At 39.5% G+C, this 72,089-nt stretch overlaps 2 protein-coding genes, 1 long non-coding RNA gene and 1 pseudogene across 3 annotated transcripts; 2 read left to right on the top strand and 2 right to left on the bottom strand.

Moving 5' to 3' along the window:
• On the bottom strand, window positions 33,485–42,776 carry LOC109834393 (annotated as a pseudogene).
• Window positions 38,399–40,108, top strand: LOC109834392 (putative nuclease HARBI1). The gene has a single exon (XM_020402401.1). It carries the CDS (start codon window positions 38,620–38,622, stop codon window positions 39,961–39,963), a length of 1,344 nt encoding a protein of 447 aa, XP_020257990.1. The 5' UTR covers window positions 38,399–38,619; the 3' UTR covers window positions 39,964–40,108.
• LOC109832355 lies at window positions 44,878–45,495 on the top strand. The gene is made up of 2 exons (XR_002244726.1): window positions 44,878–45,012; window positions 45,168–45,495. It is a non-coding gene; the product is annotated as an uncharacterized LOC109832355 (long non-coding RNA).
• On the bottom strand, window positions 55,828–58,982 carry LOC109835348 (chaperone protein ClpB1-like). Its single transcript, XM_020403324.1, has 8 exons — window positions 58,941–58,982; window positions 57,822–58,021; window positions 57,598–57,751; window positions 57,099–57,206; window positions 56,902–56,964; window positions 56,676–56,800; window positions 56,333–56,430; window positions 55,828–55,976 (listed from the first exon to the last, which is right to left on the bottom strand). Exons 1-8 carry the CDS (start codon window positions 58,980–58,982, stop codon window positions 55,951–55,953), a joined length of 816 nt encoding a protein of 271 aa, XP_020258913.1. The 3' UTR covers window positions 55,828–55,950.

Raw genomic sequence — 72,089 nt, 5'->3', positions numbered from 1 at the left:
CCGCTATATTGCAATGTTGAATCAACAGTTCTGACTCTTCAAGTGCCGGCTTGATCCGAGTAAGGAACACTTCTGAATTGGCCAAGGCTTCTTGCAGGGCTTCCCTGGTTTCTTTAGACAACCGCAGCAACTTATACAATGTTATTCGTGCTGGGATGTTAGCTAATTGAGCCATGATATCAAAGACATGCGGAGTGTTCGAGCTTTCCGGTTTATCTTTTCCAATCGGACGGTTGAAACGAGACTGCCTCGGATTCTGAACCTCCTGGGGCCTCTTTTCTTTCTGTTTATCAACCTGCTGTCGTCGAGCTTCTTCAACCGGTCTAGGATTCATAATCTCCCCCAGCTCCGTGAGAGTTTTGGCTGGTCCCCGTTTAGTCACCCCCTGCTCAGCTAACTGATCACTAGGTGATGGATAGTTGAAGTGATACTCATTTCCGCTTCTAGTGGCAAATACTTCTTATTCTTCTTCAGAGAGCGGGAAGGTAGGAGCTTCATTACCATCCTCCTCAAAGACCGTGGAGGTAGCATTGCAGGACTTGCCTTTACCCTTTTTGGTTGAGGAAGTCGTCCACTGATCGTCTTCAATTAGGTCGGGATGAACCCAAAGGATTTCGCCGTTTGGGGCTGTGTGTGGCATAAGTCCTTTTTGGCGCTGTCCATATGGGTCATCATTCACTGTCTTCATTCCTACTTTGGTGATGCATTCTGGTTTAAACCATGCTGTGGGCACCGATCCAAAGCTAATTGATACTGCATTTGCTCCGACATTCTTGGACGGCTTCGGAGTTATAACGCATACATTAATTAATACCTGGATTTTATCCTTGAGATGGTAGCATGACTTTGTAGGGTGATGGACCACTCTATGATATGCGCAATACTTCGGATCCGTCACTTTACTAGCCCCTTCTTGATCCACGATCGACGGCAACTGGATTTTTTTATTCTCCAACAGGTACTTAAAGATGCCAGGAACTTTGTCATCTTTGAAGGAGTACACTTTAGGAAATCTTGGCTCCGAAGATTTCTGCTTCTGAGGCTGTTGTTGCCATTGCGACCGAGATTGCTGCGGTGCTTGTTGCTGCGGCTGTTGCTGAGGTTGCAATTGGAAAGTTTGATTAGCATCAACTGCATTAGCATGTGCCTTACCTTTCCCTCGTGGGACGAAATTCTGTTGCGGAGCATTCGTCGCATGTTGGCCTCTTTCCGCCTTCTTCCTTCTGAGGAATCGCTCGGCTTGCTCTCACCGGACCTTCAAATCTTTCCATGTTTTGGACGGTGCTGTTCCCATTTCTTCCAACATGTCCAATGCGAGGTTGTTGTGGCAAGTATGGAGGATGAACTCCTCAGTGATCGGGTCCCGACAATTCATTGCCTTGTTCCGGAACCTTTTGACGAAGGTATTAACCAATTCCCCATCTTTTTGTTTCTCATCGAGCAACGACCCGATGGATATCTCAGTGTCGTCGTCGAAGAAGTTAGCGAGGAATTTAGTCTCCATATCATCCCAGCTATTCATGCTTCCTAGCTTGAGGCGGCGATACCAATCGAAGGCGGCTCCACGAAGAGTGCCAACGAAGGACCGTACCATCAGAGGCTCATTACCAGAGATAACCCCTAGGTGCGATTTGAAGTAAATCAAATGCTGAGTGGGTGAACCCATCCCATTAAATAGCGTGAAGTTAATTAGACTAAACTTCGCCGGATACGGGATTGATTCCCATTCTCTTGGGTATGGACAAGGAATGCATGTCTTCTTCATCTCTTGAGCGGAAATCAACGTATTGATTTTGCTCTCGAGGTTTTTGATCTTCAAGCTTTCACCTGTGTTTTCACTAGCATTCTTGTTACCACCCCCTGCATTGACGAGAGGGTTATTGGCATTATGAACTTCATTCGCATTCGTGTCCTCATCTTCTTGATGAACCTGGTTACGATGATTTGGTTCGCCTTGCTGGTTCGCCAGCGCTTGGATTTGTTGCTCATGCATTTCTCTCATATTCTGCATGGACATCTGCATTTCGAACCTGAAGCTCTCCTGTTGTTTAGTCATGGCTTCTTCGAGCATCTTGGCCACTTGTTCCGCGCTTATCATAAGTGCTTCGCGGGGTTGTCCCTCGCTGGATACCGTATTATTTGATGTGACCGCAGAGCTGACATCCGATTCTTCATCTTCTGAAGGTAATCTTGTCCGAACCCTACCATAAGTTCCTCGTTCGATGGCTCCAGACTGCAGACATGTTACACGCCTGGATGCTTCCGGAATCGACTTGGGATTATCCCGTATCGATGTCCCTTTGCTGGTCATATTTGTGGTGACCCTCGGGAATTCTCCGTCTTCAACCACCGCTCTCCTTCGTCGAAAACGCCTAGGCCTTGGTTTTGGTGTTTCGGTACTGAGCCTCTCGAAAACCGAAATTCTTTCGTGGACTGTATTGGTGCAATTGCACTCCGACAATACTGCCCGAATGAGTTTGGAACATGGGCATCGAGTTTCTAGTTCTCGAGGACTCCTTTTCCTGGTTTTACTCGTACTCCCAACACGATAGTACAACTCGTCGGTTTGAAGGTCGGAGTAACCTATCGTGTGCTGGCACGACTTCTCAGGTATAACGCTATCGTCATCAGACGATAATGTTTCCTTCTGAGGGCGAACTGCCTTCTTTGGGCTTTCAAGAGTCACGCGCCTCGAAACATGCCTTCGTGGGCGTGAATCTTTAGCTGACTCCTGGACTTCAATGCGCAAACTGGTGCGCCTAGCTGCCATGATTTCTTTGTCATGCTGAGGATGGCGACGACTCCCAGCATATTGCGTCATTCGGGACTTCTTCACCGGGCCCAACCGTTCTTGAACTGGAGCTTTGCCTCTCTCATCGGGAAGTGGACTGAGGCGCTCCAAAACTGACTTCTTTCTTCGGGATGATTCTGCGGGATCTCCCAGAGTAGCTATGGGAATTCTCGGCGATTTAGGTTGGTTCGCCGGAGGTTGAACTTTGGCTAAAGGCTGCAAATGTTGCTCTTTAGCCTGAATCGCCGCTTCAGACTTCGGCCTCCATACTTGGCGGGTAGGTGGCGGCTTCTTGGCCACTTCCTTCTGCAGTCTTCTGCGGGCTTCTTGGACTTGAGCCCGAGCTTGCGCTAAAAGCACGCGGCGCTTTCGAATGCGCTCATCAAGTGTTGAACGGTTCCATTTGACCCGGATCCATTCGTTCGTTGGCGGCTTGGAGGAGCTGTCATTCATCATTTGTTGAGGCTGTTTGCCTCTCCTGTTCTTCGGATCCGTGCTATAGCGGATTCCATCTGTGGATTCCATCGCTTTGGCGAATTGCCGCGCCAAGCGTTGACGTCACCTCTGGCGGGCTCTCTTTGAGAGAGTCGCTACGCCCTCAGCGGCGGAGAAATTGTCGAGAACAGGTTTGACCTGGTTGGAGGTCGATGGACCTTCACCCGATGTAACTTTGGCGTCGATTGGGGTTAGAGCTTTATTGGTATTCTGTACTTCTTCGTACCAACGAACTTTTCTCCTAGAGGAAAACTTCTTAGGCTTGCGGGGGGAGGTGGATCCGGATGAGGATGACAGATACTCCTCAAACTTTTGTTGGTCGAATTCATACTCGACCTCCTCCTCGACCGGGATTGAGATCTGCGGCTGCGACGCAACGATCTTGGCAGCAAGATCGGTGGCTCCCACTGTGGTCGCCAGATTGTTCGCGGGAAAAATCGTCTTCATTGAATTCATTTCTCTCTTGAGTAATAGTTTATCGATTACAAAAGATCCGGTCTTTTTATAAGATCCGGTTACAACAAAATCAAAAAATAAAAATTATAACTTTCCTTTTATGTCGAACGAATCACGAGATCCTGTTTTACGGTCTCTCGCTTTTGTGGGTCCTTTGCCTGCGTCGGGGTTAATCCGTGGACCACCGCGTGATCTTGATCCGGTCGGATCTGCACGGTATAGCGGGTGTTATTTCACGAAGGAAATAACAGCCGTGGGGATTATTTCGCTAAGGAAATAATAGCCCAAGTTATCGAAATTGACCAAGCGAAATCGAGACTCTTCTCGGGATCAAAGGCCAAGATTTGATCAGGAGGGAAACCGTGTAGATCTCAGATCTGATCTCTCTCGAATTCCTACCTTATTTGGTGTGGATGATCGCTAAGAACCAGATCTGAGAGTCCGAGTCTTCTAAGCTTGAAAATACAAAGGTGAGTTTTCAATCCGGCAGAGTTTCAGCTCCAAAATTCCAACCTCCTAAAAAATGAGCCCTCAAGTCCTATTTATAGGCATTCAGAACTGTGCCTGAGCCACCAAAAGGTGGCTCGGCCGGCCACCTTGGTGGCTCGGCCGGCCCCCTTGGTGGCTCGGCCGGCCACCTTGGTGGCTCGGTTTTGGCCGAGTCTTCCAAGTGTTGGTTGTTTTATCATTTTCCGGTTTCACAGTTTATCCGAACTCTGATTTGTTAATCTGGACTCTGATTTGGCAGTCCGGATCTTGATTTGGCAGTAAATCCGCTTTGGTGTTCGAATTCGAGTTCGTTCCCGATCTTGTTTGAATATATCGCCCGATGGTTCGTTGGTTTGTCAAATCACCGTACCGAGCTGTGATAAGGGACCTATAAGTAGTTTTATATGCCTACAACATTGGAGCTATTTCTTACAGATTAGATCTTCCAGCATCGATGTCGAGCATACACGATCTCTTTCATGTCTCAATGCTTAAGAAGCATCTGCGAGATGATGAACAGCAGAAAGTGATTGGCTCACCAGAGATTGAAATTTAAGATGATTTAACTACTTACTAGAGAGAATAAAAAGCTTAGAAATAAAATCATTCCATTAGTGAAGGTGTAGTGGAACCGGCAAGGAGCCGAAGAGATTTCTTGGGAGCACGAGGAGGATGTTCGCCGTGACTACCCACACCTGTTTGGACAGGTATGATGTTAATATGCTTATATGACTTGATAGTTGTCATTATCTATGATTGTTTAGTCACATTTATATTTATCTTTAACACTAGAATGAGGATATTTTTACCTGATCCTTAATCAATTGAAGTATATGGTATATACATGATGGTTTCCTTGTTTAGATTATTTCGCTCGATGTACCAATCTCGTTTAGTTAAGGATTTAGGTAAGAATATTTGCATTCTAGGTTATTAACTTTAAATATCGTTGTGCTAACACTATGTGATGTGTGCACAAGGAATTGTTAATATGAATTACATCTTCTTAATATGTTTTCCCAGTTATTAAGCTTTAAGATACGACTGCGGAATTTCGACGAAATCCTCTTAAGTGGGGTGAACGTAAAACCCCGATAATTTAGGAATAATATAATTAGTATGTGATAAATTATGATATGTGGATATTTAGTATGATAAATATAATTTAATAGTATATGAGTATAATACCATGTGATTTGAGTATGAACGGGTTCATACATGAGAGAGAAAAGAGTTAAAACATGCACAAATGGCCAACATATGGAAACTAAAAATGTCCGGTCTGGTCGACCGCCACGGTCGATCGCGATACCTGCAGTCTATTTTCTCCTGTTTTGAGTTAGTTTCAGATTTCTAAACCCATATCTATTTTCCCCTGATATATATATATATATATATATGAGTTTTTTATGTTTTTCTCAGTTTTCATAAGAACCCTAACAGCCACCAAAACCCCCCAAATCCTAGTTTGATTTCTTGGAGAAGATTTGGAGGCTTTCAAGTTGGGTTTTTTTGTTAATTCTTGGCTTTCGGAGTGGAGATCTCCTACAACGTTGCTTCTAACACGTTTTCCTACAACCCCAAGCAAGTATCATCTCTGCTAATCCTCCTCCTAGTTTTCAAAACATTTTTAAAGAGTTTTAAACATGTTTTGTAGAGCCTAAATGACTAGTTTATGAATAAAGTCAACTTCTTTTGTATTATATGTAAAGAGACTAAGTCTTTCTATGCTAAAAAGTGAATAAAGTCAACTTCTTTTGTATTATATGTAAAGAGACTAAGTCTTTCTATGCTAAAAAGGTTGAGAATGATTTTTATAGAAGTATTTAGGACCTGTAGATGATTTTAAAATATGGTTAATCTAAAGAAAGAAGTGTGTTTCGTTGTTTTGAGCTTTTATGTATGTTTTTAGGGTTTTGAATATGAATCTAATGCATAAAATCATGTTCATAATTGTTGAGTTGTTTCCAGATGTTCATGTCTGTTGCGATATGTTTGCATACAAGTTTCATGAAGATTTAATCAGGTTTGAATCACAAACACACGACTTGAACACGACATACAAATGAGGATCTAGAATCAGGGTTCACGATCGACCGCCACGGTCGACCGCGTGCAGGACAGAGACCTGGGTAGTCTCTGGAGCCACAGTCGACCGCCAGTCTGTTTTGGTTGTGCATATTTATAAGGGTTGGAATTTGTTAGTCGAGCAAATCTCTCTACCTTATGATGATAGACTATGATGTTAATGAATGTTAAACACCTAGAATGATGGTGAACTTCACATGTGGTCATGTACACCAAGATTTGGTGCATATATGATAGATTGTGTTAGATTGACACACTTTTGACATGAGTTAATTTGATAAACACATATGAATAATGTTGTCCTATACGTATCCAAAATTAGGAAGATAAAACCTATTTGCCGCAGAACGATTGAGTAAGAGTATTACAAAAGTATCGTTAATACACGTATCCGGAATAGGGAGATAATAAAACCTATTGCCAAAGAGCGATTGCATAAGAGCATTACAAGAGTATCGCTATAGCACAAGATGATGCACACATAGATAATTGATCAGTTGTAAGCTTTATTTTCATGATCGATTGCCCGCGAGTAAGGTATTTCCTTTGAGATTTTGATACACTCGTTATGAACAGTAGATATTTTTTTTTAGCAATTATTGATATCCTCTTATGTTACAGCAGATCACTCGGATGTGTTTGCGTTAGGAACAAGTTCTGTTGTAGAATTTATTATAACTGTTTATCGATTACAACGAATACAAAAGAGTGAGCTTCATACTTTGTAAAACTACTCTTTACAAAAAAAAAATCAAATTACAAGCTTCTTAGAAATAAACACAGGATCGTTGTTTGGATCGCTACTTGCGTATGATCTTTGCCTGTGCCGAGGGTGCGTTAACCCGTGGACCACCGATTCACAGATTCTGATTAAATCGTGAAGGTTTTAGGGATTCTTCGTTCGTTTATCGAAGTAAGAATTTAAAGCGAATATCTTATCGATGTAAGATGTTTACTTTTCTAAAGATCAAGTCAGAGCTTAAATCTCTAGGAATGGCCAAAAGCTTCTCGATGATGTTTATGAAAAAGGAAGACTCTCTCTTGCTCCAATTCACAAAAAGCTCAAGTCTCTCTGCCTTAATTGCTCTCCCCAATCTTCCTCCTATTAATAATGGCCCTAGGAGGGTATTTATAGTCTCTTTGGATGATAACTGAAGTAAATAACCGATCAGCAACTGCCCCTTTGGGCGCGGCAGCCAGGGGTGACGCGGCTGAAGAAGTGCTTTTGGCGCTGTAGCCATAGGTGGCGCGACTAAAGAGATTCCTTTGGCGCGGCAGTCATTGCTGGCACGGTTAAAGGAGTGGTTCCCCTCTAGTTTTGTAACTGTCATCTCATGACTTTTAACTCCTTAAATGTCATAATTTTCATGGGTAGTGGGCATGATTTTCGCTTGTAACTGCTTCTCTCATGTTCATAAGTGACCCCCAGCAGTTAATAAGTCATATGGGCCACACAAAACTCAAGAAAACTATCAAAAATAAAGTGTTCAGCTTCTCAATGGCCGTGGCAGTAGGCGGTGACGCGCATTGCCGCGGAAGTTACCACTGTTGCGTACCTCCTGGGTATTTTGGCTCTAACTCCCTCGTCTAATCTCGGAATGAGGTGATCCAAGATGCGTTGAAAAGCTAACGAAGAGATATACCATAGGTACATCACTCTATTTACTTTCACGTCACTCTCCACTACCGCACCTATGCGCATCGGTGTACACTGTCGCGCACCTCTGAGGTAGTTTGCGTTGTCTCGAGTATTTTGGCTCTAACTCCCTCGTCCGATCTCGGAATGAGGTGATACAAGATGCATTGGAAATCTAGAGAAGATCTTTACAACTTTCCATAAGTGTGTCTCTCTGTTTGTGTGTGCAACACCTTCTCTTACCGCACCTATACACGTTAATGTTCCTTGTTACGGGTGTTCATATTGTTCTTCTATGTTGTTTCACCTGTTCCTTTACTTCTTTTGGCTTTGGATAATCTTCTTTGACTTAGATAGTGACATTTATACCTATAGGTATTTTTACATGTCTACAGATACCTCCTCTAAAGTATCTCAGACTTATTCTTTTATAGAGGAGTATGGGACACTTTGGATAAGATGAGTCTTACTTGCAATCCCTTCAGTACTTAGTAGAGAAGATCGTGTAGAAGGACCTATGAACGGCTTCAACTCTTTACTTCTTCATCTTTTAGTCTACTCAGTGCTTTGTAGAATAGCTAAAATTCTTTTGGTGCTGTATTTATCGCTTGACCGTTGTCGAAGTCTTGAACTGAAACTGATGTTTTGATTTTTGAATTAGCTCTTGTCGTTGAACTGATGTTGAACTGGTTGTCTTCATTAGGAATTCATATTTGGATCGCAATTGAATCCCCTGAGATCATCCATTGGACTTTTTTTAGCCTTATTTTGGCAAAAATCATTCAATTGAATCCCCTGAGATCATCCATTGGACTTTTTTTAGCCTTATTTTGGCAAAAATCATTGACGCGTTGACAGGCGTTATAGCCTTATTTTGGCAAAAATCATTGACGCGTTGACAGGCGTTAACACAGTTTATCATCGTGTGTTTACTAGAGTCTATACAGTTTAAGCTCTTAAGATATTGGAGCATAGCGGTCCTGAGTGTCGAGGCTGCAGAACTAATTGTTCAGGTCGATTCATCTACATGTATAGATTTTATCCTGAGTTTGTCAGATACTCAAGTCATGAGACTAACTAATGAAGCTGGTGCGCCAGTAATTATCGCATTTATAGGATTTTTGGCAAAACCTCGGCCATTAACGGGTTTGAGGAGCCTTTACTGACTACCGTTTGAATAGGGCTAGCATGCTGATTATTTAAGTCCATTCTGCATGTAACGTTATGCTAAGAGAATAAACTCTCTTAGACTTGGTGCTATGATGTTGAATACATAGACTTGGTCGTTTTCGCGGGAACGGACCACCCGGTAACGCGTATTAGGCGTAGGCTTATCTCTAATAAGGGATCGAGATAAAATCCCCCATACATCAAATATGGATTTGGAAATGTTGATGGGTTACGTCTTTTTGGTGCAAAGATGAACCCAACACTGGAGGGGAAAAATTTTATATTCTATCTCCTGGTCTCTTTTTTATTGGTAGAGATGAACCCGATAATGGAGAGCAAGAATTTTATATTCTATCTTTGGTCTCTTTTTTATTGGTAGAGATGAACCCGATGATGGAGAGGAAGAATTTTATATTCTATCTCTTGGACTCTTTTTTGTTGGTAAAGATGAACCCGATGATGAAGAGGAAGAATTTTCTATTCTATCTCTGGTCTCTTTTTTGTTGGTAGAGATGAACCCGATGATGGAGAGAAAGAATTTTATATTTTATCTCTTGGTCTCTTTTTTGTTGGTAGAGATGAAACCGATGATAGAGAGGAAGAATTTTCTATTCTATCTCCTGCTGCAAAAGAAACTCAAAGTAGGATCTCTATTTCGAGAATCTGAAGGGTGAAACTAAGAGTGTGATCTCCACTCTGAAAATCAAGAAGATTTAGGTAACCCTAACTGTTTAACGGTTTGATTATCCAATTGAAAAGAGGATTTCTCGTTTATCGAGATGGATCTTTGGTCCTAACTGTTTAAAGGTTTGACTAAATAGGAGTTTGAGACGATCCTAACTGTTAAAAGGTTTGATCATTCAATTTGTGGACCTCACGTTCATAGAAGGAATCGAGAGGGTATTTTAACTTTGGCCCTAACTGTTTAAAGGTTTGACCAGGTGGGGATTTAAGACGTCCCTAACTGTATAAAAATTTGATCGTTCAATTGGTGGACCTCTCGTTCATGGAAAGAATCGAGAGGGGATTTTGGCTTTGGTCCTGACTATTTAAAGGTTTGACCAAATGGAAGTTTGAGACGATCCTAACTATTTAAAGGTTTGATCGAAGGGAGTTTGAGACGATCCTAACTATTAAAAGGTTTGATCATTCAATTTGTGGACCTCTCATTCATGGAAGGAATCAAGAAGGGATTTTGGCTTTGGTCTTAACTGTTTAAAGGTTTTACCAAATGGGAATTTAAGACGGTCCTAACTGTTTAAAGGTTTGATCGTTTAATTTATGAACTTCTCATTCATGGAAGGAATCTAGGGGGGATTATGGCTTTGGTCCTAACTATTTAAAGCTTTGACCAAGCAAATGGAGGGAGTGAATGTACAAATGATAGTAGGAATGTAGATTTTCCCAAATCACTCAAAAGAAGTTTTTGGTAACCAGTGACATGACTTCAACATGAAATGGAGTTTGCCAATTGTCATGGATCAAAATTTTGGGTGTTGTGTCAGGGCTCAACAGTGGGAGTGTTAAAGGTTTGGACACAGTGGGAATTTGGGTGGATTTAACCATGAAGCATTTTGGTGGGTCCACTATCAGTTGATTTGATCGGTAATGAATTTTATGGTGGAGGACTGTGAATCATCAAGCACTCCACAACTAGACCATAGGAGTTTCGTGAGGAAAGACTGACCCGATGAGGTCATTGAATCTCATCTCAACGAAAGAGTACTTGGAAAGTCACAGTGGGAGTTGTAGAAATTGATCCCGACTATTGAAACCAACCAAGAATCGGATGAAGGAAAAGCAAATGGGACATGCTTCATCCTTAAAGGATTTCAAAGTTTTATGAAGGAAGATTGACTTGATGAAGTCATTGAATCTCATCTCAATGAAAGAGTGCTCTGAAAATCACAATAGGAGGTTTTAATCATTTTGGATATGATTAAATAGCCACATCGGGAGGTTCTTAATCATTTTTATCATGATTAAGGTTTTAATCATTTTGGATATGATTAAATAGCCACATCGGGAGGTTCTTAATCATTTTTATCATGATTAAGAGTGGATTATTCAGATGATTGGTTTTCACCTTGAATAATCAATTAGTTTCGGTTTATCCTTAAGAATACCATATATAGTATTCTCAAGGAACTTCTTGTTAAATAGGTTACCCTGAATGTACTAGGAATAGTACTTTTTTAGGAACTTCTCGTTTGTGAACAATGTTGCTGTTCTTAATACAAAATTAGGTCTTGATTCATACCTTCGTATTCAGCCATGATAACCTCGTATCCACCCCTAGCTTTTAGGTGAACCTAAGTCTAATCACATTTGGTTACATTATTAGAGTGTACAATTTGAGGTAGCAATTTTTAACCTTTTATATTGGTTGGAGGTTCGGGAAATAGTTTATACTCGTATACCCTTTGGAGTGCATGGAGAAGCAGTTTATACTCGTATACTCTTCGGAGTTATATGGAGAAGCAATTTATACTCGTATACTCTTTGAAGTTATATGGAGAAGCAGTTTATACTCGTATACTGTTTGGAGTTAGGGGAAACAATTTATAATCGTGTACCCAATGGAATAAATGTCATCTTTATTTGGCTTATTTTGTCATTATGATGCCAGAGTCAATTAAGGCTTGGATTTTGTTTTTAAGTCCAAAGCAAATCTTGGTGGGATGAAGAACCTTTCTGTGGTATGCACAGTAGTTTGGATTTGTAATTCTCTTAGCTCCCTCCTGATCTTTAATAGGTGGTAGCTCGATCTTGCTCGTTTTTTGGCGAGCAGGTATTTCAAGATGGCTGGAGCTTCATCATCTTCGAAAGAATATTCCTTTTGGAACTTCTGATCGAGAGTCGCGTTCACAGCAATTGCAGATTATTATGTTCATCTTGTTCACCGTGCATTTTCAAATCTTTCCAAGTTTTGAATGGTACGACCCCCAGGGCTTCCAGGACATCGATGGAGAGATTATTGTGACATGTTTGTAGGATGAACTCTTCTATAACAGGATCTTTATAATTCATTGCCTTGTTGCGGAAGCACTTGACAAAGTTATTAACTGACTCTCCATCTTTTTGCTTCTCATCAGAAGGGTTCCGATTGACACTTCAGTATCATCATCGAAGAAATTATTGAGGAACAAACTTTCCATGTCATCCCAGCAATTGATGCTCCTCGGCTTGAGACGTTAATACCAATCGAAGGCCGCATCACGAAGAGTCCCCACGAATGACCGGACCATCAAAGCCTCGTTTCCAGAGATTACACCCAAATGAGACTTGAAATAAATCAAGTGTTGAGTGGGCGAACCTTTCCCGTCAAACGGAGTGAAGTTAATCAGACTGAATTTCGGGGGGTAAGGAATTAAATCTCACTCCCTTGGATACGGGCACGGAATACTCATTTTCTTTTTTTCTTAAGCCGTCATCAAAGCATTGACTTTCTTTTCAATCTCCTTCATTTTCTCATTGTTGTTTACATCTTTATTTGAAGGACTTTGAGGAGAATGAGTTGCACCACCCACTGTGTTTTTATTTTTAGGGGGTACAATTGAACCACCCCTAGTGTTATTGGGGGGGTGTCAGCCGTGATGACTTCTTCCACTTCTGGATCACTGTCATCTGCATCATTTTGAGTGTGATGGCTGGATTCAGCTTGTTGACTGGATAGCTTTCTTGGAGGATGAAACCTTCCTATACTTACGAGGCGAAGAAGGTTTTGAGGATGAGGATGACAGGTACTCCTCAAATTTTACCTGATCGAACTCATATTCGATCTTTTCATTGACCACAATCTTGATCGGCTACGACACTATGGCCTCGACAGCGAGACCGTTGGCTCCCACTATGGTCGCCAGTTTGTTTGCATCAGGAACAAGTTCTATTGTAGAATTCATTATAACTGTTTATCGATTACAACGAATACAAAAGAGTGAGCTTCATACTTTGTAAAACTATTCTTTACAACAAAAAAAATCAAATTACAAGCTCCTTAGAAACAAACGCAGGATCGTTATTTGAATCGCTGCTTGTGTGGGATCTTTACCTGTGTCAGGGGTGCGTTAACCCGTGGACCACTGATTCACTGATTCTGATTGAATCGTGAAGGTTTTAAGGATTCTTCTTTTGTTTATCGAAGTAAGAATTTAAAGAGAATATCTTATCGATGTAAGATGTTCACTCTTCTAAAGATCAAGTCAGAGCTTAGATCTCTAGGAATGGCCAAAAACTTCTTGAGGATGTTTGTGAAAAAGAAAGACTCTCTCTTACTCTAATTCACAAAAAGCTCAAGTCTCTCTGCCTTAATTGCTCTCCCCAATCTGCCCCCTATCAATGATGGCCCTAGGAGGGTATTTATATTCTTTTTGGATGATAACTGAAGAAAATAACCGATCAGCAACTACCCCTTTAGGCGCGATAGCCAGGGGTGACGCGGCTGAAGAAGTGCTTTTGGTGCGGCAGCCATAGGTGGCGCGACTGAAGAGATTCCTTTGGCGTGGTAGTTGTTGCTGGCGCGATCAAAGGAGTTGTTCCCCTCAAGTTTTGTAACCGCTATCCCACGATTTTTAACTCCTTAAATGTCATGATTTTCGTAGGTAGTGGGAATGATTTTCGCTTGTAATATCTTCCCCCATGTTCATAAATGACCCCCAGCAGTTAATAAGCCATATGGTCCACACAAAACTCGAGAAAACTATAAAAAAATAACGTGTTCAGCTTCTCAATGGCCGCGACACTAGGCGGTGATGCGCATCGCGGCAGTTATCACTGTCGCGTACCGCCTGGGTATTTTAGCTCTAACTTCCTCGTTCGATATCAGAATGAGATGATCCAAGATGCGTTGGAAAGCTGACAAAAAGATCTTATTGTACTTTTTATATTTGGATCATATCATGGCTTAAATGTATAAGACATTTCCATGGCAGTCGTTGCTGACGCGCACCTCCGAGACCGTTTGCGATGTCTCGAGTATTTTGGCTCTAACTTCCTCGTCCGATGTCGGAATGAGGTGATCTAAGATGTGTTGGAAATATAACGAAGATATCTACAACTTTCCATTAGCTTGTCACTCTGTTTACTTGAATGTCACCTTGTACTTCCACACTAGTTCCGCGTTAGTTATCACTAGCGCGCACCTCCGAGACCATTTGTGTTGTCTCGGATATTTTGGCTCTAACTCCCTCGTCCGATCTCGGAATGAGGTGATCCAAGATGCATTGGAAAGCTAACAAAGAGATCTACAACCTCCAATAGGTGCATCACTCTATTTAGTTGCACGTCACTCTCCACTACCGTGCCTATGCGCGTTGGTGTACACTATCGCGCACCTCTGAGGCAGTTTGCGTTGTCTCGAGTATTTTGGCTCTAACTCCCTCGTCCGATCTTGAGTATTTTTAGTGTTGTTCGATTTTGATTATTTACCTATTTGTACATTCATCCATTTATTGTTTTTACTAGAGAGATAGTGATTTTGATGGTGAAACATGTCGTAGCATGGAGTTGGTGCTTGGCAGGTTTGACAATCCGGGTTTTACCTTGGACTGCAGCCTTGTGTGAGCCCTAGGGCATCACAAGGGCGAGGCATTCTTTCTCAATCATTGGATAGCAAGACTCAGCTCCTATTAGTGTACGACTTAATTAATAGATAGCTTGTTCGTGATCGTTGTCGTCGTCTTGTGCAAGCAATGCACTTAACGAATGGCTCGTCGCTTTGACATAAATCAAAAATGGTCTGTCTGATTTTGGTGCAACAAGAATAGGTGGATTCGCTAGATATGTTTTGATATCCTCAAATGCTTTTTGATAGGCTTCATCCCAAATGAATGACACGCCTTTCTTTGTGAGTTTAGAGAACGGCTGACATTTTCCAGAAAGGTTCGATATGAACCGGCAGATGTACGCCAATCGACCTTACAACCCTCTGAGTTCTTTAAGATTTTTGGGGGTTTGCAATTCATGTATTACCTTTACCTTATCAGGATCGATATGAATACGTTTTGTAGTGACAACGAATCCAAGAAATTTACCGCTGGACATTCCAAAGAAGGATTTAGTCGGGTTTATCTTCAACTAATGATTCCTCATAAGATCGAACATCGTCTTTAGATCATTAATGTGTTTGTTCTTATCATGTCTTTTAACAACTAGATTATCGACGTAGCATTCAACGGTCTTTCTAAGGTGTTCTTGGAAGACCTTCATCATTGTTCGTTGGTATGTGGCACCGGCGTTCTTCAAACCAAAAAGCATAACGGTATAACAAAAGACACCGAGGGGTGTTCTGAATGCAGTATGATTTTCATCGTCTGAGTGCATCTTGGTTTGATTATATTCAGAAAATCCGTCCATAAATGACATTCTCTCGAATCCGCTTGTGTTGTCAATAATGACATCTGTAATTGGTAGAGGAAAATCGTCTTTAGGACAAGTTGTATCCAGATCTCTGAAGTCAATACAGATTCTGATTTTTCCTTTTTTTTTAAGGACTGGAACAATATTGACCAACAATCAGGATGTTGTTCATCTCTTACGAAGCCTAAATCAATCAATTTCTTCACTTCAGCTTCTATCACCTTCATAATTTGCGGACGAAACCGTCTTTGTTGTTGTTTGACAGGTTTGACATCCAGTTTAATGTTAAGGCTGTGCGTTACCATATTTGGGTCAAGTCCCGACATATCTTCGTAATTCCAAGCGAAAACATAGATATATTCTCTAATGAGATCAATTAATTCTTCTTTCTCATCCGACGAAAGATTGTTGCTAATAAATATAGGTTTTGGATTGATTTCATCACCCATATTAATCTGGACAACTTTATCTTCATTAGGAGGTTCCCTTTGTTCGAATCGCTTGCCGTATTGAATATTCATGTAATGTATGCAGGGATCTTCCCAAGTGGGCAATTGATCATCTTCTTTCGTAGTAGAAGAATCGACCGTGGTCATGTTCAACATTAACCCTTTGAACATTTCTCCAATGTTAGTGTCAGAATCCCAACTTGAAGAATCAAATGAATACCCATTTTTTATTTGTTAGCTGGTTGATGATTTGCTAGCAACATTCATCATCAGATGATGAAACGTAACCTAGAACCTTCCTATGGCCGTAGTAATTATCAGGTCTTCCTTTCGGTACATAGGTAGGATGGGGTGGAACCCTGGCACCTTGACCAAAACGAAGACCTTCACCGAGCGTAAGGTCATATCCTTGCTTCCTCATGTAGTCGCTTGCTTGTGAACTATACCTAGAGAAATTCACCGAGCGTAAGGTCATATCCTTGCTTCCTCATGTAGTCGCTTGCTTGTGAACTATACCTAGAGAAATGTCGTCCGGGTCCTTCCTCATCTAAATTGGTGTCTAAGAAGAGATCAGAGGTTAAGTATGATTCCCCTTTTCCAAAGATTATTTCTTTTTCATTCCTTGTCTTCGCAGGTAGGATTACAGTCGTTCCGAATGAATCTTGGATGTATTTCATTGTCGTACAAGATGAACGAAGTGGCATATGTAGATCAGGGCTGTCATACAATATTTGCATTATATTATCAAGACAATGCAAGTACTCTAAATCATAATTTATTATTTTATCGGCAAGTTGCCAGTTACAACTTTCATCCGACGATTCGCCACCGTCAAGATCGATTACAAGAGGTTCAATGTCATTTAATACAAGACCTTCACTATAATTAAGCCCAGCTTCGATATCAGCTTCTTCTCTGCTGTCTGTACCATGGGCAGATGGTTCAGTATTGGATTCAGCACCATAAAGAAGGGAAACAATAAAGTAATTTTCTAATCCCTTAAATGGCTGCCTATCCGTGACAACCGTCTTGACCTTGTTGTTAGTGTTAACATATTTTAGATACCGATGGAGGGTGGAGGGAACTATAACAATACTGTGGATCCAAGGATGACCCAACAATAAGTTGTAAGAAGTATCTGCATCAATCACATAACAAGTGACCTCTGACTTCAAGTCTCCGAGCTGACATTTTACCCGGATTTTTCCCAATAGCCTAGACCCACTAGTAATTACCCCGTAGATAATGGTTCATGTGGAGGCTAGCTTGTTGGTGGGAATCCTGAGGTGGTACATCAACCTAAGCGGCATGATGCTAACAGCAGAACCCGGATCAACTTGAATCCAATTAACAACGCTTGAGCCAATATATCCAGTGAAATATAAAACCTATCATGTTTTGAATTCTTTACTTACATATCTTCTTTGGTGAAAGCAATGCAAGGGAATTTCATGGCGATTAAATTGCAATGCTGAATGGATGATTCTGGCTCTTCAGAGGTTGGCTTAATCTGAGTGAGAAATACCTCAGTATCGGCCAATGCTACTTGAAAAGATTCTCTGGTATCCTTTGAAAGGCACAATAACTCGTACAGTGTAATCCTTGCTAGGATATTGGCTAACTGAGTCATAACATCGAAACGGTATGAAACATTCGAACTTTCCGATTTATCTCTTCTAATTGGTCGATTGAAACGAGACTGCTTTGGAATTTGAACTTCCTTATATTGGGGTTCTTTCTCCTTTTGTTTAGCAACCTTTTGAGATTTTTCGGTTGCTACGGGTGGAGTTGTAACTACCCCCAGCTCTGTCAAGGTTTTAGAAGGTGCGGCTTTTACCACTCCCTACTCAGGTAATTGCTCAAATGTGCTTGGGTAATTAAAACGGTATTCATTTCCACTCCTATTAGCGAAAGATTCTTACTCCTCCTCAGAAAGTGGTAGAGCTAGGATTTCTTCATCATTTTCTTCAGGAATTGCTGAGGCTCCGAAACAGGACTTCTGTTTTCCTGTGCCCTTCATTTTCTTCTTAGACGTGAATGTCTTCCTCTGTTAATCTTCAAGCAAATCAGGATGAACCCAAAGAATTTCACCGTTTAGGGTTGTATGTGACACAAGTCCCTTTTGGCACTGTACATGAGGGTCATCGTTGACGATTTGTATTTTAACTTTTGATATAGGTTCTGGTTAGAACCAGGATAAAGGAACTGAACAGAAACTATTAAATAGTGCATTTACACTTACTTTCTTCTCTTTCGTCTTTGCAGTCAAAATACCGATATCAATCAAGGTTTGTATTTTGTCTTTAAGACATAACACGCCTTGATGGGATGATGAATCCTACTGTGATATGCACAATATTTTGGGTCATTAGTCTTCTTTGCTTCTTCCTGGTTTGTGACCAGTGGAAGTTGGATCTTATTGTTATCCAAAAGATAGTTAAAGATGACCGGTACTTCATCATCTTTAAAAGAGTATTCTTTCACAAACCTGGGTTCTGAAGTCTTAGGCTGTCTCATAGGCTGCTAATTTTGATGTTGTGCTAGCTGGAAGGATGATTGTTGCGGTTGTTGCTGAGGTGATTGTTATGACATTTGGTGAGCATCAACAATAGTCGTAGGTCCCTTTCCCCTACCTCGAGAATTAAAATTCTGCTTTTGGGAGTTGGCTGGTGGTTGACCTCTCTCTAGCTTCTTCCTCTTAATGAATCTTTCGGCTTGTTCACCCCTTACCTTCAATTCTTTCCATGTTTTAGAAGGCACAACCCCATGACTTCTAGAACATCTAATGACAAGTTGTTATGACATGTTTGAATGATGAACTCCTCAGCGAGTGGATCTCGGTAGTTCACTGCTTTGTTCCAGAACCGCTTGATAAAAACATCAAATAACTCCCCATCTTTCTGCTTCTCGTCCAGCAATATGACAATAGAGACCTTAGTATCATTGTCGAAGAAATTAGTAAGAAACAATCCTTTCATATCTTCCAAGCTATTGATACTCCCAGGCTTAAGACGTCGGTACCAATCGAAGGCAGGCCCATGAAGGGTTCCTACGAATGACCAGACCATCAAAGCTTTATTTTTGAATATTGCGCCAAGATGAGACTTGAAATAAATCAAGTGTTGAGTGGATGAACCCCTTCCATCAAAAGGAGTAAAGTTAATTAGACTAAATTTTAGGGGATAAGGAATCAAGTCTCATTCTCTCGAGTACGGATACGGATGCTTGTTTTCTTCAATTCCTGAGCTGTCATCAGAGCATTGACTTTGTTCTTAAGATCTTGCATCTTCTTGTCTTTCTCTGTATTCTTCTTCAAATAAATTTGAGAAGGTTGAATAGACAACTTAATCGGGCCGCTCTTCGAATTGTCTTTATTAGGAGGAGGACCAGCAAACATGGTTTCATCCACCTCAGGGTCATTATCAACCTCAGTTATACGCACAGTTATGGTATCACTCCGGCTAGATTCAGCCTTTTGACTTGGTTCTGGTTGTTGTTGATATTGTTATGCTTGTAAATCCCTCATCTGTTGCATTATCAACTACATCTCAGTCTTAATTTCAGTTCTGATTTCTTCACATTGTTTACCCAATGCTTCCTACAATATCTAGAATAATTGATCCGGTGTAATCGCAAGTGATTCTCTGAATTGTCCGACACTGGATACTGTATCATCTGAGGCAACTGTAGAACAAATATCTGAGAGTTCCTCGTCTAAAGATAACTCTTCATGCATTTTTTTATTATCTCTGTGTCGATTGGCCCTTGATTGTAACCGTGACATTCTTTGGGAAAGACCCTGCTTAACTCTCTCTCCTAGAGAGAAATCAGAATCAGGGTTGATTAAATGACGCTTTCCTCTACCGGTCATGTTGATAGTGACCTCTGGAAGCTCACTTTTTTAGTAGCAGGCTTTTTTTTGTTGAAACGTATCATCTTGGGTTTTGACGTCTCAGTAGAAAGTCTTTTGAATATAGAAACTCTTGGTGGTTTAGCTTTGGAGCAACTGCATTCCGACAATACCGCTTTGATGAGTCTCTCGCATGCACAATAAGAATCTGCTTCTCGAGCAACTCTTTTTCGTGACTTGTTAGTTTGATATTATACCTCATCATTACCATGATTCGAGCAACCTATCTTCTGCCTTTGAATCTTGTTAACATGCACAGGATGACTTGTCGTCGCGTCTGAGCGATCCAAGGTTATGTGTTTACATCTACCCCCTACGAGTGTGGAGTTTTTACAGGCCCTAAGCGAGAGTGAATTGGTATCTTATCTTTTTGAACTTGTTTTATTCTGATAGGAGGATACTTACGACACCTATTATAAGAATTTACTCGAGGTTCATTTATCGGACCTAAGCATTCTTTGATTGGAGCTTTGCTTCGATCATCAGGTAAAGGACCGAGATGATCCGCTATTATGACTTTGAATTTTGACAGGTCAGGATAGACGCAAGGCTCCGCTGGTGATGGAACAGACATAGTTGTAGTAGACAGACAAGGAGCGAACATTGACGGGGCCGAAGGGGTGATTTTGTGAATTTCCCCCTAGTCGCGGTAAGAATGAGCGTCATGGTCGAATGGTGTGCTGCGGTAGCGAAGACTACCGTGGTTGGAAGACGTGCTACAGTAGTGGGGACTATCGCGGTTGGAGGATGTGCTGCGGCAATTGGGATTGTCGCAGTTGAAGGGCTTGCCACGGCAGTGTGGACTGTCGCGGTTGAGGGATGAGTCCCACCGATCTAATTTTTGCACAAGTTCGGTTTTGGAAATCCAAACTTTGTGATTCTTTGGTGATTTTTTAGACACCATTTCTTTCTTCCATTCTTGTGTTTGTTGACAAAGGGAATGGGTACGATCGACATTTGCATGATGCTTTTGTATGCGTTCTTTGAGGGTCGAACAAGACCTTTTGACGAGAGTCCATTCTTCCGTTATAAGTTGTACAGAAACATGAGTGGTTTGTTGTTAAGGCAATTGGATCAACCGATGCTTCCTCGACTCTAGGTCCGCATAGTTGTGAACCCCGTCAGTTTGTTCTAAGGCTTTAGCCAATTGATGAGCACGGCGCTGACGTTATCTTTGACGAGCCCTCTTTGTCAATGCATGTAAGCTTTGGTTCAATGACTCCTTAACTAGCGAAGGGTCATTTGGAGCAGATATGTTACAAGCAGAATCCTTAGTAATGATCGGGTAAGAATCTTCACTCGTAGTCTTCATCGGAGTTGAAGACCGGAAAACCTTCTTGGAAGATGAAATCTTCCTACATTTATGAGGCGAGAGAGATTTTGAGGATGAGGATGACAGATACTCCTCAAATTTCGCCTGATAGAACTCATATTCGATCTATTCATTGATCACAATCTTGATCGGCTAAGACAGGTCTCGTCAGCGAGACCGTTGGCTCCCAATGTGGTCGCTAGTTTGTTTTCATCTAAAGTTATTTTCATTATTGAATCCATTAAAACTTCAATCACTTACAACGAATTACAATGAAAAATAAGAAAATTATAACTTTTTAGAAAAAAATTGTTTATCAACTTCTACTTTTGTGGGGGACTTTACCTGTGTCGGGAGTGCGTTAACTCGTGGACCACCGATTCATAAATTCTGATTGAATTATGAAGGCTTTGGTATTATTTCTTCATTTAGAAGCAAGAATAAAATTAGTGAATATCTTATCAAAGTAAGATGAACACTCTTCTCAAGATAAAGTCAAAGCTTAAATCTTAAGGAATCGCCAAAAAGCTTAAGTTTTCTGCTCTATCTTCTCTCTATCCCCTGATTTCATGTGTAAAGAGGTATTTATAGGGATATGGGTGCATAACTATGGAAATGGAAGCAAGATAACTGACCAGTCAAACTTTCTTTGGGCGCGTCAGTCTTCACTGCCGCGGCTATTAGCGCGTCAGCGTAAGCTGGCACGGCTGAAGAGACGGTTTCAGCCACGTTTAGCCACTTTTGTAACTATCCTCCCACGTCTTTAGGTCCACGAAATGCCATTTTTCTCGATCTATAACTACCCTCCTACATTAGTACACGTTCTCCTTTTGTTATGATGCACGTGGACTCTCAGAAGATGCTCAAAACCATCAGCAAATCACAAAAAAGGACACCCCATGAAGACACACGTCACCATACCCTGTCATGCATACGCGCATCACAACACGCCGCCGCGCCGTGGTGTGTCACCATCAGTTGTCGCACCTATGCCATCACCATATGCTACAGCGCCTATGCGTATCAGTACTTGTTGTTGTGTTAACACGCATCGGTGTACTTTATCATGGGCATGTACATTGCTCTCTTCTTAGTCTTGATCTGTATTTGGATGTCTATAAACATTTTTTAATGCCTACAATCGTGGCAATTAGTTCAAACCAAAAACAGACTTCTTCAGCTTGCACACTAATCCTTCTTTCTTGTAGCTTTAAATCCAAGGGTTATGTCATATAGATCTTCTCATCTAAATCTCCATGTAGAAAGGTTGTCTACATCCATCTAGACTAAATCCAAATCCAGCTACGCCACCAATGTTAATAAAATCTAAATCGATGAATGCTTCACAACGGGTAAAAATACCTTATTGTAGTCAACATCCTCAAGCTATGCATATCCCTTAGCAACCAATATGGCTTTGTACCTAATGTCCCCAATATAAAATCACTCTTTCTTCGCATATACCCACTTGCAACCAATAGCTTTCTTACTCTTAGGTAGCTTTGCAAGTTTTTAAGTATCATTCTTCTGAAGAGACCTTATCTCCTCCTCCAAAGCTTCCCTCCACCTAATCGAATCAGAGCTAGACTCTGCCTTCCTGAATGTAGAAGGAACAACATCATCAAAGACCTCCACTAATAATACATATGCGACCATAACATCATAAAATCTAGCTGGCCGACGAATCACCCTTCTAGGTCTATTTGCTGCAATGGACTCCTGAACATGGCCCTGCTCCCAAGTCTCACCATCTACTATATCCTTTATAGGCCTGACTGTCATCCCATCTCCTTCTAGTATCACCTCTGTAGGAGCCTTAATGGATACAATGCTATCTAGATTAGGTAGAGTCACATCATCCTCTACCTGGTACGATATCTCTTGAATCTTATCTTCCTCCACCTATTGAGAAACTTAAGGTCTCATCATGTACGCCTTATCAAATATGATATCACTGTTAATAACTATCTTCTTGTCCTGTGGATCCCATGGTTTGAAGCCTTTTACTCATTTTCTACGTACCACAAAGACTATTTTCCTCGCTCTCGGATTTAATTTACCATCATTGCTATGGTAATAAACAAGACACCCAAATATCCGAAGCGACTCATAGTCACTAGCTACCGAACCAGACTAATACTCCATAGGAGTCTTCTCCTGTATAGCAATGCACGGCAGCCTGTTAACGAGATGGCTCACATAAACTAATGCTTCGGCCTAAAAGAATTTAGGTAATCCACTCTTTGTCATCATACATCGCACCTTCTCCAACAAGGTATGGTTCAATCTCTTAGCCATCCCATTCTGTTGTGGTGTCTCTCGAACTGTAAATTGTCGTCTAAAGTCGTGATCCCAACAAAACTGTAGAAATGGATTACTCTTATACTTTTCATCGTTATCTGAATGAAGAGTCTTCATATTTCTACCTATCTGCAGCTCCACTTTCTTCTTCTACTCCATAAAAATATCCAGAACCTCATGTTTATGCTTCATAAAGTATATACAATTCCTCCTAGAATAATTATCGAGAAAAGTGACAAAATAGTTAGCCCCACTAAGTGATGTATGCTTAGAAGGACCCCAAACATCTGTGTGAATATAATCCAATATACCTTGGGTGGTGTGAATAGCGGTGCCAAATTTTACTCTAGTCTTCTTCTCAAGTACACAATGTTCACACAGCTCCATCTTGCAGGTCATAGCACCTTTCAATAGCTCTTATTTCGCTAATGATTGCAAGGACTTATCTCTTGTGTGTCCAAGTCTCATGTGTCATAGGGTAGTAGTGTCCACCTCTATAGTGATAAAAGTTGTCAGACCCCCTGTAATTGTCTTGCCTTTCAAGTAGTATAGGTTATTTTCTCTGACACCTCGCATCACTATCATAGAACCCTTTGTGATCTTCACAGTAGCATCCTCTAAGATCACCTGATAACCTGCTACCTCCAAAATACCAAGACAAATAATATTCTTCATCAACTATGACACGAACCTCACTTCTTTCGACTCCCTAACCACACCAACATGCATCCTGATCCGGACTGAACCAATACTACCAATAGGGCATACATGGTCATTACCCATAAGCACAACATTTTCTCTTTCCAGCTCCTCAAAGCTGGAGAACTATCTCTCCTTGGGCAAATATGATATGCAGCTCTCAAATCCAACATCCACTCCGTAGAGTCGACATAGCAAACCGACGGTAGTGCAGGGCACGAACAACCCGAAGAATCTGAATCTGAATGCTCACCAACAGCTTTTGCAACATTCACTTCTGAAGCTTGTACAGCTTTTCCCTTGTTCTTCCCAGCTTTATCCTTCAACTTTAGGCAGTCAATTTTCTAATGTCCCTCTTCTTTACAAAAACGACATTGATTTTTACAAACACTCTTATAGCTACCTCTATTCTTCAATTTTGAGCAGTTGATTTGGCGGCGGTTTGAACTACGGCCTCAAACTGCTAATGCATCTCCCGATGCATTCTCAGAGGATTCACCATCACTCTTCTTTAACTTATAATTCACCAACGGTGAGGTCGCCTCCTTATAGCTAACATTAGTTTTTCTATTAATCATCGTGAGAATGAACGTACCATAATCATTCTCGAGCAACAAACACAAAAGTAGCATCGTCTTGTCTTCATCCTTAACCATGATGTCCACTTTGGCCATATCCGAAAGTAGCTTTGTGAAGTTATTTACATGCTCCCTAATGGAAACTTCCATCTTCATCATTGAGCGTTTCCTACAATCTCTTCGCCAACGTCTCGTTCATCATATCATAAATAAGATCCAGTGTTAAACATGACCGAATAACTTCACAAGCCCTACTATTTATTTTCTTCCAAATCTTATCCTCCATATCAGTGGGTTTCTCTTGTAACTTAAGAGTCTCCTCCAAATTTTTTGTATCCAACGCATCCATCACCTGGTACCTCGACAAACTAAAATTGATCTTGCCATCAAACTTTAGAACATCAATCTTCGTATTACTGATGCTCAGACTTTGTATCGCCTTCATAAGAGACAAACCTGATATGCTTGATTCTCCCATGTTGTCGATCTAACTCTTCAAATAGGAATCCTTCAGCGAATCATTCGAACAAGCCCCAAGAAACCTGAATCTCTGATACCACTTGTTGTGCGCAGCCAAACTCAAATCACACGAACAAGGATGAGGAAGATCACAACCAAACAAGCATAAATCACAACCACAATAAGAACACACAAGTTTTACGTGGTTTGGCAAGTTACCTACGTCCACGGGGCAAGGAGGGGGGAGTTCTTATTATTAAAAATCAAGAGAATACAAATAGGGTTACAAATCTCACCAAAACCACTCAAACAAAGCTCTTTAGATCTCTCACAAATCTTCCATAATAGGATGCAACAATCCTCTCTCAAAACTGCTCAAAAAAAATTCTTGCTTATTTTCTCTTCTAAAACGTTCCATATATATAGAAATTCTAATACCAAAAACATTCTAGGAATTTTAAAATCAAAATCAAAACAGATTAGAAATCCCAATAACCCGTTACCAAAACAGATTATGAATACCAATAACTTGTTATCAAAATAAATTAGGAAACATATTATGAACCTGCTATCCAACAGATCTTAGAATTGAATTTAATTTTACTTACACATGTTTCATGTTTTATGTTTCACATAATTAATGTAAGAAAGCAGAGGAAAAAAAGAAAGAAGAAAAAGTTTCATCGAAAATAGATAAGCTAGAAGAAAGAAACAAAGTTATCTGTAAACCTTTATGTTCTAATTTTTTTTAGTCACAAATTAAATAGACATCAGTAACTAAAATCTAGAAAGTCTACTGAGCCCCTTAGAAGCCAGAATACATTAGTTTAATATCCAAAATTGTTTGCTTAATTATAAATTCAAAATTTCTTTACTTTGAAGTTTAATAATTTTAAATAGAAAGGTTTCTTCTTGATAAAATCAAAGTGAGCCCCATAAATCTCACAAATTTTGTTTTGAAGCGCATAAAATACAGTTTAAGGAAAACGTTTTCAAAAAAATTGTCATTTTAATCTATTTTTTTTAGAAAAGTAAGAAGGTTTAGTCTAAACAAAAAAAAAATTATTTAGTATTAGCAAATTATCTTTTAATCTCTGGCTTCCAAATTTAACTCCAAATCGAAAATATTATAAATTCAAGAGAAAAAAGTTACAAGTGAATCCAAAAATAGAGTTCTAAAAAATAATAGTTTTCAATAACTTTATCATTTAACCCATATTTTAATAAAAACTTAATATTTCACCCAATCCACTTTAAAGGCTCAGATTTTATATGCCCAGCCTTATAGCATATTACTCTTTTTTGTCAATAAAATTTTTTATTCATTCAACCATATTGAAAGCTCTGTACAACATGATTTCTCAAAATCTGAGAAAGCCATACGAAAAACAAAAATACAAGGGATAACTCCCCACTCTCAAACTTCTATTTACAATGAAACTATCCACTCTCTATTTTCATGTAAAATCGTATTATTGAGAACTAAAATCAAAATGTCTACTTTAATCTCTTTCACTAACTGAACCACCTCCTTGGTTTTCAACTTAAAAATCCTTGCATTCCTTTCACACTAGATCCTATACAATGTAGCAGTGAAAGTCATCCTCTTAACCCTTGTTTAAATCCCTTGCCTCTTAATCTGGTATTATATCAATCCATGAGACAATTCCATTCACAATATCTCCAACTAAACTGAAGTCATTCCATAATTGTATTCTAGACATTTTTGAGTATTCACACTCAAAGAAAAGATGATTTCTACTCTCAGAACCTACACCAATGCATAAACAACAAAAGTTTGTGTGCACGACACCCATCCTTAACAACCTGTCATGTGTAAGTAACCTATTTTGAATAGCAAGCCAGCATATAACCTAATGCTTGAGATAATTCATCTTCTCCCATACAGTGTTATATCATGGAACTTTAAGAGTAGCGGGAGAAAAGGCTGCATACAGGGCTGAGGTTTTGACTTTTGAATTTTTGTAGCATGAAACAATAATTTGTTTCAAGTTATCAACTCCTCTAGATAATGCCAAAGCTTTATCTCTGATTTTTAACATTTGTTTCCATAACCAAGAGTCATCAGCTTTAATAGTGACATTCCAAACATCCCTATTTTTAAGTAGTTGTCGTGTATACATTTGATCCAAAGTAGCTCTTTGTTCACATGAATGTACCAAATATTCTTCAAGGCTGATACAAAGTTTTATAGCTGAGCAGAGAAAATGCCTAATCCTCCAAATCTTTTCCCCAACATATTTTCTCCCATGCAACTAGTGGACGCTTATGTTTATGATCAGTATCCCCCAAAGAAAGCTCCTGCACATTTCATCAATTTTTTATAGTACACTAACAGGTAAAATGTCGCTAGATGTCCAAAATATTTGTACACCTAAAATCAAACTTTTAGTAACTTGTAGCTTCCCCGCATAAGAGAGATTCTTGGATTTTGACCAATTCTAGAATTGACTGCTGATTTTATTGAAAAGGGGATTGTAGCCAATATACGAAAGCCTTTTGCATATAAGAGGAACTCCCAGATAACTAATCGGTAGAGAACCCTCAGCAAAGCCCAAGAGATCATTTATAGAGGATTTAATAGCTTCATTCATCCCACCAAAAAATATATGTCACTTATCTGGGTTTGATTCAAGCCCTCCTATTGAATTGAACTCTTGTAGGCATTGACTTAGCTTGTGCACTAAATATAGGTCTCCCTTGCCAAATAATAATAAGTCATCAGCAAAAATAAGATGTGTTATCTTGAGCTTTCTACATTTAGGATGAAATTTGAATTGTCTGTCATTTTTCAACATGTCTAGACTTCTTGAGAGGTATTTCATACCAAGGATAAAAAGATAAGGGGATAGAGGATCCCCCTATTGAAGACCCCTTTTACCTTTGAAATACTCGTGTAGTGAACCATTGAGGGAGATAGAATAAGATGTGGAAGAAATACAAGTCATAATCCAACCAACTGTCTTATTTGGAAAGCCTAGACCCTTGAGCATATCTTTCAAAAAGCTCCAGTTGATCGTATCAAATGCTTTTTTGATATCAATGCTAAGCATAACTCTTGGTGAAATGCACTTTTTGTTGTAATTTTTTATCAGTTCATGCGAAAGCAAGATGTTGTTTGTAATTTGTCTTCCTTCCACAAAAGAACTTTGGGCTTCATTGACAGGATAACTCATAACTGTTTTAATCCTATTTGCTAGAATTTTTTATATGAACTTGTAGAGGACATTGCAACAAGAAATAGGTCTAAAATCTAATGGAGTATCCGGACAATGAACTTTTGGAATGAGAGAAATAGAAGTTGAGTTAACCATTCCTAGTAGTTTTCTAGATTTAAAAAACTCCCCAACAGCTTGAGTTACTTCATCTCCAACAACACTCCAAGCTGATTTGAAGAAGGCTACATTATATATATCTGGCCTAGGAATTTTATTTTCAGACATGGAAAAAATTACATCCATGATTTCATCTTTGGTAACTGAAGAAGCTAATCCCTTGGCCTGAGTATCATTCAAGCATGACCCTGAATGAATGATGTTGATATTCTGAGGAAAGGTATCTATGGCAGTCCTCATCAGGCTTTTGAAATGAGAGATTAATTCATTAACAATACTTTCACTGTCAGTAATTCTTTGCCCCATACTGTTGTAGAGAAGCATAACCCTATTATGATGTCTGTTAGCCTTAATCACTAAATGAAAGAAATTTGTGCATCTATCACGAACACTCTAGGCAATTCTTGCTTTTTGCTAAAAAAAGATAACTCACGGTCCTGCAATTTATTGAATTTAGAGATACACTCTTTTTACTGCTTAATTAACTCTGAACATTGAGGATTTGCTTGGAGACCCTTGTGAACATCTTCCAGGGCATGTTTTGCATTATGAACCTGTTCACCTATATTATAGAAGTACTTTTTATTAATATCCTTTAGAGAAACCTTCAGTTTTTCCAATTTTGAGCAGACTGAAAACCTAGCACATCCTTTAATTCTTGATTGCCAGGTATTTGCAACTATAGGGATGAAGGTATCATGCTTTGTCTACATTTTGAAAATTTTGAAAGGCCTTTTCCCTTGTATACCTTCCTCATTTACAGTAATTAGGCCAAGAGAATGGTCTGAAAAATTATGAAGCAGAAATTCAACTTGACTGGAGTTGTAAGTATGGATCCATTTGTCATTAACCAACACTCTGTCTAATCTACTCCAGATTCTGGTCATAGGATCATAACAGATTACTCTTGATATAACAGGCTTTTTTTTATATAGCAGGTAAATTAAATATGAAAATGGGCACACATACAACTCGCATACACTATACTAGTATTTTAAAAAGAGACACATGTGAACGAATAACACCTCTTTATAAAATTCGGTAAAGACTAAATATCAAATCAATAAATCAATAAAGTACAAAAAAAGACCAATTTACTAATAATATTTTAATAGTAAAATTAATCCATCAACTTTAAATATGATTTGACACATGTATATTTTTAAATATATGATTTCAGGGTTAGTTTAGTAACCATAAATATATTAATCTAGGGGTCAAACAATTGCAATTGTATATGATCAAACTTCTGTATATATATTTATTAGTACCATATCACATATGGTAATTTAGTAAAATCATATCCGTCTATTGGTATCATAGCCATTGATAGCGATACTTCTTTAGCACCCGACCGCCTTAATGCGGCGGGTATACTGACAGAACTTGGTACCACCATAAGATCCATCAGTAATCTACCCATCAATTCACAAATTAATAGTTAGAGTAAGTTTGATCCAATCCAAACTCTTTGTACAAGCAAATACGCAAAACTTAAACAATTTAAATTTGATCAATGAAATCAACAATATCTAAACAAGTTTTAATGGTAGATCTGATAAGTCACCATGAACAAAGTTATAAAAAAAGTAAAAAGAATTTAACGAGTTTTCGTTCTTCCTTCATGAACTGGCGTTGTTATCATAATTAATTATATTCGTTTTAGTCACAATTCATTCTCTTCAAGCCACTCCTCAAACTTGCGCTGGGTCGGGCTCCGAGATGCAGCAACAGCAAAGTGCCGCCAAGCTGCAAATTAATTAAAACCAAAATCCCACAGTTATTTGTTCCTTTTGGTGCATAAGTCATAGAGTTTTATCAAACTAGCATAAACTTGCAAGATTTTCTAATGAAAATACTATATATCTTATGCATTATATATTGTTAGAATAAAATTTGAAACAAAAATGTTCCCTTTTGTGCCTATCAAAAAATTAAAAATAAAAATTCCCTTTTGTAAAATATAAAAATTATGATATTTTTCAAACAAATGAAAAAAGATATTTGAATCCCCATACTATTAAAAATCTTCCTAAGAGGCATTAAAAATCTACACAGAACAACTGACAGATTCGAGAAATCTCACCATCGTTGCATGAAGGAGGGCGCAGTACTATTTTGCAACTTTGGTGGCTCTAGCTGGCCATGCTGAGGCGGGTTTCCCTTCTTGTTCCCGTGTGTGTCGCCCGCAGGCAGTAACCCTAATCAATCAAATCCTAGATCCAATAAGAAAGAAGTTCAAACGAAAACCTAACCCTTGAAAGAAAGAGAGGATCAAGAGGACAATACCTAGAGTGGTAGGGATGATGATCGGGATCTGTGGCTGCTCGTGTTTGTGGTGGTGGTGGTTGTGATGTTTGTGATTGATGTGTGAGCCTTCGCTCTGGGCTGAGGGCGGCTGGTGAAGATGTGGTTGTGGTGGCTGTGAGCTCTGGACTGAGGCCTGGAGATGGTGGCTGATAGCTCGTCATGTCGCAGGCCTGGTGATGTGGTGTGGGTCATGACTGTGGCGAAGACCGAGAGAGAGAGAGAGAGAGAGAGAGAGAGAGAGAGAGAGAGGCGACACTTTGGGAGCAAGAATTTTTTAGCGAGGGATGTTGTTCTATGGTTTTATTTATAGAGGAAGGGCATACAGATCTAAAAACTTAAAACAACAAACATCAAATTAAGAAATTAATAGCGAAGAATTTAAAATTTACGGATAACATCTCATTATCTCAAAAATTATAGAAACTTCATCAAAAGTTTAAATTACAAACAAGCACCTGATATTCTAAAATTTTAGGACTTACAAACAACAAAGATGAGTTCAAGGAATTACCATAATGCACATGAAAACTTCTAACATTTCAAAACTTAAAACAATAAATATGAAATTAAGAAATTAACAGTTGCCTTAGAAGAATTTAATATTTTCAATTAACACCCTCAATGTCCCAAAAATTATAGTAACTTCCTCACAAATTCAAATTATAAAAAACAACGCTAAAATTATAAAAACTTTATAATTTACAAACATAAAGATGAATTCAAGAGATTATTCTCATGTGCCTTTTAAAATTTCCCAAAATTAACCTCAAAGTTACAAAAGTTATAGAAAAAACTCTTTCAAAATTTAAAAATTACAAAAAAAAAACTCTAAAATTTTAAAATTTAAAATCAGTACACATCAAATCTGAAAACTATAGGTAGGCCGCTAAAATTTGAATTTTTTTAAAAATTAATTAATAGTTTTAACAATTAAAAAACTACCTCAAAATTTTAGAGTTGTAAGACATATCGTGACATTTAAAAATTACCACTAACACATGAAACATAGAAGTTACAACTACCAAATTATAAGTATTTTTTTTAAAAAATTCTCCCAATGTTTTAAAAAATACAAATCACGCCCTCAAAGTTCCAAACCATAAAAAAGGGCTAAAATTTTAAAACTTGGCAAATAAAAGTGTAATATATATATATATATATATTCCAATTTAGGGTTTACTATCCATTTTTAGCATCTAAAGATACTCTAATAAGTTGATACTCGTAAACAAAATCAATAAGAATTGATTAAAAATATTCGGTTAAGAAATAAAAATTTTAAAAATATTATAGCTTTAAAATTATCATCACCATATAAATTAAAGCAACTGCATAAAATTTTACTAACAAGTTGGAGCAACAAAACACATTAGTAACATTAATTGATAGATGTTTAAATCCATAAGAATAATAAAAGACTATAATATAATAGCTTAATATTAATTAATTACAATTTAGAAACATTAATATCTGATGTTAATAATATTTATAGGGTAAAAGAATACAATAAATTACGTACGGAGAAACTATCAAAATATTCAGAGATATCATTCAAAAGAATCAAACTATTTTAATTGCAAATGGGAAAGTGATAGAAATAAATTTAAAATTTAAAAAGCGTCCATGAATCAATTGAATTGGCATTAACATAAGGCATGACTATTAAAGAAGCACCAACTGAGTTACATTAAAGAATAATTTAATAATTTTATCCTAATCAAAGAAGAATTCTCCATGAAAGATGAAAGAAAAATTAGTAAGCATTCATAAATTTCATACTTTGTTCTTCAAATACCAAAGAAATTAGATATTAATATTATAATCTATGGTAAATAGGCAATAACAGAAACTCTTATTTAAGTAATATAATATTATTGACATAACATTATTGGAGAATTAATATATGTGAAATTCTTATATAATATTATTGATATACACTACAACAAAATACAACATTGCCGACGAAACAAAACATTAGCAAATGTTTAAAAAACGTCGGGAAAAAATCTTTCCTGATGCTAAATGCAGCGTCATTAACGTGTCGCCAAAAGTCCGTCAAGGAAAGTATTTGGCGACGCAAATACACTACGTCGCCAAAAGTAGACTTTTGGCGACGCGTCATGCGTCGGGAAAAGTATATCTTTAGCGACGCATAATATTTTGCATCGGCAAAACATGTACTTTTGGCAACGCATATAGCGCCAGAAAATGCGTCGACAAAAGTATAGCTTTTAGCGACACAAAATTGTTCGTAGCTAAAAATTATACTTTTAGCGAGACAAGTTAGCATCAGCTAAAGTTTAGCTTTTAGCGATGCAGAATAAAGCATTGCTAAAAACTATACCTTTGGCGACGCAAGATAGCGTTGCTAAAAGATATTATTTTTGGCAACGCAATATAGCGTGGGCAAAAGTATAATTTTTAGTCGGTAAAAAGTATATTTTTATTAACACTAATTTGCATCGCCAAAAGTAATATTTTTTCTGTCAACTACACTGAACCAGAACATCCACAACAAATTTACTCCCATTCACATCAACAAATAAACCAAACATCAAATTACACTCCAAACAAGTTGCATATTAACAACTAAAATAATATCGGTGCTTATTTTCACAATAATTAAAATGAAACAAATAATAACATTAGTAAATAAATTTAAACGCAATTCTATTAAACAAATAACAAGTGTTTGACACATGTTTTATTAACAAATCCAACAATCATGATTAAGTAGACTTGAACAATAAAGACTACAGAGAACCCATGTCTTATCAACATTGCAAGCCTTTCCTTCGTCACGTCTCTGGCTTCTTCCCACCTTCACCATCCATCTCCAACTTCTGTTGTGTAGTTGTAATGGAAAGAAATGTACTCAGTAACGCAAATAAAAAGTTAAAATCAAACACAAAAAAGCGTACTGAGTAATGCTCTAATATATACTCAGTAATGCTCTAACATAAACTACAATGAGAAAACTCAACAACTGTATCTACTACTGTTCTTTCAGATTGAGAATAGCAGGTAGCCTGGTGCAAGTGGGGTCGAATCTCACACTTTTCAACTTGGAAGAGGGTTTACCACTATGCTAGAATAATATATAAGTGCGGTTAAATAAAAAGTTTCATATTTATCTTCATATACATCAAGTTCTCCAATTAAAGGAACCTTGTGTTAGGTCACCAAAATTGGTGCTAGGTTAAATCCAATAGCGGTTTGTACATAATGCCTCAAGAACATTACCATGTATAGCAGTAATTTCTCCAGATAAACGCAACAAGGGATGACCAGAGAAGGGAGGATACCTTTATCACAAGGTCATTTATGGAAATCCTTTTCCCACTAGAGGCTTCTTGTAAAGAATTAAGTTGGCTTCTTAACCTTCATTTTACCACAAACAATAATGCTGTTCATAATATGCAGGAGTGGAGATTCAATGAGACAAAATAACCATCAATTTCAGTAGATACTCACTCCATAAGTTTGTCTACCCAAGGTTTTAAATGTCAGATGTCGGGTTCATGTCGGATGGCTGAAATCCATGTCAGATAGCAGAAATCAGGGATATATCGGGAGACATTGACTAAATATCGGATTGTCATATCGGGTAGTGTGCATATGTATAATGTCATGTCCTAAATGTAATCTAAGCATTCATAAATATAAGCATACTTTATAAATTCTATAGACTAAACATATAAAAAAAAAGTAAATAATATATGGATTTGGGTTCATAAATTTTTTCTATCGGGTTCATAAGAAACCCTTAAACATGAGAACGGGTCAAACGGGTTTGGGTATTTATCACTAAACCCAAACCCGATAACAAAAAATAGATCTTAAAAAAAAGTACCATATCGGCCAATTTTTCAAAGCTAAAAATAGGCCGATATGCAGGGCCGGTCCAAGCTTTTTTGAGGCCCTGTGCGAAATGATAAAATGAGGCCCTCTTCTATATAAATGTTAAACTATAAATTTATTGAATTATATTTATTTTACAAAAGAAATAATACATAAAAATACAAAAATTACAAAAAACGATGTTTTCGTGCATTTTTTGATGCAAAATCATCAATAATAGAATCTATATCTATCTTTTCCAACATTAGCATTATTGGTGTGTTTCCTAGTTAATAGGGAATAGTTAATTGGGAATTAATGAGTTCAAATTGAATTTCCTAAACTTTAGGAGACAAATGAGCAACTAATCATAATTGTAATACTAATTGGTGTATATTTCCGGTAAAATGTAAATCAGATGGGTCATGGGTGTTAGGCAGTTAGGCTTAGGCAATGGACATAAATTATTATTTAATTTAGTGGGCTAGTATTAGATTATTAGGCCCTTTTTTAAACAAACAAAAGACTTATTGGAAAGAATTAAGAAATATACTATGAGCATTTTTAAAAATTTGGGGCCCCCTTTGAAATGGAGCCCTGTGCGGTCGCCCCCCTACCCCCTCTTGGGTCGGGCCTGATATGACCCTGATATTTCCGATTTGGCCCTGAAAACCGACACACGAGTTGAAAACATCTATGTCGTGTCGGTCAAGCCCTCAAACCGATATGTCGGCTGACATGTCGGACATGTCAGCCGATATTTAAAACCTTGTGTCTACCCGAGTGTCCACAGTTAAATAGTAATGAGGAAGAGTCTGTTTAGAGAGCAATAAGCGTGAAGAAGTGACCTGAAAATGATTACATAACATGGATAAGAAAGCACAACTAAATATAACAGAGTACAAATGACATAGAAATCTTGTAAAAAAAATTACTTTTCCTATTTGGGAGCAAGGGATATCTGCATAACTTAATGCTTGAGCTATTGCTGCATCCTTCACCTTAGAACCTTTTGCACTGGATGCTAGATTGTGCACAAAAGACAACATCAAAGAGTGATCAAAAACTATATATTCAGATACAAATCTACTGCACATGATTTTGTCTAGAAAAGTAACAAGGACCGAAAATCAAGAGAATTTTCAGAATTCAGATATATATATGAGTGCAATAAGAAGGACCGAAAATCAAGAGAATAATTCACAAATTGTATACGAAGCAAAATTAGCATGTTGACCTGCTATGATGAGATCCAGATTTTCCGACTTGAACTCTGAAGCTGGACAAGGCTCCTTCTTTAAAATATTCACAATTATATTGTTAACTTTTTCCATTGTGCTTTTGACCTCGTCTTCTGATGTCTGATATATGTTACATAGAGAAGCCAGAAGGTTGATACCCTTGTCTGATTTTTTAGCTGAATAAGACCATCTCCAAAGCAGCGGCATTTTGAGGCGAAAAGGGAAAATGCCGCTGCGTGGGAGCTCCAATCGAGCGGCATTTGTTGCCGCATTTTGACGGGGATGAACAGCGCGACGCTATATTTGGCGTCGCACTGTTCATCCCCCATTACTGTTTTTTTTTTATTTTTTTATTTTTCAATTTTTTTTAAACCTCATACTTTTATATATTTACAATTTGTCCCCAATTGTTTCATTAAATATATAAAACAACCCTAATAATATTTAAATTTTATAATTTCACCCCAATTGTATAATTTGATCCCATTTGTTTCATTAAATTTATAAAACAACCCCAATGATATTTAAATTTTATAATTTTACCCCAATTATATAATTTGGACAAAATAAATTATTTTTTTAAAATAAACATAATTCTAAAATTTAAAAGACATTATTATTAATTATAATATTAAAATCTAGACATACATAATATAAAACTTCATTAAAGAACAATCATAATACATAATTCAAATATAAATTACATATCTGAAATACATAACATATAAAAACTGACACACATAATATAAAACTTCATTAAAATAAAACATAAAATACAAACTAAACATGGTGACGTTACTTAAGATGGACAAGCAACTCTCAATAATCTGGTAGATCGGGGCCAGAGTGTCCAATATCATTAAAATAATTGCCAAAATTAGAAGCAGACCCTTGTTCTTGTTGATTTCTTTTTTGTATTATTTTAATCTGTTGAGCTCGAACGTACTCACGCACGTTTGGATCAGCAATGGAATTCAAATCTTTCATTATAATTTTCCATTCATCTCTATCTTTTTTCATGGCTATCTTTTCTCGTTCGATATCAAATGCTTCTTGCCTGTCCAAGCTCGCCTTGTCTAACCTGTCTATAAGTCGATTGTTGGAGGTCTCGATGGAGTCCACTACACTTGACTCATGATCATCATTTTTCCTTTTCAATTTAGCTTTTTTTACCCCAATAGGTCGTTCAGATGGAGTAAATGATGACAATCCAGGAGATGTTGATATAGGAGATTCCGGAGTGGGATTATCTGATTGTGACGAGTCGAAGTTCACACTTTGGGATTGTCTTCGACCAACTTGTCTTGCTGTGGGGACATCATCTTTGAATTTTTCGAAATTTTTAACCATATTCCAGACATGATCAAATTTGAAACCTTTTTTGTACTTCGGTTCTTGCATAAATAACATCTTTGCTCGAACTAACTGTAAATTATAGTGAACATCAAGTTATGTATTTCAACAATAATAATAAAATTCAAACGATAATTAATAGAATACTTACAATATCTTCATCTGAAGCACCACTTGGATTCAGATTCTCTACTTGTCTCAAGCACGCATTCAATTTCCTTACTTCATTACTTATAATTTCCATTCGAGAACGAATTGATCGGCTCGTACGCATCTCAAAATGCTGATCTCGAAGTTCATTGTATTTGTCCTCCACACGAGACCAAAATGCATCTCGAGACTGGTTTCTACCGATAATAGGGTCTTGAGAAATATCCAAGAATACTTGACAAAGGAGCACATCTTCAGTAACCGTGTACCCAGTTGATCGAACAGACATTTTTTTGTAAAAAGCGGTTGGTTTGGAGATCAGAAATACTTTGAAGAAATACTTCGAATTGGGTGGCTTGAAGTAGAAACCGTGAATGTTATTTATAGCCAATCCAAATTTGTTTTTTTTGTTTGAATTTGAATTTGAATTTGAATTTGAATTTGCGGTTGGTTTGAATTTGTCGGTGGTCAACATTTGAAATTGAATCATTTTGTACAAACTGATCAGCTTTACACATTATCCAACGTTGTCGGTGGGAATCAATTTTTGAAATCAGGTCAGCTTTACACATTGTCCAACGTATACAAAGCTCAGCTCTCCTTGAATTGTGTGAAAGCTTTGTACGAGTGGGAATCAATTTTTGAAATCAGGTCAGCTTTATACATTGTCTAACGTATACACAGCTCAGCTCTCCTTGAATTGTGTGAAAGCTTTGTACGAGTCGGAATCAATTTTTGAAATCAGATCAGCTTTACACATTGTCCAACGTATACACAGCTCAGCTCTCCTTGAATTGTGTGAAAGCTTTGTACGAGTGGGAATCAATTTTTAAAATCAGGTCAGCTTTACACATTGTCCAACGTATACACAGCTCAGCTCTCCTTGAATTGTGTGAAAGCTTTGTACGAGTGGGAATCAATTTTTGAAATCAGGTCAGCTTTACACATTATCCAACGTATACAGCTAAAAGCAAATTTGAATTTTGTGACAAATTGATAACAGCTGGAAAGCATTTCCTAAAATCAGCTCAACTTTACACATTGTTCAATGTATACAGCTAAGCAAAGTTTTATAAATAGCATACTAGATTAGGTACATCCACACAATTACTCATTGTTGTGTTAAAATTATTATTCTCCATTTCTGCATACTTCAGTCATTCTTTTCTTACTTCAAAAATGAATTTCGATGTTGGAGGTCCATCATACTTATCATCATCTTCATCTTCGGATGATGATAATTTTCTGTCCAATATCATTGCAGAGATTGATGAAACCGAAGAAGTAATTTGTGAGTACATCAACAACAACATGATCCTCGTTAACAATTTACGTCAACACAACTACCAACCGATCCATGGTGGCTCGATTCCTGGTCATGCAGTGATCAACCGCGATCGAGAAAATGCGCATCAGAATTTGGTCATAGATTACTTTGCCGATAATCCACGTTTTGGAGAAGATATGTTTCGTCGTCGATATCGGATGTCAAGAAGTTTGTTCCTTCGTATTGTTGATGCAGTGAAAGATCATGACTATTACTTCCAACAACGAAGTGATGGACTTGGTAGAATGGGATTATCACCGTTACAGAAAGTAACAGCTGTTTTTCGCATGTTGGCATACGGTCTACCAGCTGATGCTACGGACGAATACGTTAAAATAGGTGAGTCAACAGCAATTGAAAGTATGACAAAATTTTGTCGTGCTATGGTGGAAATATTCGCAGAGCGGTATCTACGAACACCTAACGCTAACGATATTGCTAGGCTACTCTATATTGGAAAAAAACGTGGTTTTCCAGGAATGTTAGGAAGTCTTGATTGTATGCATTGGAAATGGAAAAATTGTCCAACAGCATGGTCTGGGCAATACACAGGACGTAGTGGGTCACCAACTATTATCCTCGAAGCTGTGGCAGATTATGATCTTTGGATATGGCACGCATATTTTGGTATGCCAGGCACCAATAATGATATCAATGTGCTGGAGTCATCTAATCTTTTCTCTAACCTAGCTCAAGGTATTGCTCCTCCCGCTCACTATGTTATTCAAGGAAAAGAGTATAATATGGGTTATTATTTAGCTGATGGTATATATCCGAAATGGGCTACTATTGTACAAACAATCCAACAGCCACAAGGTAGGAAGAAAAAATATTTTGCCATGAAACAGGAAGCATGTAGAAAAGATGTAGAACGTGCGTTCGGAGTTCTCCAATCACGATTTGCAATCGTGGCAGGATCAGCACGTTTTTGGAAAAAACATGTATTACATGACATAATGACTGCATGCATTATTATGCACAATATGATAATCGAGGATGAACGTGATCTTTATGCACCAATTCAAGAAGTGAGGGAAGCACCAACACCAGAAGTTGATATGGTAGCAGATGAAACTACAAGATTTACTCAATTTATTGCACGTTACGGAAAAATCAAGGATAAAGATGCCCATATTGCGCTTCGTAATGCATTGATAGATCATCTATGGGAGGAATACACTAATTCAGATAGTTAAGTGCATACTAAATTTGTAATTTTTACATTGTTGTTAATGTTTAATTATTTCCTTGTATTTTATTTCCTGTTGTGTTCTTGAATGTAATATTTTGGCAATATCAATAATAAAAATATAATATTTTAGCAATCAAGTTATTTTAATTAATAAAATAATATTTTATTGTTTTATTAGTTTAATTTTTAAATAATAAATCATTTTGTTTGGAAAATATGTGAAAAAATAAAATTTGATATGTGGGGTTAATTGTTGAAATAGTTAAAAATATAGGGAATAAAAAATAATCATATAAAAGTAGATAAAAAGAAAGATACTGAGAATATTCCTTTTTGGTGCAAAAAATGGTGCAATGGGTTGGAGATGAATTACTGTTAGATGTGACTTTTGCACCATTTTGGTGCAAAATTTGCACCATTTTGAGGCAAAGGGTTGGAGATGCCCTAAGAACAGCAAAACATGTTAACTAATTCTAGTACATCAGATTCTGTACATAAACAGATACCAAAATAAATGTGCCATGCCTACAATCATGAATTGAAGTTATTACCTAGAAGAGGGGAATCTCGGATCTTGAAATTCCTAAGTTGTATGGGAACGGGAGGAATAAGTAAGTCTGTCAGAATTTCTATTTAGCATGCAAGAAATGTAAACATAAGATAAATATTATAGCCTAAATCTTACAGATACTATATAGTAACCACATGTAACAGTCCAATTAAAACAATCAAGCTGTGTAACAACTAACCAATATTGACACTAATTCATTAGTGCATATTTGAAAGGGGAACTGCAACGTCTGCTGAATACAAGCCAAGACAAAAGAACAAATGCTAACAATTTCTAAAATAGGTCCTCAGGTTGATTGGAGTGTGTTCAATAAACAAGGGTGCCTGAGTATTATTTACTCTGCTCCTAGATCATATCAAACACCAATCACTGCAAGCACATCATAAACAACTCATTACTATCAGAAATATATGAGTGCAATACCTTAGGAACAGGTGGTGGGCTTTTGGAGCATGCATCAAAAAGGTCATTACGCAGGACATTCACCAATTTATCCACAGAAGGATGGTGTTTATATACAAATTCAGCAACATCTGTATCCGAGTATCCGATGATCTGCAGCAAAAAAATGTGACATCTCATAAACAAGAAAAAAACTTATGATTCTAACCGGCTATATGTATGGAACTGAAAATTTTCACGTATTGATCTTACAATAATATTGCACATATCCTACTTATTATTGAAAGCAAACAGTGTCGTCTATGACATTCTGTGCAGTTAACTTTTTAACAACTTTTCAGTTTACTGAGCCTTGATGAAAATGATTGCGACCACTCAGCAGGCAACATGCACTTGCAAAGAAAAGTTTTGATAATGAAATAATGTACAGCTAAATTAATCTTTGTACTAAAGTTGGTTTTTTTTTCTCTTGATACACTGAAATACAGCCATATAAACTGTATTCCCATCTCACATAAATTCTCCACTCAAATAGAAGGGTATTCCCATCACAAAGTTTTTTTTTCAAAACAAGGTAGTATTGCTTACCAATCTCACATAAATTCTCCCACTCAAATAGAAGGGTATTCCCATCACAAAGTTTTTTCGCGCTTGTTGCTCATATTACTTTCAGTAACCTAATGTTTTCTTAAGCACAAAGACGACATAGAAAAAAATATGATATCTACCTTGAATGGTCCCTCCTTAGTCGCCCACTGCTAAGTGAAATTTTAATAAATTTTTAATCGCAAGACAAACTCAATGCATCAAGTTGTTTCATCACCCAAGACACAAAAATATCATAGAAAATTTTATTAAAAGATAAAAACATCAATACATCACCCCATCAATCGTCACCAATTGATGCATCTATTTAAAATGTTAGGTAGATTTGTCGTTTTTAAACCATTTTACTCTGTTTAATACATGTATGATACAAATACATTATAAACTCCTGCCTCTGCCTCCTGATCATGTGCACGTGCAACAATCACCAACCTGTGCTATAACTGCATGTTCCTAAACATTTCACCAGACTCAATACTAATAGATATCTTAACAAGTGTCAACTACAAAGCGATCAAAACATTTACAACATCGCCCAAAATATAACTAGATAATTACCAATAAAAAACCAGAAAATAGATCAATTTTGAAAGCAATATTTTGTGCCATTGATTCATATATATGTGAAACAGAAAAGTAATTACTAACCTCTAGACATGCGCGCTCGATATGATAGTCTTACACTCTGAGTTGCATAGCCCTTCGGTACCTTGTTCAACAAGCTGCAAAGGAAATTTAATTACTACACACGAGCATTGTCATGTGAAAAAAAGGATAATTTCAAAGAATCGCTATAAATATGCAAAAGAAAATGTACAATTTTGTATTAAAAAAAGCAGTTGATTTTACCTCCAATTTGTCCCCTTTCTCAACAATATCAATCTGCAGAATCCAATCCGTCTCTTCCTTCTTCAAATTACAAACATTCTCTGCAATCTTAATAATCCGGTACTATGAAACCTAATCCCCAAATCAAACCACCAATTTCAACAGAACCGAAACCAAACAACAAATAGTTAACCTTTTTAGGTGATATCTGAGCTTGTTTCTTCTCAACTTGATTGTAAATCTACTCCGCGATCTTGTGGCAGACCTGGCATCGTATAAAGGGGATGTCTTCTCTTCGAGCGGCGGCGGCCGACGGTTTCTTGGCGGAGGAGAGAGAGATCTCGGCGATTGAGAAGAGGAGGAGGATTGCTAGGGCAGCGAGCTTCGACATGGAGATTCTCTGTTTACTTGTGGCGACACAATAGTTTGACGTCGCTAAAAGCTATACTTTTGACGATGCAATATAGCGTCGTCAAAAGTGTTTATTTTTAGTGACACAAAATTGTTCGTCGCTAAGAGCTACACTTTTGCCGACACTAACGTGCGTCGTCAAATGTGTTTTTTTTACGAAGAATATTTTTACATCACTAAAAGCTATACTTTTGCCGACGAAAATGAAAAAACGTTGGGAAATCCATACACTTTTACCAATGCTAAGTTAAAACGTCACAAATAATATACACTTTTAGCGATACTAATTATAAACATGGGGGAAAATATATTTATTGCCGACGCTAACTAAAATCGTCGGGAAAAACATAGTTTTTGCTGACGTATTTAACCATGCGTCATGAATAAGCGTCGAAAAAAGTGCAATTTGTTGTAGTGATATTATAAACTCTTATTGGATAACAAGCATAGAGCAAATATAATATTATTGACATAACAGAAACTCTTATTTGATGCACATTAGAAACATTCATTGTAGAAAACAAGAGGTAACTCCTAATCTTATTTAAGTAATAAATTAAAAACACAAAGAAATTTATATATATGAAATTAATATTTATTCTAATTGAAAAAAATCAAAATCTATATTTTAAGAAGTTTGTGTTGAACATAAAAAATATATTTGACTTCTTTGTGAAGTTAAATAACAAGATAAAGATTAATGAGCCCAGGAACGATAACAGCACAAAAAGTACAACTCTAGCCTGATATCACAATCGAGTACATGATGAAGATACTACTCTAGAATTGTCCGGGAAAAAGATAAAGGTGAGGAAGGACTGATATTAGCTCAGTAAAAAAATAAAATAGAAGGAATAAAAGATAATATTTTGTAAATATTTTATAGAATAATTTAATTATTTTGAGTAATTTTGGAAATATTTAGAAGAGAGTTTCATGAGTTTTTTCAGTACTTTTATATGCTTTGCAAATGCTTTTATCATATTAAAGTATACTAGAGTTAGCATTAATCTTTAATTTATAATTTTTATGAAGTCTATTAATGATTAGGAGCAAACTTTATATTCTCTTTTGTATCGTTTTAGCATATGCTTTTAAGCAATTATTTTGCCTTATTTGTTTTAAATATTCATCTTCCTTGTATAACACTGTTTTAATATTTTTTACTTTTGCAACATTATACTTTCTCAAGTAAAACTTGGTTTCATGTCAGTCAAAATAATATGAAAATTCAAATTAGCTTTAAATTATATTTGTTTTCTATCAATTCAAATATTAAAATAAAATTTTAAATTGAGTGTAGCTCATTTAAACAAACATCAAAGACAATAACTAATCGCAATATTAAAGTTTAGAGACAAAAGTGAGCATAAATTATTAAAGTTGAACTGAGGAATAAATTTTAGTTAGAAAATAAGCCAAATATACTTAATCATGTTATTTAACCATATGCATTACACGTGTATAAAACCTAGTATAACTAAAAAATGACATGGATATAGACGGCACTTTAGTTTTATTTTCAATATAGGTTTAGTAAATATTTCACATAAACATTAACTGGGACACTATTTGCAAAAGCCATTAGAATTCGAATTTTAAAATAACACATTATCTCCCGTTAGCAAGCAGTCCGTGTCTTCAGCGCCACCAAACTTCAACCTTGTAATATACCCGCCTACCCATTCATACGTTTTTCCGTTTTCCTCTCTATAAAACAAATCCCTCCCGCATACTTTTCTCCCAAAAACCACCCATCTTCTTCTCCAATTTTCTCCTCCGCCAATTTCTCCTCTCTCTCTCTCTCTCTCTCTCTCTCTCTCTCTAAGTCTAAGTCATGAATCACGACCACCACCACCACCCCCCTCCACCACCCCTCGGCGTCCCTCCACCTCAAGGTAATCACCATTCTTCCTTCCCTTCTTTTTGTTTCTAGGGTTAGATTTTTTTTTTTATCATTTTCCAACCAGATCTATGGATTGTTGATTGGCTATAGGGTACCCACCAGAGGGATACAGCAAGGATGCATGCCCTCCGCCAGGATATCCACCGCAAGGGTATGCGCCAGGACACCCACCGCAACAAAGCGGTTACCCGCCTGCACGCCTACCCGCTTCCTCAGCACGGTTATCCACCACCTGGTCAGGGATACATGCCGCAGGGTCCTCCTCAGTATGTCCATCCGCCGCCTCAGCAACAACAGCAGAGCAATGGGCCATCATTCATGCAAGGATGGTGAGTTTTCTTGAGCTCGGTCTCAATATCTCTCTCGGTGTTGACGTTTGATGATGATGAAAAATTATGGGTTTTTTCTGTTTTTTTTTTTTTTTTTTTTGGGTTAAAAAGCCAAAACAAGGGAATAAGACTGAATTTTTTGGATCAATTTGCAGTTTGGCAGCCCTATGCTGTTGCTGCCTGTTGGATGCTTGCTTTTGATTGAGAGCAAGTGGGGGAAGTGGGGGTTAGAACACGGCCGGGACTAAGCATGTGTAAATGACATGATGCTATCTTCCATCTCTCATTAAATTAATCTTTTTCTTTTTATTACCACTTTGTGATGAATTTCGAGTATACATACTTACAAGCGAAATCATTCCATTAAAAGCGTGTTGCTGCTGCCTATTTGCTTGTGTTGGATTTTATCAAACTTCCTCCAATACTTGGCTAAATTTTTGGATGGATTAATATCTGACGCATGTATTTTGGAGGCTTTGTAAACATTTGCGAGTTCATTGTTTCTTGTTCTTCGCTTACTTTGCGGGACTTTCTTGAGATGATGATGATGATACCTGTTAAAAAAACTATCGTTAATTCAGGCGCAGTCCCAGTGAACCAATTGCCCCTCTCATCCTCTCATCTCATAGTTTACGATATTGATTTGATACTTCAAACGACCAGTAAAAAGCTCAAGGCCTATTATTAGCAAAGCAGAACGAATCAACCTGAAGAAATTAGATCTGATTCTACGGGAAAGCAAATAAAAGACAAGATATGAAAAACAAAACTTCTTATTATAAGATCAGATAATCCCAAATTGGCCAGTAATCCATAATGAATATAGGTATGTAAACTATACTATTAACAAAAAGGTATTCAGTAAGTGTAACAAATCATTTATATGCATGTGTGTTTAAATATACTATTAACGAAGACCTTCGCAGATTTATGTAGGGCTGAGCAGGTGTAACCTGAATATACCAACCGACCTGTCCGATATGTTATTTTTCGGTTCCGTTTCATAGTTTGTACTGTTCAGGTCAGGTTCAAAAAATTTCAACCTGACTTCAACGAACCGACCACAATTCCCATTGGCTTTAAATTCTCAAACAATAGACTAATACCTTATAATGAAATTCTATTTCCTTTCGCCAATTCTGAGTTGCTCATTTCTTTCTGGGACCTGCCCACGTGAGCAAATCCAATTTCCTTAAAAAAACAAGTTGTCTCCGACTATTGACTAAAGAATAGAGATTATCCCTCAAATTCCAAAAGCAAACCAAGTTATCATCTTCAACCTTCAATAACTTCAATCCTTCATTTCCCTTCCTCCTTCAACTTTCAAATTCCTTATTTCTCTTTCTATTTTTCTTCTTTAAATTTCTATTTATTAAATAGTAAAAAATCAAGCATCCTTGACGTAATTTTCCGTCTAGGATAGCTTGATTTCCGTCGAGGATAGTTAACCTAGACGGAATTCCATCTAGAATAATGGTCTAGTTTGTTTCCGTCGAGAATACATCATCGTAGACAGAATTTCCGTCTATGATAGTATCCTAGACGGAAATGTATTCTAGGCGGAATAAAATACCGTCTAGATTACATCCTAGACGGAAAAACAACCATCTAGGGTTATCCTAGACGGAATTTTCCGTCTAGGATGTATATATCCTAGATGGAAATTCCGTCTATGATACATCCTAGACGGAAAATTCCATCTAGGATAGCATCGTAGACAAAATTTTCCGTCTAGGATGCTAGAGTAGTTTTTTTTTATGCAGAACCTACTTCGCATGGCATATAATATCACATGCACACATTATAGCACAACACCAAATCATATTCATATCCAATTATACTCAACACAATCTAATTACATTCCAATATCAATTTCAATTATATTCAAATAATACTGTAGGCATATAAAATTGCTTATAGGTCCCTTTTATCCAGCTCGGCACAAACCGACAAACCAACGAGGCGACGAGATTGACTAATCGCATCAAGCGACGGAATGCATCCATACACGTGTGGAATCAAGCCAAAGGTTCGAGGAGTCAACGAGTCATCCAACCAAAGGCATACTCGGACGAATGACGATCGAATCAAGATCGGTTTCGGACTCCAACTCAGAAGCGGATTTACTGCCTAATCGGGATCCGAATTTACTGCCAAATCAGATCAGCAAATCGAATCCGAACCTATCAACTACAGAACCGGAAGACGGGCACAAAGAGGCAAAACGACAAACCCCTGGAGGTCGGCTCACCGAGCCACCAAGGAGGCTCGGTGGCCGAGCCACCAAGTGGTGGCTCGGCCGAGCCACCTAGGTGGCTCGGTGGCCGAGCCACCTTGGGGTGGCTCGGCCACCTCCGAGCCACCAAATGGTGGCTCGGAGGCCGAGCCACCTCCTTGGTGGCTCGGCGGCCACCAAGGTGGCTCGGCCACCACCGAGCCACCAGGTGGTGGCTCGGTGGCCGAGCCACCTATTGGTGGCTCGGTGGCCGCCGAGCCACCTAGGTGGCCGGCCACACTGTGCCCAAGGCACAGTGAGGGTAGCCTATAAATAGGCCACCCCCTTGTTCATCTTGAGAGGGTGAAATTTTGGGAGGCGAAGCCTCTGCTGAACTCAAGAACTCAGAAACTAAGCAAGATTCAAGCTTTGGACTTTCGAGGAGCTTGACACATCCAGCTGCTGGTGCTCGACGATCATGCACGCCAAATAAGGGCAGGAGTTAGAGAGGAGGGATCTCAGATCTACGTTGGCTACACTCCGGATTAAGCTTGTCTTAGATCCCGAGACTTGGACGATTGTTTCCTTAGTGAAACAATCTCCCCGCTATTATTTCCTTGTGAAATAATACCGTTGTAGCTGGCGTAGATCCGAACCGGATCTAGATCGCGGCGTGGGCCAGGCAACAACCCCGGCGCAGGCAAAGAACCCACAAAATCGAGCGACCGCAAACACAGGAGCTCGCGGATTCGTTCGACAAAGCAAGGAAACAAAGTTGTAATTTTCATTTTTTTTCAATTTGATTTTCGGTTGTAACGGATCTATAAAAAGACCGGATCTTTGTAATGATAGACTATTACAAGAGTGTACAATGGAATCATTAATGAAGAAAGCAACGGTTTTTCTCCGCGAACATAGCTGGCGACCGAACAGTGGGAGCCACCGGAACTCGCCGACGAGATCGGAGCGTCGCAGCCGCAGATCTCAGATCCCGGTCGTGGAGGAGGTCGAATAGCGAGTTCGATCAGACGCAAGTTCGAGAGTACCTTTCATCCTCGTCCAGTCTACTCCCCCGCCAGTCCAAGAAGTCCAAGTTCTCCTCCCAAAAAAAAAACTCGTTGGTTTGAAGAAGTCGAAGCGCCACCAAACGAAGATCTGCGCCCGTTTGATCCAAAGTCGCAATCGGGTGAGATTCCTCGAGTATTCAACAGCGTCAGATCTCTGGCTCTGCCAACCTTCTCTGCGGCAAGGGGGCGTGGTGCACTCTCTCTACGAAGAAGAGCGCCGCCAATAGCAACGTCAACGCTTGCTACCGAAACGATTCGCAAAAGGCCATGGGAGTCCCGTTGACGGGATCGCTAGCAACACGGATCTGAAGAACAAAAGAGGGCAAACAGCTCAACAAACAGCATGAACGCACCTCTTCCAAGCCGCCAACAATGGATGATCCGTGTCAAACGGAATCGTTCGACGCTGGAATAGACAGCATCCGCAAAACGCGCGGCACTATCAGCGCAGGCACGGGCTCAAGCCGAAGAAGCCGTAGAAAGTTGGCAAAGCAGAGGTAGACAAAGAAGCCGCACCAGATCTGGTGTGCCCAAAGTTTGGAGGCAAAGTCTGAAGCGGCAATTCAGGCTAAGGAGCAACCTTTGCCCAAGCCTCCAACAAGTTCAACCTCGGCCCTAACAAGCTAAGCCGCCAGATTCCGCATAGCTAACTTCCGCCGGAGATCATGCAGAATCCTCCCGAAGGAGAAGTATCTTGGAGCGCCTCGGTCCACTTCCGCGAGGAGCGAAGCAAAGCTCCAATCAAGAACGTGTTGGACACCACGTAACGCAAAAGCCCAAACAACGCAGCATGCTTGGGGGGTCGCCCCAAGGGCTACTACTTTGCGGCATTGAAGTTCAGGAGCCCCCGCTGAGAATTCACGCCCAAAAGGCAATGTCTTCAGGGCCGTGACTTCTTGAAAGTCCAAGGAAGGCAATTCTCCCTCAGATGGGAAACGTTATCGATCTCTGATGATGATTACAGTTATACACCTGAGAAATGCCGTGCGCAACACACGATAGGTTGCTCTGACTTTCAAACGGAACGAGCTGTACTATCTTAGCATCGGGGGTACGCAACAAAGCCATAGAACGAGAAGTTCTGAGAGGGCTTAGCAAAGCTCAGCTGCCCTTGTTCAAGCTCATTCGGGCGGTACTGTGCTGAGCTGCAACTGCATCAAGGTAGTCCAAGGAGAATTGCTCAGTGTTCTGAAGGCCTGTATACCGAAACGCCAAAACCAAGGGCATAGGCGTGTTTCGACAAAGAAGACGGCGGTTAAAGGACACGGAGATTCGAGGGTCACCGCCAACATGGACGCAGCAAAGAGACATCCGAAAAGATTGATCTCAAGTCGTTTTGGAAGCGTCCGGGGTGTAACCGCTGTCTTGCAGTCCGGAGCCATCGCACTCGAGCGAACTTATGGTAGGGGATTCGACAAGCATTGCCTCAGGAAGTGAAGACATCGGAATTCCTGCTTGCTGTCGCGTCGGACCAATACAACAGTGTTACAGCGAAGGACAACCCGCGAGTTCATTTATGATGAAGCGCGGAAGAAATGGCAAAGATGCTTTTAATACGCTTTGGGCTAAGCAGAAAGAAAGTTTCAAAATTTGAGATGGAAGATGCCATGCCCAGCAGATGAGAGATAATTGCATGACCAAGCAAATTCCAAGCATTTGGCGAACCAACAAGGCCGAGCAGAATGCGTCGTAACCCGCGTTAATCTGGAAAGATGAGGATTACAAACTGCCGTAATCAATGATCCTCGCCGTCAAACGAGCGGGCGGTGCTTGGCGAAGAAACCGGACGAAACTGAAGATCAAAGACTCGAAGAGACAATCAACACATTGATCGCGCTCAGGAACGCAAAAAACAGGATTCCCTGTTCCATACCCACGAGAATGGCAATCGATCCCCTATCCGGCGAAGTTCAGTCCTGATTAACTACGGGGCGGAGAGAAGTTGTGCCGTTCATGGGAAGGCGTTCCCCGACTCAGATTTGATTTTATTTCAAAATCGCACCTGGGTATGATTTCCGGCAAATGACGCCTCTGTGTGCGGTCATTCATTCGAACTGCTTCGCGAGCCCTTCGATTGTACCGCCGCCTCAAGCTAGGAAGCGTGAACAGCTGGGATGCACACTGGAGACCAAGTTTGCTGGCCAATCTTCTTTGATGATGACACCGGATATTCTATCGGGATTCGTTGCTCGCATGAGAAGTAGAAAGACGCGGGGAGTTAGTCGACACCGGTTCGTCAAAAGCGTTCCGGAACAATGGCGATGCATTGCGGGACCCACATCACCAGGAGGAATTCATTACTCCAGACTTGCCATAATAGATCTGTCCTAGACGTATTTGGACCAATGCGGACAGCACCGTCTGACACTTGAAGGATCTGAAAGTCGAGGGAAGCAGGCCCTGAAGCGATTCCTTAGAAGGAAGAAGCCCGAGAGGGACACCAAAGCGACGTTAATCCGCTGGACTCAATTTCGCTCTCGTGGTAAGGGCAAGCACCTGCAGCTGCTGGTTGGTGGCTAATCAAGCATCACACAGCAATGCCGAAGGAGCAAGCAAAGACTTCGGGTCCGAGACTACCAAAAGAGAGTTAGCTCTTTCAAGGGACGAAGACGTTCCAGCCATCTTCGATCCCTCCTTGAAGGGGTAACAAGATGCAAGCTAACGCCACTATACAAAATCAGGAGGAAGCTGAGCAACACTCACGGACGCAAATTATTGGTGCATACGAACAGGAGTCGTGTCATCACCAAGGATTGCTTTGCTTCTGCAAGAATAGCATTCAGACCTTGGTTGAAAGCCGGCGTCATAAAACGCTGAGGTAGCCAATTGAGAATGGGCACAACTCCGACGTATAAGAGTATAAACTGCTTCCTGACACTCCAAGATACACGAGTATAATGTTTTCAACAACTCAAAGGTATACGGTATAAAGCTGTTTCTCAATCCTCCGACGGTATAAGAGTTACACTACTCCTGATACTCGCAATAGGTATCATGAGCTCTAAACTGTTTCGCCCACTTTTGACGGAAGTTCCTGGAGTAATATTAAGCTATATTCTTAAGGATAACCCGGTTAGTTAACTAATACTAATGTCGAACCAGTTCCGCGGGCAGAGGAAACTGGGTGGATCCGATTTTGTAATGGGAAGTTCCGCAAAACCACAACAATGTAATGAATAAAGAACTCCCATTCTACAATGTCTATGCACTCACACTCTCTCTGTTAGAGTCTGGACGTAAAGTACCACTTTGGGTCAAAACTTTCTTACAGTTAGGACCACAGTCAAATCCCTGCTCGATTCCCCCTAATGAAGAGAGGTCCACAAATTGACGGATCAAACGCTTCTACGTTAGGATTGCTCAAAACACCCCTTTGGTCAAAAGCCTTCTTACAAGTTAGGACCACAGTCAAAATCCCGCTCTCAGATTGCCGCCCATCGGACCGAGAGTCACAATGAGCGATCAAAACCTTCTACAGTTAGATTGTCTCAAAACACGCCCTTGGTCAATACCTTCTTACAGTTAGGACCACCAGGTCAAATCCGCGCTCTCGATTCCCCCATGAACGAGAGGTCCAAATGAGCGATCAAACCTTCCTCAGTTAGGATTGTCTCAAACACCACTTGGTCAACCTTATACAGTTAGGACTACAGTCCAAATCCCCTGCCTCGATTCTCCATGAACGAGAGGTCGCACTTTCAATGAGTGATCAACTTCCTAAACAGTTAGGGTCATCTCAACTCCTGCTTGGTTCAACCTTGGCGCTACAGTTAGGACGCAAAACCGCCATTCACTCCAATCGATAAACAAACTTCCATCTTTGTTTCGGTAACAACCTTCCGACAGTTAGGGTTATCCGAATCTTTTCGATTTCTGCGAGTGGAGATCCCCCTCAGTTGTCACCTTTCTGGATTCTGAGGTGGAGATCACCTCGGTCTCGCCTTTCCAGTTGAAGATAGATATAAAATCTGTCTGCTTCACTTGTCGGGAGATAGAATATAAAAATTCTTCCTCTCCATTTCGGGGGTTCGTCTTTGCCAAGAGAAGCACCACCTTTTTTCACCCTCTAAAATCGTGGCTTCACAGGTAGCAGGGAATTTTTATGCCGAATCCGTAGTAGGGATAGTCAAACGCCTCACAGCGTTGCGTTTAGTCCTTTTTCCGTACAAAAAGACACGCAGAGTTGTCTGGGGTATTCTTATCCTGAAACTAGCAGGATAGAAGTCTGCGCTAACCCGGCGCTGCCGTTAGATTCTTAACGGTAGAAAAGAATATCGTCCACATATTCAAATTGTGGCAGGTTGTTATTAGTAACATCAAAATCCATGGGCCGTTACAACGCATGGGGAATGTCATCCTGAATCGTAAAGAAAGGATATGTCGACACGCTAACACGTGTTCGGCGGTTTTAGTCTTCTTACGGCGATTGAAAAGAACGACCAGAGTCTATCTGGGTATCTCATACCGAAGCGCTAATAGGGATAAGTCACGTCTTAATAACGTTGCCAGGTAGCCTATTCCCGTAACAATGGCGAACGCCTATGTATTCAACATCATAGCAACTACCAAGTCTAGAGAGAATTTCAGCTCTCCATAGCACAACGTAGCATCGGAAACGGATTCGTCAAACCGCATGCTAGCCCGACTAGGCCGACTCGAAAGGTAAGTCGCAAGGCTAATCAAATCGGCGTTAAAGCTTGGGTTAGTCCAAAATCCTAAAGTCAACAGCCTAACACGCGTCGGCCGTAGTACTATCCGTGAGAAAAGACGAAGTCTAGCGTATTCGAATCGGTAGGCATCAGTCTAAGGAGTTCATTCTTTAGCATAAGTCCACATGCGGAAACGGACTTAAACAATCCGCATGTAGCCGATTCAAAGCGTAATCGGTAAAAGCTGTCATAATCCGTTGAAGGCTGAGGATTGCCAAAAATCCTAAGTCAACGTCTGATTACACTTGCTGTTTAGGTCTTTTCAAAGCAGGGAGAAAAGACGAAGTTACGTATTCAATATCGTAGGGCACTAAAAAAAGGGTTAACTCTTTTAGGCGTACCGTCACATGCGGGAACGGAACTTAAACAATCCGCATGCTAGCGCCGACTCACAGCGGTCGTCGGTAAAGGAGGCATCAAACCGGCGTTGATGGCTGAGGATTTGCCAAAAGATCCTATAAATATCGAAAGCCACATGACTCACAGCTTCTTTAGTTGGTCTCAGTAGACCTGAGGCAACATACGAACGTTCACAACCTAAGGTTCTACGCCAGACACGCGTAAGCCTTAGTCAACTGCAGTCAATGCGTTGGGCGATCAAAAGGTCACGTACGCGGTCAAACCCCAGGGTCAGACGTGTCGGATAACGCGTAACTTAGGTCACGCCAGTCAACGACGTTGCGAGCAAAAATCGAAACCTAGGGTTAACGGCCGTCAACGCATAACGCTAGGTCACGGCCAGTCAATGCGTTTTTTTGGCCCCGCCAAAAGCAAAAATTTTCCACGTCCGACGTCCAAAATCCTAAGGTCAACGCCGGACACGTACCCTCCGTCAACGCCTATCAATGCTTTGGCAATGAAAAGTCATACTGCGAAAAGTATACGAGTAAAACTGCTTCTTACTCTACTCCCGAAAAGTATACGAGTATAAACTGCTTTCTTAAAGTATACTGTCTTGCTTTTGTCCCGAAGTATAACGAGTAATAAACTGCTTCTTAACTCCATAATATATGGTTATATCACTGTTCCCTAAAAATTTTTGGTTGAGAAGTTCTCTGGAGAGATTTTTCTAAAAATATTCTTAGGAAACTCAGCACACAAACGCCGGACAAGCGTTGCAGCATAAAACTGAGCGCCAGAGCATCGATGGTCAATTCTATGAGCTGAAGATTCACAAATCAGGAGAATCGACTTCAATGTTAAAATTCCGGACAAACGGTAGAACAATAAATGCAGCACGGAAACCTTAAAGGACATTGCGACAAAAGCATCGAATAGGCCTGAAGGATTTGAAGAATCAAGAACACAAGTCATTCCAAGGTCGCATTACACGCGACTGAAGGTTGGACATGCATATCCAAAAGTATTCCAGGACTCTCTATAAAGAACGAGACTGAAATAACTTTGAGGGGGTACTGTAGGCATATAAAATTGCTTATTAGGTCGCCTTTTATCCCGCTCGCACAAACCCGACAACCAACCGAGGCGACGAGATTGACTAATCGCATCAAAGCGACGGAATGATCCATACATGTTGTGGAATCAAGGCCAAAGGTTGGAGGAGTCAACGAGTCATCCAACGCAAAGCCCTACTGCGGACAGAATGACGATCGAATCAAGATCGTTTCGGACTCACAACTCAGAAGCGGATTTACTGTCTACCATCGGGATCCGGAATTTACTGCAATCAGATCGCAAATTCGAATGCCGAACGCTATCACACTGCAGAATCGCCCCCCCCGCCCACGGGAAGGGCACAAAGAGGCAAAACGACAAACACTGGAGGGTCGGCTACCGAGCCACCAGGAGGCTCGTGGCCGAGCCCCAAGTGTGCTCGGTGGCCGAGCCACCTAGGTGGCTGCGTAGCGCCGGCCACTTGTGGTGGTCGGCGGCCACCACAGGTGGCTCGGCGCACCACCGAAGCCACCAGGTGGTGGCTGCGGTGGGCGAGAGCCACCTATAGGTGGCTGGCGCACCACCGATGCCACCAGCCATGGTGGCTCGGTGGCCGAGCACCACATGGTGGGCTCGTGGCGAGCCACCTATAGGTGGCTCGGTGGCCGGAGCCGACCTTAGTGGCGTCGCGGCACTGGTGCTTCGCCACACCGAGCCACCAGAGGTGGCTCGTGCCGGCCACCAAGGTGGCCCGGCCGAAGCCACTATTGGTGGCTCGTGGCCGCCGACCACTGGTGGCCGGCGCACCACTGTGCCAGAGGCACAGTGGAGGGTAAGCCTATAAATAAGCCACCCCGCATTGTTCCATGTTGAGAGGGTTGGAAATTTTGGAGAGGCGAAGCCGCTGTGATCACGCTCAGATTAACAGATTTCAAGCTTTGGGACTTCGAGGACTTGCACATCCAGATCTGGTGCTCGACGATCATCAACGCCAAATAAGGCAGGAGTTCGAGAGGACCGGATCTCAGATCTACGTTGCTACACTCCGGATCTAAGCTTGGTCTTAGATCCCGAGACTTGGACGATTGTTTCCTTAGTGAAACAATCCTCCCCGGCTATTATTTCCTTGGTGAAATAATACCCGTTGTACTGCGTAGATCCGACCGGATCTAGATCGCGCGGTGGTCCACGGCAAACAACCCCGGCGCAGGCAAAGAACCCACAAAAGCGAGCGACCGCAAAACAGGAGCTCGCGATTCGTTCGACAAACAAGGAAACAAAGTTGTAATTTTCATTTCTTTTCAATTTGATTTTCGTTGTAACCGGATCTTATAAAAAGACCGGATCTTTGTAATCGATAGACTATTACAAGAGTGTACAATGGAATCATTAATGAAGAAAGCAACGGTTTTTCCCGCGAACAAATACATTCACCAAAATACTAGAGCGATACATAAATTGTTGACATAGATCCAAAATACTAGAGCGATCATAAATTTTTGACATAGATCCAAAAATACTCTGAAGCTTGTCCAATTGTGTGCTTACTTTCTCAATCTGCTTCTGCACTTCTGCCACCTAGAATAAGCAATGTATCGAACATGTAAGAAGAATATCGAAGATAATAATAAGAAAGACAAGTTTACGAGTAATCTCTTTGTTACTTATCTCCCATTATTCCAATATCACTTGAAAAATAACTGACCTTTGTAATTGTATCCAACAAAGTTAGTATTGCCAACTAAAACCTTCTAATGCGCACCTATGATTATCATAAGATTTTGCTCGTTGTGCTATTTGTTACTTGTGTCTCTCTAACACCTTCCCTTTAATGTGCTTCTCCTTATGTGCTATTTATTACTATATATAACAAGTCCACAATATATAAAACTCTCTGCAAATAAACAATTAAATCTGAAGTTGATGAAACTAACCAGTGATATATCGGCTAGAGAGCTGAGCAGCAACGACAAGAGCCCGATCCTGAATCCTAATTGTATCCGCAACGCTCGGCTCTGCAACATAAACCTTCCTGCATAATGTTAGGAAGCTTGAGTGTCAAATTTATCACATCATTTTTAACAGTAACAACCTGCATTTTAGCTAATATTTTATCTTGAAACAATTACTCCCAACTATTGTTAAGTTTATATCTCAAACCTAAGAGATAATTGACTTTCCAATCATCAACTTGTTCATGCAATTGGAAGCTATTTCCAGGCCGAGACTTAAAACTGCAATTATTTGAAATTTTTGCAAATGTCACTCCACTAGTACCAGTTCAGGAAGTAGAAATTTCTGCAAATGTCACTCCATCTATGTAGACCTTCAAGCTGATGTACACTTAGTGCAGCTGCACAGAATTCATCAAAATCCATCCTTCTGTATTTAAGGGCACTCAACTGGTATGGAAGAAAACAAAGTTTTCATTCTTAATTTCAGTTGGAAAATATAACAGGGTCAAAAATAAAAACTCAAGTGGGATAGAACAATATCAAATTACCGAGACGAGAAAGTCCTGAATACGGGATTCTTTCATTGCATCAGTAACATTTTTCATCAAGGCCTGGTAAGCAAGTAATAAGGAGTTATCTGTTGTGCACCTTGCGCACCGGAGGTGCTGCCGAAATTTCCGCATTGAAAAAAATTAGCATTGCAATTTATTGAGAAGTATTAGTATGTATCACAAGGATATCTAACCATCTTAATGTTTTCCAGGGTAATGCATCCATTCTTATTTGGCTCCAATAGTGCAAACTGCTCCTTCAAATAAATTAGCTCGTCAACAGCCAATGTCTTTGACAGAGCCTGCGAGACAAAAAGAAAGCTTTTCATTCATTAATATCTCATATAAATAATTCTCCTTTCATATACTATCAACTATTTCTACAAACATTATACATCAACAACTGTATACTTAGAAATAGTGATAACAAAAATCTAGTCATTCAATGGTAAAGACCATAGCCAAGAAACCTGTCAATTCGATCAGCAATCTAATTCATCAGCTAACTACTTGAACTACTTTAAACCAACAACTATATCTTAAATTCAGGTGTCCACAGATATCATTACAGAAACTGAGCGATGCAAAGCAATAAAGAAAAACTATATCTTAAATTCAGGTGTCCACAGATATCATTACAGAAACTGAGCGATGCAAAGCAATAAAGAAACCAATATATCAATAAATACGCACCCTTAAAGCAGATTTGCGCAATGATGAAGAACACGTGTAGGACTTCACCAGTCGGAAGATTAGAATATCAAGGGGCACTTTAATCTGACTAGAACTTCTAATCCAAGGATGAGCTGCAGACAGAAGCATCGATTTCATCAGATAAGGAACAGAACTTAACACCAGGTTCGCCAATGAGGACAGGGTTGTTCTTCGTTCGACAAGAAAGGATTCTGATTACTCACCGAATCTGCTCGTCTCGGCCGATGACTGGGTCGAGCTTTCCTGCTTGTTCGACGAGATCTCTCCTGTAAGTTATCAATGCTTGGAAATTCATGTCGCCAGAGGCCAACTCAACCTTCTTCCCTTCTTTACCCTGAAGCTTCTCCACCTCGGATCGAACTCTTGACACACTAATACCAGCCTCCTTGAGGCAATCACCAATCTGAGAATCCTCAACAAGCCCAAGAATAAGCTGATCAACGGTGAGATAAGTGCCACCCCGTGACTTCTGAGACGACTGAGCCTGACGAATGACCTTGATCAACGAGGTCGACGCCGGAATCTCATCGGGAGGCGGAGATTGCGACGGAATCTTGCGGAGGGAGTTGCTGAGGACACGCTCGAAGGATTCGACGGCGGAGGCGTCACCATTGACAACGGCGTTGAGGATCGATTGCCAGCGGCGCAGAGAGAGAGAGAGAGAGGGGAAAGGGGTTACTAAGAGAGAGAGAGAGAGGGAGGGAGGGAAGGAGTTAGAAAGAGAATTACAAGGGGGGAGGGCTTCTTATTTCGATTTTGGGTGGAAATTCTTTTTTTTTTTGGGTGGGGGTGGGGGATTTTGATTTTGGGCGGGAATTTGATGTGCTTATCTTTTTATAGGTAAAATTGTCAAATTGGTATATTTTGTAGACACTAGGTGACAGACTGGTATATTTTATTTGACTTTGGACAAAATGGTATATTATATAGACTCCGGCGCCATATACCCCTCAAGTTTCGCCGGATCCGTTTTTCTGGCTAGTTTTCTCACGTGACGACTCACGTGTTAGCGAGATTTATTGCACAAAACCCCTTCATAAAACTCCCTCAACTACAAAACAACCTCCTTTCTCCTTCCTCCTCTTTTACTCATCAGCAAGTAAATTACCCTCACCGGGGCCTCGTCGGACCCACCATCTACCGCCGCCTCAAAACCCTAGGCTTCATCGGGGCCTCCATAACTTCCACCCGGAATATTCCCATGTGCTACCTGTTTTGATTTGAAGATTTCATGAGAAAACACTATCATCGAGGTCGGAAATAGGGGGAGGCAACAGACAGAAGGCCAAGATGGCTCGCGAGATGCACTTCGAGAAGCAGACAGCCGGAGCTAAAGGTCCATCTCGATCCATAAAAAACCCCATCGGTTTTGGTCTCGATTTGATCCTCTATGAGCCTAATTTGTTGTTGGTTGGGTTGGGTTGGGTTGATTTTTTCAAATTTTGATCAGCTGTTTCTGGTGAGGGAATTTGATGGGTTTTGTGGAAAATTTGTGTTGGTTGGGTTCGGTTGATTTTCTCAAATTTTGATCTCTCTTGGCGTGCCTCTATTGTTGCAGTTCCGTTTTAGAAAAAGATTAGTCATTTGGCGCTTCTACTTTTAGTTTTTTTCCTTCATTTTTATTTTTTTCTTCTTCCTAATTTCCTTTGGGGTGACCTAGAACTAAAAGAAGAAAATTATGAGAGAAGTGACTGAAGAGCTTTGACGTTGATTTAGGAGCAATAGGGAACAAAGACTAGGTGTGGTTGAACCCATCTTGGCCTTCTGTCTGTTACCTGCTTTGGTTCACCGTTGAGGGATTTGGTTTGGGACTATTAAGGAGCTCGTAGAGATGGTGAAGGAAGTGGTTGTGTTTGAAGAGGAGTTGGTTTAGGACTCGTCAAAGCCTGATAGGACACCTAGGAAGCTCATGGATAGCTCGAAGCTGCCTGAGATGGGGTGGAGTGCAAAGATCAGATTGAGAGAGGGGTTGGAGGAGACCTACAGGTGGTATTTGGAGAATATTGTCAAGCAGCAAAGAGGGGTTGGAGGAGGTATTGTGTAATAAATTGAGATTGAGTTTAGATGGAGGGGGTTTGTGTAATAAATTGAGATTGAGTTTAGATTAAGGGGGTTTTGTGCAATAAATCTCGCTAACACGTGAGCCGTCATGTGAGAAAATAGGCTGGAAAAATCAATCCGACCAAACTTGAGGGGTATATAGCGCCGGAGTCTATATAATATATCATTTTGTCCAAACCCAAAAAAATATACCAATCTGTTACCTAGTGTCTATAAAATATACCAATTTAGTCATTTTGCCTTTTTTATATGGGCCAAAGTATCCTAGACGGAAATTTCCGTCTAGGATGTATCCTAGACAGAAATTTCGGTCTAGGATACCTGGCCATTAAAAAAATAAAAAAAGAACCATCTAGGATACTATCCTAGACAAAATTTTCCATCTGGGATGTTTTATCCTAGACGAAATATTCTAGACAGAAATTTTTCGTCTAGTTTAATAGCAAAGTAGACGAAAAATTTTTCGTCTAGAATATTCCGTCTAAGATACACGATTTTCTACTAGTGAATTGAAATCCTTTGTCATACTAAGTTGCGATCATGGTGGAAGCTTAGTCCTTCATGGTGGTGGGGGATGATGAATCCCAAAAAACCAACCTAACTGAGCCGAAACAATTCGGTTTGGTGTGGTTCCATTTATTGTTTACGGTCAGCTTGGTTTAGTTTAATCTAAAATGGTGAAAAACTTGATTGCCCGTTTGCTCAGCCCCTAGATTTACGTATAGAGTCGGGGTTGCAATTATACCTCAATAAATTTACATATATGTTAGTAATTAGTGGGTCTAATTAGTGTGTTCATCCTATTGAGTGGGTGTGTCCTAAGTGGGCTCAAACCAGTTCCTTAGTAAACCGGTTCCTAATCCTAAAGGGCTATAGTTTTGTTTTCTACCCTACACAAATGCACTTATGTAAATATTAACAAAGAGAGAGAGATATAGAGAAAACACATACTACGATCATCACTTCCCCTTCATTAATCCTATGATATATGCGTTAGTCGCGGTGTGTTATGCGGGGGCTTCTCGTGGCATCTGTGTGGTCGCCCTGCATTCGTTATTCAAAGATCAAGAATAGATGCATGGCAATCCTTCAAAAGATCTAGGAAAGTTAATATCTAAATAAGAGTTATTTTTATGCATGGTATGCATTAGTATTAGAGCAAGATGAGGGTTGGCTACATGTTTGATCTTCTTGTTCTTGGGATATAACTATTTTATTGCATCTTATGTTAGTTTGCACTAGATATAAAGTTTCTTGATGGTGACGTTGGTCTTTGAACGTTTGGATTTTTATTAATAAAATTTATTTTTATTAAAAAATTAATTTGCTAGTGTAAAAATCTAATTTTTTAACATCTAGGGTGTCAAATCTATGGTAAAAATTTAACTTTTATGAACTAATGGACAAATTTAATAAATTAGGTATTTATTAATGTTATTTAGAGCTAAAAATATTTTTTTTACTTTTTATAGATTTAAAAACATTTTTTATTTTCTAAAAATAAAAAAGTACAAACCCTATCCCACGCCGTCTGCACTAGGGGTGCTGACAGTGATGAGATCAGGGATCGGTAGCTCTGGTGCAGGGCTAGAAGGCTTTCTCCCATGCTAGATGCCGACAGCGGCATTTGCAGACGTAGAAAACCAAAAAAACAAAAAAGGAGATCAGGCAGGACTCGCCATGACGACGGCACTGGGCCACTACAATAAATAACAATGCAGGTAGGGCTTGAAAGTACTCTAGTGGGGGTGAATAGGATAATTGATAATCTAATCCGATATCGATACCGAATTAAAACTTATTAACAATATCCTAGCAATAAGATATACACAACTGATATATGCAAGGATGTATACTTAAACAATGGGCGATATAAACTATGCGACAATGGCGATATAAAAATATGATAAATAATGAGCACAAGAATAATACGCCAAGGCAATGACAAACAACAAATATGATCACGGAGTTCTGTCTAACACAATTCAACTACACAATCGGTTTTCCAAGTTCACTGAAAACTTTTACAATTACTACACGTTGATAATCACACAATACACTTTTCTAAGTGTTAGTCGAACCGTGTCACCTTCCTCAAGTGCTTGGAATTACTACCTCTCTCTAGGCTTTTACAACCAAGTCACTCTTCTTGGAATTGACTCCGTTATTCTCCCAACCACTCCTCTAAATATCTTTGTGTATCACAACGTGTTTTATAATAAGTGTAAATAAAATAATTTGTTCTCCAATACAAATTAAGAACGAAATTTAAGCTCTCTCAATGTAACAACCCCACAACCTAATTATACAATATGTGTAATACTAAAGCTCAAATTGGTTGTGTGTGTAAACAATAAGAATAACAAAAATTAAAGTCAACTTAATTTATCAAATATATATAAGAATCAAAATGGCAATAAGATAGACAAAAGAGTTAGAAAAAACTTCACCAATGAGAACAAAGAGTTGTAGATGATGATTTGAGGTTGAACTCCTCAAAACCGAAATTGTGAAAGCCTTCTCTTTGTTAAACTCTTTTGCACAAAACCAAAACACACTTAAACTCTTAAAAACAAACTTATATAAACTCAATTAAACATCCATAAGAGAAGAACAAAGCTTGAAGGCTATATATATAACATCCCAACAAAAATAACTCAAAACTAGCCGTTACTATGCAAGCTAGCTGTTATCGGTCGACTGATGAACATCATCGGTCGACCGATAAGCTTGATTAGTCGACTGATAGGGATCGATTGGCTAAGCAAAAACAAAAATCGACATTGCAAATTAGTTTATCGGTCGATTGGTATGAACAGTTGGTCGACCGAAAAACGTGCACAACTCATTTTAAACAATAAACTTAATTTTCAAAGTGTGTTTAAAAATAGCAAATAAATACCAAAAATTATGAAACTTGGAAAAATATTTATATACATGAATATAAACATGCTAGAGAAGAAATTTTTGAAATATCTTTTTCTGTTTGTGAAAACTTACTATTTTGCAAAAAGTCCAAAATACGAGTTTTGTTGAAAACACAATTTTGATAAAATTTCTTTAAACAAGTTCTGGAATACTTTTAAATGGATTTATAGACTTTAGAAAAGATATAAAAAGGTATCATTAAGTCTTTAATCCATAAACACGTTATTTTTCCGAAAAGGTATATAATGTGATAAATATGAAACACATGTGCATGTATATGAATATATCTATTAGTTTCATATTTATATTGCTAAAACTTATCTTTACAAATATTTGTATGGTAAACATATCTTTTAGCAAAGCGAAGCAACCAATGAAAGCCATAAAACAAAAACGTGTATGTGTAAAATTTGAGCTTTAAAGTATAAACACATGAAGTAAAGACCTAAACTACTATACCCAAGCAATAGATCTTCAATTAGCTCGTCTTGGTTGCGGATGAAGCGATAATGAATCTCGACTTGAATTGCGACGACTTCATTCCTATTTTTTTCCAACCTCCTTTGAATGTCATCGTTAAGCTCAATTCCAACCAACCTCCAACAAGGATCTTTGTGTAGGATACTTAACAATCAAATATAAATACTCGACAAATGATGCTAGTAATTGTTTGTTAATTATCAAAATTAGATTAGACAATAGCCACATAAACATAAGACTTAATAGGGCCATATGGCGGTCCCTGACGTGGTGTTGAGGTGGCGCTACTGGGTAGCGCTGCCCCACCACCACCTTGGATCAGCCTTTAACATTTTTGAAACCCTAGGGGAAATTCCGTAAATAAGTTCTTTTAAATTTTTTAAAATTATAGAAATCATTTCTTTCTAATCAGAAAATTGTTTGAAAGCAATAAAATACCTAAAAAGTTTTGGAAAAAATTTAAAAATAGTTTTATTATTTTTCTTTAAAAATTAGAAATTTCTAATGTTGGACCCACTAGATTATATGGTAGAGTTTTTTATACACTAGAAATTTTAATTATAAAATACTAATAAAATCCTAGAGATTTTGATAGGTAGCTATTCTAGTTGGAGCACTTGGGGTTAGGGTTGAGCATTATTCGGTCCAAACCAAAAAAAACTGACCGAATCGACCCGAACCGACCCAAAAAATCAGTTTGATGAGTAGGGCGGTTCGGATCGGTTTAAAAACTTTTCAACCCGAACCGATCCGAACCGACCCGAACCGACCGAATATAGTATAATACTATCTATTCTGATCTCAAACCCTACCCGTCCGTCTCCAAAGAGTCAAAGACTCAAACCCTAAACTTATTTTCTGAATCATTATTGGTTAAAAATAATATCCTTATATTAGTATTTAATGCTTCATAATTTCCTACTTTGTTGATATCTTTTTTCTTTAACACAGTTTGTTGTTTGATAAGAAGTTTAATAAAATTAGAACTAAACAAACCGAACCGAACTGCACCGAACTAACTTGTAACAGTTCGGTTCGGTTTTGAATTATAGGCGGTTTGGTTTGGTTGTTCAAATTTTGATAAAATTCGAACCGAACCGACCGTTGCACACCCCTACTTGGGTGCATATCAATTTCATGAGAAATAAAAACTCTTAATAAAATTTATAAGATAATGTAGGTAGTTAAATGTAAAAGTGAAGTTGTTTGTTTATATTTGTCATGCCACATGTTCAGATGAATACAAAAATATATAAACAAATAATTTCAAGTGGGAACTTTGGGTGGAGATAACACTATGATTTAACTACATAATCTAGTCTATCTCTAAGAAATCTAATATTTTACTTTTTTTAAAAATTGTAACTATTTTAAAAAGTATATCTTTGGACACAGAGGTTGGCCCTTATGCCTCCTTCTCTTTGTTTAGGATATTATTCTATTATCGGTATAAAAGGTTTGACGAGATGGAATGTTCTTTTGGGAAGAATAATATTCCATGTAAATGCTAATATTTTTAAAGTATCCATAATTAGAGTGTAATAATTATTCTTTTAAGTTATCAAAAGAATTATTCTAATGAAAGTTCGGGACTAAGTAGCTTGAGATACTTTTGTTGGAAGATTCATTTACTCCTAAGAATAGGAGATTTTAGGGAGTACCGAGGCAGCACTATTTGAGTTGGAACAATGTTCAACTTGAACTCAGAGATTTGAGGCCAGTCAGTGCAATGTCTAGAAATGACAAGATTGTTCCATGTTCACTAAGGGGACTATAAAAAGGATCAATCTTATTGAAGATTTATGAAGATTTTGAAAGCAAAGTTCTTCTAGGATGCTCTTAATACAAGATTTAGATATGTCTCTTCAATTAGGAACTGAGTTCTTATCATTAAGTTCGACTCAATTGAGATGACTACTAGGCAGAATATCAATTCACCTTTGGATGATGACATCTATGATCAGGGATCATTAGAAAGATGGAACTGTGTGTTGCTTGGAGCAATGACTACACTATCATGTTGCTATGTAGAGTGGGAGTACTCTATCAGTCACCCTGAATGGGTTAGGATGAGATTGTAGTATTCTTACATATTGAAGCGATCCAAATAGAAACCCCACATCCACTTTACCTATTATTATCAGTCAGACTAAGGGTCTAACTTAGTGAACAAGGTGTGCGCTTATCAAGAGATCCCAGGTGTATTGCGGGGCGATATGGTTGTACAAGTTTATTAATGGGTAATGAACTTGGATGTGTACGTTATTCATTTAATGATGAATGCTCTTAGGGAGAGAGAAGTAATATTATAGCATGTTACCATACGATGTATGTTTAGACCATACATAAAAAGGTCGAGGGATAGATCCCTGTGTTAGTACCCTAGAGGGTGGGGGGGATGAATATGGTTATTGCTAATCTTATTAGATATTAATACTAATCAAGATTAATTAACAAATATATCCTAACAATGATGATATTCAATAAGATATATGCAAGAATATATATGCAAAGGTGAAAGTAAACAAGAAACAATATAAACAAATAGTGGACATAAAGAGCAATCCAAACACAATAATATGATCACGGAGTTCGGACCTTCTATCCTATGTCTTCGCTTCCCACTCCCAGGGAGAACTCAACTATCAACACACCTGGTTTGGAAGCCAGAACTTCTCTACACACTCAGTTTTCTAGCTCACCGAAAACTCTATAAATCTCTCACAATGTACATACACAAACTATAATCTCAAGTGTTGGTCCTCACGTATCGCCTCCCTCAAGTGCTCGACTTTACTACCTCTCTCTAAGCTTTACTACCGATGCCACTCCTCTTGGTATCGACTACGTCCTCACCACACATTTCTCTTGATGTAAATGTGTATTACAAAGTGATACTCACAAATAAAGCTCAAATACAAGAATGCCAATAACCTTCCCTTTTTGATGATGACAAATAATTTACCAAGATACACATTATAAGCATAAAACCACAAATATAAAAACATAAATACTCACATTTTCTCCCCCTTTGGCAACATCAAAAAGAGAATACAAAAATGATTAGGAAAGGGAAAGCTCCCCCTACCTATATGTGTAGGCGTCTGAAAATTCCTGTAGGTTCCCGTATACAACTCAAGACGAAGGGGATGTTTGCGGAAAAAGTTACTGTTTTCATTGCTACATTCATTACAACTTCAATCGTTACAATGAAACAAAAAGATAGCCTTTTTATAAGACCTTTACACAATGAAAACAAAAGAAATACAACTCTTTTCAAACAAACGCAAGATCCGTTTATCATCTCTTGCTTACGTGGGTCTTTTGCCTGTGACGGGGATGTTGATATCCGTGGACCACCGGGGCACTCAGATCTGGTCCGGATAAATCGGACAGAGCTTCGTCGATCCGCGTGAGATCTAGAAACTTCTGATCCAGAAAAATCGGACAGAGCTTCGTCGGTCCGCGTGAGATCTAGAAGCTATAAGCGTCTATCTCGGCTAAAGCGAGATATCAGCTCTTCTTAGTATTAACGCCAAGGGATAATACTAAGGATCAGGGGAACGGGTGATGAAGGCTCTGATGTAGACCTCTCTTCTCCTTGTTGAAGCACACGGGCACTCTTCACTGCAGCAGGGCTTCGCCAAGCTCTCCAAAAATCCTCCTCTCAAACAAAGGCCTAAGGGGGGTATTTATAGGTTAAGGGGGAGCCCCTAGGGTGCATAGACACCCTAGGGTGTCTCTACAAATCCGAGACACTCCTAGGGGTGTCTCGGATTTTCCGAGACACCCTTGGGTGTCTCAGAAATTCCGAGACACCCTTGGGGTGTCTCGGAAATTCCGAGACACCCTTGGGGTGTCTCGGAAATTCCGAGACACCTTGGGATGTCTCGGAATTTCCGAGACACCCCTAGGGTGTCTCGGGATTTCCGAGACACCTTGGGGTGTCTCGGAAATTCCGAGACACCCCTGGGGTGTCTCGGAATTTCTGAGACACCCCTGGGGGTGTTTTGGAATTCCTGAGACCCGTTGAGGTGCATTCGATTGTTTTCCCCGTAGATTCTTCGTCCGAACTCGGATTTGAGTGATTCCGGGTGCGTTGGATGCTTGACGAAGAGTTCGATCCGCTCTGGTGGTTGGATTATCTGTAGAGTGGTCGAGGCACGAAGGGCGTTGTCTTATTCATGAACAGTGTCGAGTTCCCGATTGGTCCGGGTCTTCGTTGTTCCGAAATCCTATCCGCTCATGTAGCTCGTCGATTCACTTCGATCGTTCGTCGACGTCAATTGGACTCCTGTGGATCGGATAGTGATGTTCATCGTCATTCTTTAACACTGAACCATTTGTGGAGGCCTATAGGCAATTTTTGATGCCTACAGGGGAGGCAATAAATGTCATCATCCAAGTCGAGAAGATTTACTCAAACGATCCGCGCATTCACAAAACATACGAAGCCAATCGAGGAAGTGTATCAGTCAGCGAAATGATGAAATATACATAAACGACGAAACAAGTCAAACCCTAGAAAACCAAGAAAGTCCCTGGTGGCCGAGTCGCGTCAAAACGACCCAGCTAGGCTAGTGGCTCAGCGGCCGAACCACCATTTGGTGGCTCAACCATGGCTGAACCACCAAGTGGCGATTCGGTCAGTTCTGATCCAAGATCAGTTTTGTTTCGGTTTTCACGGATTCTTTCGGGATTTGTTTGTTCCTGGGCATCCCAACTAATATGATACTATGATTATACAGTTGTTAACTGAAGATAAAGAGGAATCCATCATTCTTATTCAAACACCCGCACCCGATAAATATGAGCCTAATGCCTCCATTTTACAAACCAGGACATCAAGAGGGTGATGTGTTGTCAAAATTAAGAGTGAAGCCATGAATTTCAGAGGGTTAGCAGATCTTGGTGAAGTTTCTCCATAAACAAAAAGAGAGTTTGAGAGATCTGAAACCCCTTTCCCCCATATTCCTCTGGATTTAAGTTTGGTCTTAAATCCCGAGATGAGTTGTAATCTCGCTTGGTCGGGGTTACCACTTCAGCGAATACTTCCTTTGTGAAGTAGGAGCTTTGATTTTTAATCTGTCAACCGGATCTGATCCGCGATGACCACGGATATCAACATTCCCAGCACAAGTAAAGATCCCATGCAAACAACAGGCAATAAACATCTGTTGTGTGTTGTTTGAAGGTATTATAATCTTATATTTTCATTATGTAAGGAGATCTTATAAAAAGATTGACTTTTTATTTATTTGAATTTATTATAACGATTAAAGTTGTAATAGATTCGATGATAATAAAAACAGTAATTTCGAACCCAAAAAAGCTGGCGACCATAGTGGGAGCCAACAACTTTGCTGCCGAAGCTGTTGTGTCGTAACCACGGATACGGATCCCAGTTAACGAAGAGGTCGAGTATGAATTCGACTAACTGAAGTTCGAGGAGTATTTGTCATCCTCCTCCTCCAGATCCTCTGCCCCTCGCAAGTGCAGGAAGATCAAGGCCACCATTGTCGCTGCTATCTCGCCTTGCAACACCCTTCCGGCCTTCAAGGAGACCGGATCTACAGATCTAAACTCCTCCTCAATCAAGGAGATAACCGCTAGTGGCGCAACCACTTTATCAAAGAGAACTCGCCAAAGGCAGTGCCAATGCCTCGCGCGCCGACTTGCTAAGGCTTTAGAGCCAGTTGACGAGATTCGCTACAAAGCGGATCTGAAGTCCAGAAGATGCTAACCCCCTCAACAACAAGCAAATGGCCTCTTCTCTAAACCAACAATGAATGAATAGATCCAAGTCAAACAGACTCGCTCAACCCTCAAGGAGCACATTCAAAAGCGTCGCGCCTTGATTGCACAAGCACGAATTCTCATGTGAGAGGTGCAGAAACTGAAGCAAAAAGAGGTGATCAAGAAGCCACCAAAGCTACACTATGTATGGAAACCAAAGTCCGAAATGACGTCGACAAAAAGTCAAATTGCGTCCGGAACGGTCGGAATGCGCGAACCACCATCTAGTGGCTCAGCCCAAACCGAGCCACCAAATGGTGGCTCGGCCCAAGCTGAGCCACCAAGTGGTGCCGAGCCACCAAATGGTGGCTCGGCCCAAGCTGAGCCACCAAGTGGTGGTTCGTGTTGGTTTGCACCCGGTCCAGTTCGGTTCGCTCCCAGTTCGGTTCGGTTCGCATCCGGTTCATCTCCCGTAGTACCGTTTAAACCTCCAACAGCTCTTGTTTATGTCCCGATGAATCACACACCTCCGGCAGAGCCCCACGGTAGCATAGACTTATCCCGGTTCAAGATGAGGATGGCGGATCACCTGGGTCCTTTGCACGAGGATCGAGGCAAAGTTCCGATCAAAGAATGTTTGGGTCCAGTGATTGAACCCCGAGCAACTCATCAAACCAGGGGTCGCACATGCCCTTGTAATAGATTAGAGCCTTCATATAATAGGAAAACTCCTGTAACTGACCTCTTTAGACTACAAGTCAGTGTCCAAGAGCCCATTAAGGTCCCACACTCACGAAAGCGTGGCTCCAAATGTGTGACTCTTGAAAACGCCATCAAGGAAACAAGTCCTCAGAAGGAAACGTGTTCGTCAGACGACGGCATTACATCTGAGAAGTCGTGCCAACACGCAATAGGTTGCTTTGGTAATTATGCTGATGAGTTGTACTATCGGATTGGGGGTACGAATAGATCTCGAAAAAGATATTCCCGGGAGATGAACTTTCATTGTTTGTGTATCAAAATTATCAGGATAGTATTATCAGCGTGTAGCTATCCTAAGGCCGCTCCACAGAGGGTCTTGGTATTCGAGGGAATCTCCAACGGAAATGCAAAGTCTAAACCAAAGCGTCTCCGTAAGAAACGATCGGTCATTCAAGATGACAAACTTTCAGAAGTCATGATTAGCATGGCTGATAAAGGAAAGTTGACTCGACCTTCTAGTTCTAACCCGCTCATATTGCATCGTCTAACCCGGTTACCATCGGGAACCATTAGGCAAAGGGATTATCAGAGGATGAATAAAGGCCTATCCTCAGGTGATAAGGTATCAGATACCAACTCTGCAGTCGCTTCGGACAATACAGTATCCAGCCCAGGATAATCTCGTAAGGCGTTCATGATCAACGCTGAACAAATAAGCAAAATCATTGAGGATGCTTTGGCCAAGCAAAAAAGATAACTTCAAGTTCGAAATGGAAATGACTATGTTGTGGATGAGGAAAGAGCATGACCAGCAGATTTGAGCCAAGCAGGTAGAAATTCAGATGTGGATGAACGTCTCATTGTTGATAACCCTCTCGTTGACCAGACGCTAGGGGTGACCCCACTAAAAACAACCACACTAGGGGTGGTCCTACTGAAAACGACAACATCGGGGGTGGCCTCGTTAGTCCTCTTAAGAATCGTCCAAAGCTTGATACGAGCGAGGATGAGAAAATAAAAGATCTCGAGAGAAAAATCAACACTCTACTATCTGCTCGAGAGGTGAAAAGGACCGGCATTCTATGTCCCTATCCAAGAGAGTAGGATTCAATAGCATACCCGACGAAGTTCAACTTGATTAACATCATGCCATTTGACGGGAAGGGTTCGCCCACTCAACATCTGATTTACTTCAAATCCCACTTGGGTATGATCTCCAACAATGAAGCCTTAATGGTTCGGTCATTCGTAAGCACCCTTCACGAGCCCGCTTCCGATTGGTACCATCGTCTTAAGTCTGCAAGCATTAATAGCTGGGACGACCTGGAGAATCTGCTCCTCACTCACTTATTTGATGATGACGCCGAGGTGTGAATCAGAACACTCTTCGATGAGAAACAAGAAGACGATGAGACAGTCGACGACTTTGTCAAGCGCTTTCAGAATAAGACGATGAACTGCCAAAATCCAATCACGGAAGACTTCATCCTCCAAACCTATCATAATAACCTCTCTTTGGATGTGTTGAAAGTTATGGGAGTAGCACCATCCAATACCTAGAAAGAGTTAAAGACACGCGGAGAACGGGCCGAACACTTCCTCAGAAGAAAGAAGTCTGAGAGGAGCCAACCGACTGCTAATCCTCCGAACTCGAACTTTGCCTCCTGTGGTAAGAGAAAAGCACCTACAGCAGTTGTTGATGTTAATCAGACATCGTAACAATAACTCCGAAGACAGCAAAAGACTTTGGATCTGAAGTACTGTGTGTATCATAGGAGGATCTTTCATCCTACCAAGACTTGCTTCGCTCTCAAGAATAGCATCCAAACCTTGGTTGAAGCCGACATCATAATGCTTAATTAAGTTGAATGAAGACAAGTACAAGTATAAGAGTAAGACTCTTGTTTTCAAGTTTAATGTTTTCAAAGAGCTTCAACTTTCATCCTATTGTTCACTGTTTCATTTTCAAATCCCAAGCTTCAAGTGTAATCTCTCTTCTTGTCATAGGGCTACTGTAAAGAGAGAGTCTTTCCTGCGATTGCTACTGTTGTGAGTGTGATCTCGTGGAGATCAATTATGTGGTTGTTAGATCTCATGGAGATCGATCGTTGTGTAGAAGAAGTTTCGGCTTCCAAACCAGGTTGTGTAGTGGATTCTCCTCGAGAGTGGGGAGTGGGGACGTAGGTCAGTGGACCGAACCTCGTGAACACATCGCGCATCACTTAGATAACAATTTCTTACCTTATCTCTTTTACTTTGGCTTTTCATTTTGTAGTGTATTGCTTGTCATATTTTTTATTGCACTATTATTGCCTCAAGACCCTAATCACCCCCCTAAGGTCCAACAATAACATGCTTGCTTTTTAAATCTACAAAATTATGATACAATTTTTATAGGCTTTCATTAATCTATCATAAGCATATGCGAGTTCATAAATGGATAGATCATCATCGGGATCATACTTGCATACCTCACTAGGGCTATCGCCTAGTGATCGTGTGCACACTGAAGATAAAGCTCCAATATTACTTGAAGTAGAGTCCATCAGAATCCGTTGGATCTC

This window comes from Asparagus officinalis, chromosome 3, assembly GCF_001876935.1.
Source record: "Asparagus officinalis chromosome 3, Aspof.V1, whole genome shotgun sequence".
In the NCBI taxonomy this organism is placed as follows: domain Eukaryota; kingdom Viridiplantae; phylum Streptophyta; class Magnoliopsida; order Asparagales; family Asparagaceae; genus Asparagus; species Asparagus officinalis.
This window is presented reverse-complemented; position numbering and strand designations above follow the sequence as displayed.

Excerpts from the sequence above, each read along its gene's own strand:
- LOC109834392 (XM_020402401.1), top strand. The coding sequence starts at position 38,620 with ATGAATTTCGATGTTGGAGGTCCATCATACTTATCATCATCTTCATCT.
- LOC109835348 (XM_020403324.1), bottom strand. The coding sequence starts at position 58,982 with ATGGGGTTTTTTATGGATCGAGATGGACCTTTAGCTCCGGCT. Across the intron at positions 58,022-58,940 it reads ATGGACCTTTAGCTCCGGCT|ATTGGTGATTGCCTCAAGGA; the intron begins GTCTGCTTCTCG and ends GAGGATTCTCAG. Across the intron at positions 56,801-56,901 it reads TTCAGGACTTTCTCGTCTCG|TTGAGTGCCCTTAAATACAG; the intron begins GTAATTTGATAT and ends CTTCCATACCAG.